This window comes from Helianthus annuus, chromosome 17, assembly GCF_002127325.2.
Source record: "Helianthus annuus cultivar XRQ/B chromosome 17, HanXRQr2.0-SUNRISE, whole genome shotgun sequence".
Classification (NCBI taxonomy): Eukaryota; Viridiplantae; Streptophyta; class Magnoliopsida; order Asterales; family Asteraceae; genus Helianthus; species Helianthus annuus.
The window spans coordinates 50,826,911-50,898,999 of NC_035449.2; the positions used below are offsets into that span (position 1 = coordinate 50,826,911).

The following is a 72,089-nucleotide window of genomic DNA, read 5'->3' on the forward strand; positions in this document are numbered from 1 at the left end:
AGCGAGCAATTTGACATTAGTTTTGTTGCGAACATTCGGTCTTTGTTTTAGATTGCGATGGTTGTGCGAGTTGTGTGTTTTGTAAAACAGGGAGCGAAAATTGATAAATCGTAAAATAAACACATAAAGCGCAACTAAGTTTATCGAAGCGTAAAACCGGCGAGTCGTAGGCTTAGTAAAATAATCAGAGTGCCTTGGGTGTTTAGGCGTCGACTATCCTAGGTAACCCAACTATACCCAACAAGTTCGTGCACGCACGTTGACCTAGAAAACTTATGCTTCCACTGGGATGCAGCTCATGGCATTCATCCTCTTAGTCACCGCGTAGCTCGAGTCATTGTGGTGGTCGGGCCCTTGGTGAGAGCTTTTAAAAACCCATTTTAGAGAGTGGAACGGTTCATTAAGGTAAGGGTTTCACCCCTGACTTAACAGCTTCATCCCCAATTGTGGTTGTGCTCATCGAACGAATCCGAGAGCTCCACTAGAATTTCGAAATAGAGGCTTTCGTCGAGGTGTGGATGTCACTCCTAACTCAACGATAGGTTCTCGTGCTAGAAAGATGCGCTGAGTGAGCAATCTTATCGAGAGTTCTTGGTTTTCACACATAGTCTCGACGAGATCACTCGGTTGTGATATGCGAGTATTTTCGAAAACATGTGTATTGTGTCAGCCTTAGGAAAGGCTAAGTAGTATTCAAGCCTTAGGAAAGGCTTCTTCATGTGAAGCTGTAGCATGCGGTGTTCTCACAAAGTTGTAGTTTTTGCAATTTCGATCGAAAGTATCAGGTAGGCCCAATACAAACCCTACTGGGTTCGTACGAGTCGGCCTGTGGGTACTTAGACTATAGACTAGGTCAATTTCTAAGACGTCGACCCGGACTAGGTCGAGTCTTGCCTAATTCCCTATAGTTATGGCTCTGATACCAATGTGTCACACCCCAACCGATGGCGGAATCATCGGGGCGTGGCACTATGCGAATCAAATTGTTCAAGAGAATCCATAACAACTATATTGCGACAGTATTTAAGGTGTTCATTATCCCATACTAATAAACCATACAATCACATAAGGTATCACAGATTTCTTGTCCTCTCGAACAATACAATCCGACAACATAGACTTTTAAGTGAGTTTCTAGACTTCCTAGCTTGATTTGATGTAGACTACAACTAAACCTGTAACATACGTTAAAATAATGTCAATACTAAAGTATTGGCGAGTATACAGGTTTGTTATGTAGTAGCATAATAGATTAAAAAGTGTTGCGAATTTCCACAAGCATAAACGTAATACACGACATATATACTCACAAAACTGATACTACCAGCTAAGTCCTCGACGCTCGATTCTTCGATGGCATAACTAGACCCCGTCGGGCGCAATAGTACTATACTAGTCGTGGTGGGACGTCACGAGTATAAGTCCTAGAACATATGCAACTAGCATCACGTATATCTATGCATGTATGTCATTCGCAAGCGATAAGTAGTTTTAGCATTTGATGTGATTTTCGATAGAACGTATGTTACACCCAAAAGTGCGATAAGCAAAAAGGGTTCAAGTATACTCACAATGCATATTTGTTATGCTAATCATGGCTTGGTTGGATTGATGGGAAAGTGTCTGGGAGTACCCTGATTACAGACCGATTGTATGAGCATTTGATAGCGCGTTAAAGGGATAGCGGGATAAGCAAGAACGAACGATAATCCATTAGAATGCTGGCCCGTTCGGACGGGCTGTCCGATCGGATGGGCTGTCCGATCGGATGGGATGTCCGATCGGCTAGCCTGTCCGATCGGTTAGCCTGTCCGGTCGGCTGGGCTGCCCGATCGGCTGGCCCGTCCAGCTGTATTCGACAATATTTTGAAGGTTTTTAGGTGGTTTTGGTCGAGACGTTGCTGTGACGTGCTAAACAACTGAAATTCCGTCAAGTCCAACTTGTTCTAACGGCCGGGAATCACCCCGTTCCATCAGAACTGGCCGTTCTTAGCAGTTTTTTTCCATGTTTAACCCGAATTTGGTCGTCTCATTGTTAGAAATCAGATCTTGGACCAACACGCCACTAGAAATGAGTAGAAGGTCGGTATAAGCTCCGATTCCACCGTTCTTGAGTGCTTTGAGAGTAAAAGAGTTGAAAGAAAGTTGGAAAGTCATCTTTCAATCCTTTTATTCATGATTATGTGTATGGCTGTTGTTAAATGCTGTTTATTCTTGTGGAAATCCTTCGGATCTGAGTTGTTCTTGGTGGAATGATGCCAACACTTGAAGTTCATAAGAACTTCTTGATGACATCACTCTAGAACACCCCAAATCCGTTGATTTCACGGTTAAAAGTTGAGATTTGAAAGGTAGAAAGGTGAAGGAGTGCATATAGATCAAAGAAGTACAAGATTCGAGTTGAAAACTTACAAGAAATGCGAGAAATCGAGAGGTGAAGGGTCAAGAGCGTCCTAGTCGGCTGAGAGCTTCTCATCAAAGGAAATGGTGAGTGAGTGAGGTATTTATAGGCAAGAGAGGAAGGAGAGGAGGGGAAACTGGTCCGGATCGGATGGCCCGTCCGATCGGCTGGCCCAGCCGTTCGGCTGGCCCATCCGTTCGGACGACCTGTCCGTTCGGAGGTGTTTCGATCCACGTGTTTGTGTGTTGCGATAGTTTTGGTTACACGCTTCCATATACTTATTTATTATTTATTTATTTAATATAATTAATCACGAAAAGGGTCGTGTATACGTATTCATATATTATATATTTAATTACCCAAAGTTTCACTACTAGAAAAGGGGACAATTTGCTACAGAAATTTCCTACACAATTTTTTTCGTCACAGATTACAACACCTTTATGACGAATTTCCTACAAAAAAAATTTCATGATTTTGTTACAAATTTTCGATGCATCCATGACGAAAAACAAGAAAACCCTAATTAATTGACAGTTGCGTCACAAATCTGTCAGAAATAACCTACAAAAGGTTAATTATTATTCTTTACCGAATAAATATTTATATTAGCCAAATAAATAAGGGAAAATAATATCGTTTCTTACAAATTTGTGATGAAAAATAAGAAAACCCTAATTAATTGACAGTTGCGTCACAAATCTGTAAGAAATAATATCGTTTCCTACACATTTATGACGAAAATTTCCTACGCAAAAAAATGCGTCGCAAATTCTGACACATTTACTACGCATTTCCTACGGAAAAAGCTTAACTAATAATATTCTTAATTATTGCGTAGGAAATGTGTAGCAACTTGCTACGCATTTATGACGAAATATTTATTATTATATTTAGATTATATTTTAAGGTTTAATCAGCAATATTATTATTTCTTCTAATTATCTTATCATAATTTAGTTTTAATATTTATAATTTTGGATAATGGAACCTGCCTTCACATGTGGTAAAACACGTGAGCCAATCAAAATGCTTGGTCAGCCATCACATGGATCACAATCCTAGGGTGATCCATTACTCACATCCTTTTAAATCAGCGAATGAAAATACACCCTATCCTTTCATTCATCTCATTTTCATTCATCCGTAGGAAATGTGTAGCAACTTGCTACGCATTTACGACGGATGCATTTTAATGTTTAATTAACATTATTATTAATTATTGCGTAGGAAATGTGAAGCAACTTGCTACGCATTTGTGATGGAAAATTTATTGCGTAGGAAATGTGTAGCAACTTGCTACGCATTTATTTGACGAAATATTTGTTATTATACTTTGATTATATTTTAATGTTTAATCAGCATTATTATTAATTATTGCGCAGGAAATGTGTAGCAACTTGCTACGCATTTGTGATGGAAAATTTATTGCGTAGGAAATGTGTAGCAACTTACCATATTTAAATATTTAACTAGTTTTACACATGGCTTAACAACCCATACTTTAACCTTCTAAATTTAATGTGATAATAAATAATGTTTAAGGCACGAATTAACTTAATTAGGCTATTGGAATGCCAAGAAACGTCTATATGACTTTACAGTGCGCGTATTGCCACCTATCACCACCCACCACCGTTACCCACTGCCACCACCTTCGACCATCGCTACCATTGCCACCTATCACCACCCACCACCACTGACTATCGTCACTCATCACCGATTTTATTTCTTCGTCTACTCTTTCCTACCAAACAATACAAAGTAATGATTCATTTCATTCTTACATGGTAACCAAACAAGACATGGAATGGTAATGATCCATTCCATTACCTCGTACATTCAATTCACCCGTCTATTCCATTACGTCATACCAAACAGACCCTTAGGGTAGTTGTTTTGGATGATGAATTAGAAGTGGGTAACATGACGCTGATGTGGAAGGTCATGATGATCATAAGGATCGTGATCACACCCTATAGCCTAAATGATCGGTTTGGTTACCAATTCGTACTAATTAACTATTAGTTAGCTTCATGTTCTCAATCCAAACCTTTTTTCAATACATGATAAGTTCATAAAAATAAAAAAGTAAGAAATCATATATTATTAAAGGAATAATGGATTTTAATAATCCAAACTTTTAGTCGTTGGCCGGCAATGGTCCTAACTTCAAAAATAACTGGCGGTAGTCCCAACTTTTCACATATTGTAAACAAATGGACTTTTACTAAAAAGAACCTTAATTTCTTTTTGTCTCTTTATCATTTTCGGTTTAGTAAAGGTCCATTGGTTTACATTATACGAAAAAGTTTCCGAAAAGGATAAGGAGACAAAAAGAAATTAAGGTTTTTTTTAGTAAAAGTCCATTAGTTTACAATATATGAAAAGTTGGGACCGCTACCGGTTATTTTTGAAGTTAGGACCGTTTCCGGCCAATAACTAAAAGTTTGGATTATTAAAATCCATTATTCCATTATTAAAAAAACATAATTTATATAAAAATAAATGAAAGACTTGATTTGTGATTACATTTCTAGCAAGTTAATAAGAAGAGGAAAACTCATTCTTTTACTTTCACGTGCACATCACACATTCCTAATTAGCCAATAAGAAGGTTCTATATTCATCACATGGATTAAGATCGTACGGTTGTCCACAATCCAATCCAACGGCTTAAAAATACTCACTAAAAGCACAAAACATAAAGCTACAATTATATAAACAAAAAAATAACCCACACAACAGTTGGTTCCTAGAGAGAGAAAATGTCTGGAAGAGGAAAAGGAGGCTAATGATTGGGAAAATGAGGAGCAAAACGACACCGTAAGGTTCTTCCAGACAACATTCAGGGAATTACGAAGCCGGCAATCCGCCGGCTTGCACGACGTGGTGGCGTGAAGCTTTAATACGGTCTGATTTATGAAGAGACACGTGTCGTGTTGAAGATATTCTTGGAGAATGTGATAAGAGACGCGGTTACGTACACGGAGCATGCAAGGAGGAAGACTGTTACTGCCATGGATGTTTATGCGTTGAAGAGGCAGGGGCATACGCTGTATGTTTTGGTGGTTAGGGTTTGGAATAGTTGGGGTTTTTTTTTTTTTTTTTGGTAAAAAGGGCCTGGCAAACACTAAATAGTTGGTTAGGTTGTGTAGAGGTTTGTTAGTGGTAGTTGTGTAATTGAAGTTTGTTTGGGAATCAAGTGATTTTGAATGGATTTTGCTTTAGTTTGGTTTTATAATTGATTGGAACTTCTGTTGATGTTCATATTTTTTATGAACTTCTATTGATGTTAATAAAAAGCTTTTATGGGACGGTCAAAAAAAGTAGACTTTTTTTCTTTATTTTGTCATAAATTTGTCACAAACCATACTCCAGTTTCGTCAAAAAAACCGTTACAAACAATACTCAGTTTCCTCATAAATTTGTAACAACACTTCTTATTTATTTGCTCAGTTTCCTCATAAATTTGTAACAACAATTCTTATTTATTTGTCAAAATTGGGTCACAAAAATACTTAGTTTTACCAAATTCTGTGATTTTTATTTTAAATTTTTGTTTTTTGTGTTGGAAATTTGTAAGAACGCTTTTAATTTATTTGTCGGAAATGGGTCACAAATAATGTTGTATTAAAATTTGTTTTTTTTTGGTAGGAAATGTGTAGCTAAAAAAATAAATCCTAAAAAATAATAATTAAATATATTGTAGGAGATTCGTAGCAATTTGTGACGTACTAGTTTTGTAGGAAATGTGTAGAAAGTTGCGTAGGAAATGCGTTAAAAACGGGTTTCCTACGAGGTGTTTTCCTACATCAGGTGTTTGTCATAAATGCGTAGGAAAGCCTGTTTTATGACGCATTTCCTACGAAAACTGGTGTAAGAAGTTTCAGATTTTCTAGTAGTGTTTGCGATACAATAACTGAGTTTCGTTTCGAGTATTCGATTTCCCTTCGTCGCTTCACGGTCATCGAGGAGGATAGATTAGGTCCTTTCCCAATGCCATCGTGAACGTTAGATATATATTTTAGGTAATAAGTTGCACTGCGACACATCACGGCTATCAAGGAGGGTAGAATTGGTCCTCACATGACATCTTCGTGGTTGTCAGCAAGTGTAACGTGGGTGATAGTGATAGAATATGCGAAAAGATTGCGATAAAGTGATGTAACTGATGTGGGTACATTATGATCCAAATCTCTGATGCTAGACGTAACGAGTATATTGATTAGTAACACCGCACGAAAATGCGAGTTGTTACATTCCTGATGGAAGGTCAGAGACAATACAATTATTAAAATGATTTTCCATTATGATAGCTCAGATATTATTAAAATCACACATATATATAAGATATGTGAAAAACTAAAATCATCAGTCTCAAACTCAAACGGCTACTAAAGATGTTGACAGACAGCTAAATTAGTGTCCCAACAAATCGTGTGGTTATGGTTAATCTTGGCACGTGTAAGCAGACAGAAGCTATAACACCATAACATTCCAACTAACGCCTGGTATAATAGTTTGTTAGCAAAACACATAAATAAATAAAAAAAACTTATGATTCACATTTAGATGAATCAGTATATATGCTGTCTAGATCAAGGATAATACTCAAGTAGTTGTAAGCAAGCGTACAATACAATTATGATGTATATATAAGGGTGCAAATGAGCTCGGCGCTAAAAAAACCTCGAAATGAGCTGAGTTTAAATGAGCTCGAGCCTGAGCATAAAAACAAGCTCGTTTAGGAAAACGAGCCCACTATTTATATAATTTGTAATAATATGTTAAATATATATTTAAATAATTACATATACTATTTATAATGTTATGAAAAACAACTACATTATATATACAAAATAATAATAATTATTAATTATTATATACAAAATCATAGTTATTATTAGAACAAGAGCAAAATTCAACCCTTTCAAAAAGAAATTGAACAACAGAGATTCCAACTTATTATTTTGGCAAGCATTTCAAATAAGTGATGGGTAGACGAGTTCGGGTCAGTTTCAGGTTGAACCCGCGAACCAGTTTAGCTAAATGGATCAGTTTCGGGTCAACCCGGTCGGGTTGGTGGGTTGACCTGTTTAAGCCATTTGTATTATATTATATTTTTTACAAATATGTTCTATATCATAAATTAAATTGGGTGTGTATTTATGATATAATTATAACTTAAAAAGGGAAATTGACATAAAGTTTAATGATTTTAATATAATTTTATTGTATAAATTTGTGTAATTTTAGTAGATGTTAATTTTAACACATTAATTTGTGGAAAAAATAAAAAATAAAAAGATTCGGGTTGAACAGGCCGGGTTCGGGTCAGCATGTGAATATTTGGGTCGGGTTCAGGTTCATATGTATGACATGATTTTCGGGTTCGGGTCGGGTTCGGATTTGTCTAAAATTTTCAAGTTCGGGTCACCGGGTCGGGTTGAACCTACCAACTCGCGAACACGACCCGTTTAGTACCCCTAGTTTTGATGAGCATATACTAAAACTTCATTCAGTGTATTTTCTTATTAAAAAAACATTAGAATGCAACTTAAGCCTTACAATTTCTCCCAATGGATTTTTGATGTTTTTAAATATAAAAAAAAAACTAAAAAAAATGATTGGGAAATGATTGGTGAGGCTTTAAACTTCACGGTCATTAAGAGTGGGGCTAGTATAAGCCCCACAGTCTACGTAACGATGACGTGACATTTTAACTAACAATGATGTTTTTATTCAACACCAACAAGACTTACAATTAAGCATAACTACAATGTACAATTACAAACTAATTAAAGAAAATTACAAGCACAAAAAACTCATGAATTGGATATAGTATTTATAAATATATAGTTTAGTTATTTACCTAATAAATAACATCAACCAAAGAAGTAAAAAAACATAAAAATGATTGAATAATCTCATCACATAAAATTATATAGGTGAGTTCTAATGTAGATGGTTGAAGAAAAAAAAGTGCTATAATCATTTTTAATTTGAAGTTTTTTCCTCTACATTTAAAGATGAAATATAGTTTGAAGACGAATGCCAATAATCTCTAAATCAAGTGGTGGAAGGCTTATATTTCTCTTGAAAGATGCAAGTTAACTCCTATTTGATGCAGAGTGAGACACTGGTGGGTAAACCTAAGTTGTATCCTTGAGTCAAACGGGTTTTACCGATAATTTCATCGTACCGTTCAAAAAAAAATTTGAAGACGAATTTAGAAGGCTGCAATGGAGAGAGCTTGCAAGCTTTGGTCATAGTTGGAGAAAGGCATTGATTGGCCAATAATATTAGGCCACCGTTGATGCACTAGTTGGATAATTCGGTCACATCTTCTCCTTGTGCCACCTTCATCCTCTTGAAAAACAATTATCTGACTCAACTGAAACACCAGAAGCCTTGAATCTTGTGCCATGTTCATGAGAACATTTTTAAATGGTGTCAAACTCATACACACTTTTACAAAGAATGGCCATGCTAAGGTGGCCAAAAATGGAGCACCAACACCATGAAGCTTACAAAACCCTATGAGTAAGTGTAACCCCATTGCTTTTGCTTTTGCTTTGGAGTGAGAGAAAATATATAGATGCTTGATTGGTAGTATTGATTAAAGTATATGTACATAGACACATATATGTATGTGTATGTATATACACACACAAAAAGACATATATCACACATCTCAGAACCCCTTAGGGGACTAGGGGTGGAATCACTAGTGATGGATTCCATCACTCCCACTATCCAATCAACTAATGTCATGTCATCAACCATATTTCCATCACTAGTGATAGAAATGGACTAGGGGTGGAATCACTAGTGATGGATTCTATCACTCCCTCCCAATTTTTTTAACTTTTATTTTTATATTAGAAATTAACAATAAAACAATAAAATTAAAAATTTCATTAATTTTAAAACATACTATTTCAATTTAACATACTAGGAACATACAATTTAAAAAAAAAAAAAGAAAAACCTACTCCTCGAATTTAACATACTAGGAACATACAATTTAAAAAAAAAAAAAAAAAAACCTACTCCTCGTCCGAATCCGGAAACTCCAAACCTAGAGAACCTACTAGTTCGATTAAATCGTATCTCAACCGAAAGTGAGTTTCTTCGTTACGCAATTGTAAATTGATATCTTGTGGAACTTGAACTTGTGTAGGAGGATCCGGTACCCAATCCGGGGATATTGCACGTCCGTCGTGTTTGATCAACATATTGTGCAATATGATACACGCATACACTATGCTATGTATTGCTTTCTTGGTCATCGAACGAACCGGTCGGTGTAGTATACCCCATCTACCCTTTAAAACACCAAACGCCCTCTCAACATCTTTTCTTGCCGATTCTTGCAATTTTTTGAACGCCTTTTCTTTAGCCTCGACGGGAAATGAGGGAGCTTTCACAAAAACAGACCAAGACGGGTAGATACCATCCACAAGATAAAAGCCTCGTCTGTAATGTCGACTGTTAACATAGAAAGGAGAGGAAGGTGCGGTACCATCCGTTACGCTTTGGAACAACGGCGACGTGTGCAACACATTGATGTCGTTGTTTGAACCTGGGACACCGAAATACGAATGCCAAATCCATAAATCATTCGACGCCACCGCTTCTAGTATGATGGTTGGTCTTTTGATGTCTCCCCTCACATACGCCCCTCGCAACTCTCTTGGACAATTTTTCCACTCGATATGTGTACAATCGATGCTACCGAGCATCCCGGGAAAATGCCATCTAGCCTCGTGTGCGGCATAAATACGTGAGATGTCGTGGCTCGTCGGCTTTCGTAAAAACTCGTTAGAATACAACTTAATGACCGCATTGCAAAAAAATTGCAAACACTCACGTGAAGTTCTTTCAGACATAGCTAGGTATTCATCATATTGATCGGGTGGGTTACCTGTCGCTAGTTGGCGAATGGCGGACGTGCATTTTTGAATCGGCGTGAAACTTGGTTTGCCCCTCGCATCGTAACCTTCTTGAAACCATCCCTCGCTTGCCTCGATGTCTCCAACAATCTTTAAAAATAATTCTTTGGGTAAACGAAAACGATCTCTAAACGTTTCGGAATTGTATAGCGGGTTTTCCACAAAATAATCGTTCATCAAAACTTCGTTGGCACGTATACGATCACGGCCGACCATCTTCTTCTTTGGGAGGGACGACTCGGCATCAAGCTCGTTATACACCGACACAAAATAGTTAAGCGTGTCGTTGTCGGAAGACGACTCGGAATCGCTAGACATCGGAAACGTCGAATCGGTAGGGAATTCCATTTGAGAAAGATATAAAAAATTGGGTGAAATGGGTGAAAATGGTTTAAAAGATATAGTTTGGTGTATGAAAAAATGGTTAAAATGTGGATATATATATAGATAAAATGGATTAATTTTTTTTTTTTTTTAAAAGTAACCGTTGAAACCAACGGTCATATCCAAACGTTCGATTTTTTCATTCTTCAACGCGTTATACACAGAACGCGTTATATTGTTGGTGGCGGCGGTGTAGCAAAAGCCCATCACTCGTGATGGGGGGCCGAACACGGACCACCCCGGGTCCTCTTATGGGCACCTTTTTGTGCATATATAATAATTGATTGATAATTCGAATAATAATTGGTATTCTTTGGCTATCAGCTACAAACAGTTAATATAGGGATTAGGGAGCATAAGGATAAGGTACATATCTTTGCACACTTAGTTCTTTAAGTGATTATACTTAAGAAGATTGTTGAATTATTAACTTCTATCGAACATGGTTTGGTCCACATTATCACATATAACAATAAGTAAATAGTGAATACAGGTTATTTCCACCGTTTTAGTTGACGTACTAATGTCTACCCTGCTTACTAATTACAACTAGTTTTTCATATCGCGCGTTGCAGCGAAACCGAGCACATAATAATGTAAAACAAACGTGATTTGAAAATAAAGCATATTGTTTAGAAAGTCAAATCATTAGAACGATTTAGTTTATCATCGTACCGTTTTATGATACAAAATAAATACTTTATTTTGAGTATAACCTCGTTTTAACAAAACTTATAACGGAATGTCAGGGAAAGAAATCAAGCATAACTACGTACTTATGTTTTTCGAAAAAAGTTATAAACGTAACTTATTAAAGAAGTATCAAATTAATCGATAAATTAATATATGTTAAAAAGAAAAAAAACAATTATTAAAAAAAGTAAAGGAAATAGCTGTTTAAAAAAAATATGTTATTAAAAGTAAATCTTCCTATACTAATAACTGAAAATCGTTTTGTACACGTGTCATTCTCTGGTGCCTCCTCACTTTAAATAATAATATAATATAGTATAATATTAATTAATATAGTTAGAGATAAACGTAAAAATTCAAATTTAATTAATAATTATCTACAACTAATATAAATGTATCAAATAATATAATATAATATAGTATAATATCTAACTATTAATAAAAGATTTCAAATAATAAATTTATTATTATTGTTATTATTATTAATTTATATGTTTTTTTAATTTTTTTATATTTAAAAGTTCCAAGATCACATTAATTTATTTATTTTTCCTTTATAGAACAACTTTTACAAAATTCTGACAGTGTTGCAACGTGTTTATTTTAATCTATGTTCGATATAAGTTTTATTAAAAATTTTACTGTTAATTACACGGGTTATAAACTTGTGTATTACACAGGTTTGAGGATTAAAATTATATAATTTAATAATGTATGCATAATTTTACATAACTAAATTATTTTCAACCATGCAACTTGAGGGACAATGAAGGTAGCAAATCATGGAACTTTATTTCTGGTCGTGACATCATCTAAATCTTAAACTTGATGTTATGGTTTTTATATCTGAGAAAAACTAAACTATACTTATAAAAAGTTACAATAATATGAAAAAAGTTATATATAACGAAAATATAACCAGAATCAAATTAAATCAAGTCATACAAAGCCAAGCTATGTAATAAAAAAAAGTAGTAGTAGGATAAAGCAAACGTGTATCTACATTGACTTAACAATTCCATAATAGACATAACCTTAAATTAAAAGGTCGGTGACCACATTTCTCATTTTGACAAAATTCATCCCTACTTTTCTAAATTGACAAAAGTCACCCCTTCAATTTCTAACTTGATAAAAACTAATTTTCTAGCTTGACAAAAACGACCCTCCTACTTTCTAACTTATCATAAAAGACTCTTATACTTTATAACTTCTTATTTACTCTTAAACTTTTGATATGTAAACCATTTTACCCCCAAACTTTGCTATAATGTTGAAGGTAACCCTCTAACTTTATAGATATCACTTTGACCACATCAAGTTTCTAAAGTTTCAAACTTACCCTAAAACTAATTTCCACGTTTTTATCAAAGGTAACCCTCTAACTTTATAAATATCACTTTGACCCCCCCCCCCCCCCCCATCAAGTTTCTAAAGTTTTGAACTTACTGATGTGCTTGAAGGGTGTTATATTTTAGATGTATATTTTAAGCCCTTTTTACACTTTTAGCCAAGTTTTAAATTTATAAAACACGATATTTACTAACACTAAACACACATATAGGCAAGTGCACCCATCGTGGACGTAGTATAGTGTTGGTAAGATACCGAGGTCGTCCAAGGACACAAGAGCTTTTAGTACCGGTATATCCTCAACGTCTAACCAAATCAAAATGTTAGAAAAGATTTTTAAACTAAGAAAATAAAACTAACTAAATGCTGAAAAATAAAATAAAAATAAAATAAAAATAAAAACAGATAGACAAGATGAATCCCTTGGATCCGACTCGTGTATTAGTATAACCTTTGATTATTTTCGCACTTTTACACTTGTTTAAGAGATTATCTTAGTTATTGTAGTAGGCCCCTCTTTTGAAGGCGACGTTACCCTCAACCCAGTAGTTTGAGTCAGCAAGGATACAATCTTAAAGGGTCGGATTATTGAAAGATAATGAATTAAGTTATTAATGCAAATTATGGTAGGCCCCTCTTTTGGAGGTGACGTTACCCTCGACTAAGTAGTCTGAGTCAGCAGGGATACAGTCCTAAATAGCCGGGTTATAGTATTAATAGTAGTTAACTTATGAGGGAGTCAAAGAGTTTGGATCCCCGCCATCCAATACCTTTGGGTATTGAAGGAGATCCTACTAAATTTGACCCAGGTCCCTTGCAGGACCTCTAAACGCTGAACAAGGGCAAGACCCTTACCAAACCGTTCCCTTAACCCCCGACCAGGTAGCTAACATACCTCCATATAGACCGTGGAGATATGAATGGTGAAAATCTTTTATTTCATATAGATAGTAAAATAATGCCAAGACACCACGGACAAACGATAAGGAAAAATCACTTTCAACATAAGCAACTAGCTATTAAAGTCATTAATACAAAACCAAATAAAAAGTGAAAAAGATTAAAAATAAAAAGTATTATACTAAACACTTGTCTTCACCAAGTGATGTAAGAGACTTAGGCAAACATGGCCATGATTGTCAAGAACTCTTACGATCAATCTTGGATCCCAAGACGACTCACACACTCTATGATGGACAATGGATGATGGTGGTGGATGATGGTGTTGTGATGGTGGTGGATGGTGGATGAAGTGTGAGAGAGGTGGTGTGCCAAGGGATGAGTTGCAATGAAACCAAGCACTCCTATTTATAGGCTGAACAGAAGCCTAGGCACGGCCCCGTTGATGCGTGTGTAGTGTAATATATTTTTGATGTATATTTAAACCCTTTTTACACTTTTAGCCAAGTTTTAAATTTATAAAAACACGATATTCACTAACACTAAACACACATATGGGCAAGTGCACCCATCGTGGACGTAGTATAGTGTTGGTAAGATACCGAGGTCGTCCAAGGACACAAGAGCTTTTAATACCGGTTTATCCTCAACGTCTAATCAAATCAAAAAGTGAGAAAAATGTTTTTTTTTAAACTAAGAAAATAAAAACTAACTAAATGCTGAAAAATAAAATAAAATAAAAACAGATAGACAAGATGAATCACTTGGATCCGACACGTGTATTAGTATAACCTTTGATTATTTTCGCACTTTTGCACTTGTTTAAGAGATTATCTTAGTTATTGTAGTAGGCCCCTCTTTTGAAGGCGACGTTACCCTCAACCCAGTAGTTTGAGTCAGCAAGGATACAATCCTAAAGGGTCGGATTATTGAAAGATAATGAATTAATTTATTAATGCAAATTGTGGTAGGCCCCGCTTTCGGCGGTGACGTTACCCTCGGCTAAGTAGTCTGAGTCAGCAGGGATACAGTCCTAAATAGCCGGGTTATAGTATTAATAGTAGTTAACTTATGAGGGGGTCAAAGAGTTTGGATCCCCGCCATCCAATACCTATGGTCATTGAAGGAGATCCTACTAAATTTGACCCAGGTCCCAAGCAGGACCTCTAAACGCTGAACAAGGGCAAGACCCTTACCAAACCGTTCCCTTAACCCCCGACCAGGTAGCCAACATACCTCCATATAGACCGTGGAGATATGAATGGTGAAAATCTTTTATTTTATATAGACAGTAAAATAATGCCAAGACACCACGGACAAACGATAAGGAAAGATCACCTTCAACATAAGTAACTAGTTATTAAAGTCATTAATACAAAACCAAATAAAAAGTGCAAAAGATTGAAAATAAAAAGTATTATACTAAACACTTGTCTTCACCAAGTGATGTAAGAGACTTAGGCAAACATGGCCTTGATTGTCAAGAACTCTTACGATCAATCTTGGATCCCGAGACGACTCACACACTCTACGATGGACAATGGATGATGGTGGTGGATGATGGTGTTATGGTGGTGGTGGGTGGTGGATGAAGTGTGAGAGAGGTGGTGTGCCAAGGGATGAGTTGAAATGAAACCAAGCACTCCTATTTATAGGCTGAACAGAAGGCTGGGCACGGCCCCGTGTCCGCTGGACACGCCCCCGTGCCCGTCTGACACTCTCTCTCCTCATTAATTGTAATTCGCAATTACAATTAATGCGCCTGCTGTACTTTCACCACGCCCCCGTGCCCGCTGGACACGGCCCCGTGGTGGGCAATGGAAGCTTCTATAAGTTTGTCTTTTATGCTGCTTCTTGGGCACGGCCCCGTGCTGGTTGAGCACGGGGCGTGTTCAGACTTCTGCTTTCTCTTCTTTGCTTTGGAGGATGCCGTTGAGGGTCCGGGCAGTCTACTTTTATTCCTTTTCTTGTATTTATGCTAGAATTAGTTGTCTTTTTGCTTCTTTTGTGAATTTGAGCTCATTTCATCATGAAAATACAAAAGGAAGACAAAAACACTCTTTTTCCAACATTAGTACTTAAAAAGGGTTAGTTTTATGCCTTAATTGATGTGATTTATATGTTGCATTTTACACACATCAAATACCCCCACACTTGAACTTTTGCTTGTCCTCAAGCAAAACTCTTTAAATGTGGCTTACACTCCCAAATGGAATAGGTAGAAGAGAAAGTTTTTGGCTTGTCATAGAGTGTCGGGAATCCAAGATCTTTGTAAGTTTTATTTTTATTTATTTACAATCCTATTCGTTATGATTTATTTAGAACGTTTCACAGGATAAATTACTTATTCGGGCATAGCATGCCTTATTAAAATTCCATTTATATACAAGTTCACATACCTCACGGGAGATCACTCAACACTCGGCCGAAGGTGTATTTTTTTTAGTGAATCACTCGAGAGCGGCATGGAACTTACGCCTTCCATAGGCTTGCCAAGCAATCAATCTTCCTCCTTTTTAACTTTTTACCTTTGTAAATATCAAGAGGACTTTTTGGGTGAAGGGTTAGGCTTGGGTTAAAGGTGGGTGGTTGGGTTAGTGGTTAGTAAAAGGGCGAAAATCGTAAAAAGCGTCGGTTTTCGTGACACACCTTGTTTTTAGTGACTTTTTATTTTGAAGTATTTCTCCAAACAAGCTTTTATATAGCTTTTGTTTGTTTTTGACTTCATCATATATATATATATATATATATATATATATATTTTGGAATGTCACATAAAATAGCGATCTTACGAAAAACCGAGCTTGTTACTAAAATAAAGGGTGAAAAATAAAAAAAAAGTTTTTTGGTGGGTAAAAAGGGTTTTAGGGTAATGAAATGAAAGGTTTAGGCTCAAAGGGGCTAACTAGGGGGATTTTGGGTAGGTGGTAAAAAAATGAAAAATAATGGTGTAGAAAGAAAAATATGGTTAGTCCTAATGCCTCCATCACTTACTTACTTGGGTTTAAGTTGGTAAGGACCGGGAATGTATCGTCGTGGCAAGTTCTAGAGTTGTAAGAACCAAGCGGCTATTCACACAAGAAACGAAAAATGAGCATTTAGTCTAAAGATGTATATTTGTATGCTCAATAAAGGCTCAAAACTCACTTTTGTGGGAATGGGTTTTTAATGCGATCAAGTATATATAATCGAATTTTTAACTAGACTTGTTATGCCGTTTCGTAATTTTCTTATGTTGGTTCTTTGTTATCACGACGCTATCGGTTGTAAATTTGTAAAAATATAACCTTTTTAGAACTTGTTATTCCCAAATTAAACCAAGACAAGTAAAAAAACGAAAAGTTTTTGAAAAAATTTGGGGTGTTTAGCGGTTCCAATAGAGTTTTGTGTAAGGCTTGTAATTAGGATTTGTAAAATTCAAGGTTTTAGCATCCCCCCCACACTTAAATTACACATTGTCCTCAATGTGTCCCAAAAATAAGATTTTCGGTTGATTGGAATGTGTAAAAGTGGGTTAAAAAGCAAAGATTTATGTTACTGGCATCCTGGACACGGCCCCGTGGTGACCGGGCACGGCCCCGTGGTCAGGTGCCAGTAACAGAAATTAAAGAAATAAGACAGAAGCCTGGACACGGGGGCGTGTCCGCTGAACACGGCCCGTGTCCAGTTACCTGAACTGGGCGTTTTTCTGCAGGTGGCTCAGCACGGGGCCGTGTTGGTTGGGCACGGCCCGTGTTGAGCCTTCTGTGATGGAGATTTGTGTCGGTTTGCTCTGTTCTTTGTGCATGGGGCCATTTTTCTCGTTCCCTTTTTCATCCATTACCACCATGAGTGTGTTTTATTTCTGCAAATTAAAACTAAAAGATTAAACTAAACTAAGGATAGTTCCGCGGAATGCCTCCGTGGTGCGCCACGTTTATAAGGGTCCTTGGCTAGACCCAATGCGAGGTTATATGTTTTCTGAGTGGGATGCCTGGCATCCCATGTTACACCGTCGGAGAGCAGCATCCAAGCTCGAATCAATAACCTTCATGTAATTGACCGGGTCGTCGTCCTCTATTCTCTTCCCAACTCCGAACTTCACTTCATCATCCCCATACCTCAAGGTGAGTGTCCCGTCATTCATATCTACCACTGCTTGGGCGGTGGCAAGGAAGGGTCTCCCTAGTATGAGGGGGACCTCGGTGTCTTCCTCCATATCGAGTATGACAAAGTCAGCTGGATAAACGAATCTGCTTACCTTTACCAAGACATTCTCGATGACACCTTGTGGGAATTTGACGGATCGATCAGCGAGTTGTATGCTCATTTTTGTAGGGCTCGTGGTTCCTAAGCCGAGTCTTTTGAACATTGATGAGGGCATGAGGTTAATGCTAGCCCCAAGGTCGGCTAAGGCATTACGAACGGGCGATTCCCCTATTGAGCAGGGAATCGTGAAGCTTCCGGGATCGATTTTCTTTTGGGGAAGTTTATTGAGTACGAGGGCAGAGCATTCTTCGCCTAAATTGACTAATTGCAAACTTTCAATTTTCTTTTTATGTGTAAGGAAGTCCCTCATGAATTTAGAGTACTTGGGCATTTGGGTTAGGACTTCGATAAAAAGAATATTGACATGCAATTGTTTTAACAGACTTTCGAACTTTGCGAATTGCTCATTGGTCTTTTGACGAATTAACCTACCGGGGTATGGAACTCGAGGAGCCTTGGTAGGCTCTGGTGACGGAGGGGAGTTCTTTTCCTGCAGAGGTGTGGGTACTGTTTCTTTCGTTGGCGGTGGCACTTCTGCAGGCCCTACGGTGCGGTTCCGTAGTGTGATGAGGTGAACTTGCGCTTTTGGGTTTGTTTCGGTATTGCTAGGTAATGCGCCTTGCGGTCTCTCGGCAAAATTTTGAGCTATTTGATTTAATTTTTTTTCTATGTTTTGAATACTAGCTTGTTGATTTCTAAAATTTGATTCTAATTGTAGAAATCTTTCCGAGTTTTTCTTATCAGTGTCGGAGACGAGGCGAGATACAGTATCTTCGAGCCTTTCTCGTCCACTTTGTTGCTGAGTGAAATTTTGTGACTAATTTCTTGGTTGTTGAAAGTTTGTTCGTTGGGTTTGTTGGTTACTACTATTGCCGGGTTCCCTCCAGCCAAGGTTTTGGTGGTTTCGCCATCCTTGGTTGTAAGTTCCCGTTGGGGGACCCGACGGCCTAGGTCTATTATCAATGTAGTTTACCATTTCTTGTTGATCGTCTGTTTCTTTCATACAACTCCAATTTTCATGTGACCCACCACACCCTTCACAAGCCATAACCGAGACTGTTTTTGTCATTTCCAATTTTTTTATCTTTGAAGAAAGGGCCTCGATTTGGGCTTGTAAAGAAGTGCTTTCATCGACCTTATGGGCGCCCGGGGCGATAGACTTATTTCCCCGGGGGGTGTGCCATTGAAAATTGGTTTGAGCAATTTCCTCAATTTGATTATATATTTCGTGTGGGCGTCGATTACCTAAAAGTCCCCCGGAGCTAGAATCAAGTGTCTGCCTAGTGTGTGGCAACAATCCATTATAGAAAGTGGATACTTGTTGCCATATTGCAAGGCCGTGATGGGGACACTTGCGTAATAGCTCCTTGAACCTTTCCCAAGTTTCATATAAGGATTCCCCGTCCTCTTGTGAATATGTATTAATTTCAGTCATTAATTTAGCAGTTTTAGCGGGAGGGAAATACTTATATAGAAATTTTTGGGCTAGTTCATCCCAGGTGTTTACCGATCCAGCTGGGAGGGCGTTGAGCCAAGCTTTCGCTCGGTCTTTTAGTGAGAAGGGAAACATAAGGAGGCAGATGGCGTCGTTTGATGCTCCATTGATCCAGAAGGTATCACATATTTCCAAGAAATTAGTTATATGTAGATGGGGATCCTCGTCCGCAAGCCCATGGAAGGTTGCGGAGTTTTGGAGCATTTGTATCAAATGCGGCCGGAGTTCGAAGTTATTAGCTTCGACATTCGGAGCATTGATAGCGGCGCCTAGATTACCTACGGTGGGTCGTAGATAATCCATAAGGGTACGTTGGTCCGCCATTGGAGGTGGATCACCCGAAACCTTCTCTTGGTTTTTGGCTTTTAACCTTTTTCTGAGAAAGCGTTCGGGTTCTTCTAGTGGTTCTTTTATGTCTTTATTGGAACTGGAGCTCATACACTACGTGAGGTTGGCGTCGGGTTCCAAGTCCTGCAATAAAAACAGAAAAGAATGTTGGTCAGAAGGTTCACCACGGCCCCGTGTTTAGCGAACACGGCCCGTGGTCGGAGTTTCAGTGATTGTTTTCCAAATCCCAGTTACTGGAAGTTGGACACGGCCCCGTGTTGCACCGGCACGGCCCCGTGGTCAGCCTTCTGTAACTTGGAAAACAAAAACTGCCAGTAACGATGCTGGGCACGGCCCGTGTCCGACCAGGCACGGCCCGTGCTGAGCCCTGCAGAAGCTGAAAAATTAAGAAAAATCCTAAAAATTAAAAAGAAAAATAAAAATATGATTAGGCCGTTGATTTTAAGCTTTCTTAAAATCCTTGTGTCCCCGGCAACGGCGCCAAAAACTTGATGCGTGTGTAGTGTAATATATTTTTGATGTATATTTAAACCCTTTTTACACTTTTAGCCAAGTTTTAAATTTATAAAAACACGATATTCACTAACACTAAACACACATATGGGCAAGTGCACCCATCGTGGACGTAGTATAGTGTTGGTAAGATACCGAGGTCGTCCAACTACACAAGAGCTTTTAATACCGGTTTATCCTCAACGTCTAATCAAATCAAAAAGTGAGAAAAATGCTTTTTTTTAAACTAAGAAAATAAAAACTAACTAAATGCTGAAAAATAAAATAAAATAAAAACAAATAGACAAGATGAATCACTTGGATCCGACACGTGTATTAGTATAACCTTTGATTATTTTCGCACTTTTGCACTTGTTTAAGAGATTATCTTAGTTATTGTAGTAGGCCCCTCTTTTGAAGGCGACGTTACCCTCAACCCAGTAGTTTGAGTCAGCAAGGATACAATCCTAAAGGGTCGGATTATTGAAAGATAATGAATTAAGTTATTAATGCAAATTGTGGTAGGCCCCGCTTTCGGCGGTGACGTTACCCTCGGCTAAGTAGTCTGAGTCAGCAGGGATACAGTCCTAAATAGCCGGGTTATAGTATTAATAGTAGTTAACTTATGAGGGGGTCAAAGAGTTTGGATCCCCGCCATCCAATACCTATGGGCATTGAAGGAGATCCTACTAAATTTGACCCAGGTCCCAAGCAGGACCTCTAAACGCTGAACAAGGGCAAGACCCTTACCAAACCGTTCCCTTAACCCCCGACCAGGTAGCCAACATACCTCCATATAGACCGTGGAGATATGAATGGTGAAAATCTTTTATTTTATATAGACAGTAAAATAATGCCAAGACACCACGGACAAACGATAAGGAAAGATCACCTTCAACATAAGTAACTAGTTATTAAAGTCATTAATACAAAACCAAATAAAAAGTGCAAAAGATTGAAAATAAAAAGTATTATACTAAACACTTGTCTTCACCAAGTGATGTAAGAGACTTAGGCAAACATGGCCTTGATTGTCAAGAACTCTTACGATCAATCTTGGATCCCGAGACGACTCACACACTCTACGATGGACAATGGATGATGGTGGTGGATGATGGTGTTATGGTGGTGGTGGGTGGTGGATGAAGTGTGAGAGAGGTGGTGTGCCAAGGTATGAGTTGAAATGAAACCAAGCACTCCTATTTATAGGCTGAACAGAAGGCTGGGCACGGCCCCGTGTCCGCTGGACACGCCCCCGTGCCCGTCTGACACTCTCTCTCCTCATTAATTGTAATTCGCAATTACAATTAATGCGCCTGCTGTACTTTCACCACGCCCCCGTGCCCGCTGGACACGGCCCCGTGGTGGGCAATGGAAGCTTCTATAAGTTTGTCTTTTATGCTGCTTCTTAGGCACGGCCCCGTGCTGGCTGAGCACGGGGCGTGTTCAGACTTCTGCTTTCTCTTCTTTGCTTTGGAGGATGCCGTTGAGGGTCCGGGCAGTCTACTTTTATTCCTTTTCTTGTATTTATGCTAGAATTAGTTGTCTTTTTGCTTCTTTTGTGAATTTGAGCTCATTTCATCCTGAAAATACAAAAGGAAGACAAAAAACACTCTTTTCCAACATTAGTACTTAAAAAGGGTTAGTTTTATGCCTTAATTGATGTGATTTATATGTTGCATTTTACACACATGCCTGTCTGACAATCTCTCTCCTCATTAATTGTAATTCGCAATTACAATTAATGTGCCTGCAGTACTTTCGCCACGCCCCCGTGTTCACTAGGCACGGCCCCGTGGTGGGCATTAGAAGCTTCTATAGGTTTGTCTTATCTGCTGCTTCTTGGGCACGACCCCGTGCTCGCTGAGCACGGGGCGTGTTCAGTCTTCTGCCTTCTCTGTTTTGCTTGGGAGGATGCTGTCGAGGGGTCGGGCAATCCACTTATGTTCCTTTTCTTGTATTTATGTTAGATTTAGCTGCATTTTTGCTTCTTTTGTTAATTTAAGCTCATTTAATCCTGAAAATACAAAAGGAAGACAAAAACACTCTTTTTCCAACATTAGCACTTAAAAAGGGTTAGTTTTATGCCTCATTTGATGTAATTTATATGTTGCATTTTACACACATCAAATATCCCCACACTTGAATTTTTGCTTGTCCTCAAGCAAAACTCTTTAATACGTGGCTTACACTCCCAAATGGAATGGGTAGAAGAGAAGGTTTTGGCTTGTCATAGAGTGTCGGGAATCCAAGATCTTTATTGGGTTTTATTTTTATTTATTTACATTCCTATTCGTTATGATTTATTTAGAACGTTTCATAAGAGAAATTACTTATTTGGGCATAACATGCCTTTTAAAATTCCATTTATATACAAGTTCACATACCTCACGGGAGAAATCACTCACACTCGGCCGAAGGTGTCTTTTTTAGTGAATCACTCGAGAGCGGCATGGAACTTATTCCTACCATAGGCTTGCCAAGCAATCAACCCTCCTCCTTTTTAACTTTTTACCTTTGTAAATATCAAGAGGACTTTTTGGGTAAAGGCTTGGGCTAAAGGTGGGTAGTTGGGTTAGTGGTTAGTAGAAAAGGGCGAAAAGCGTAAAAAGCGTCGGTTTTCGTAAAACATTTTGTTTTAGTGACTTTTTATTCTTAATGAAGTATTTCTTCAAATAAGCTTTTGTTTTAGGAACTTTGTTTGTTTATTTCTAACTTCATTGTAAAATTCTTTTTTTTGTCACACGAAAACCGAGCTAGTTACTAAAATAAAGGGTAAAAATAAAAGGTTTTTTGGTGGGTAAAAAGGGTTTTGGGGTAAGAAATGAAAAAGGTTTAGGCTTAAAGGGGTTAACTAGGGGGATTTTTGGGTAGGTAAAAAAAAAAGTAAAAATAATGGTGTTGAAAGAAAAAGGGTTAGTCCTAATGCCTCCATCATATACTTACTTGGGTTTAAGTTGGTAAGGACCGGGAATGAATTGTCGTGGCAAGTTCTAGAGTCGTAAGAACCAAGCGGCTATTTACACAAGAAACGAAAAATGAGTATTTAGCGTAAAGATGTATATTTGTATGCTCAATAAAGGCTCAAAACTCACTTTTTGTGGGAATGGGTTTTTTATGTGATCAAGTATATATAATCGAATTTTAACTAAGCTTGACATGCCGTTTCGTAATTTTCTTATGTTGGTTCTTTTTATCACGACGCTATCGGTTGTAAATTTGTAAAAATATAATCTTGTTAGTCTTATAATTCCCAACTTAAACTTTAGACAAGTAAAAAAATGAAAATTTTTTTGAAAAATTTGGGGGGATTAGCGGTTCCAATAGAGTTTTGTGTAAGGCTTGTTATTAGGACTTGCAAAATTCAAGGTTTTAGCATCCCCCCCCCCACACTTAAATTACACATTGTCCTCAATGTGTCCCAAAAATTAATTTTTAGGTTGACTGAATGTGTAACATAGTGTTAAAAGCAAAAATTTATGTTACTGGCGGTCTGGACACGGCCCCGTGTCCGTTGGACACGATCCCGTGGTCAACTGCCAGTAATGAAAACTTACAGAAGGTGGACACGGGGGCGTGTTGGCTAGGCACGGCCCCGTGTCTGGCAAAAATCTGCAGAAAAGTAAACAAACAGCAGGTCTGGGAGGTGGGCACGGGGGCGTGTCGGCTGGACACGTCCCCGTGTGGACTGTCTGTAAGCCTGAAAAATAGGTTCCTTCCTCCGGTTTCCCATCCTGGCTTCATGAGTGCTAATTCTTAGCACTCTAAGCCTTGGTTTGTACCTGTTTCATCACTAAATACCACACCAAGCAATACCAACATCCTAAATTACCATAGTTAATTGTTCAAACCATAGAGTAAAAGAAAAATAAAGCAGAAAATAAAAGAAGTTAAGGAAAGTAAATTGTTCAACACTTGGCACGCAGGCCACAAATTGTTCAACCTGTGGGCTTGCCATCAACCCGCTCCTGCTCCTTCAACCCCCTAGTCCATGTCCTCATCGCTGTCATCACCTCCATCCCCATGACCCGCCATATACTCCCGGATGCTGCCGATGTCGTCTTGTATATCGCTGATGTTTCGTTCGATAGCTCCGACCCGGTGGTATGTATTGTTGGCAAGGTTGTAGGTGTTCCTGGTGCACATGAGGTTTTCCTGCAAAAGATCATGTAAACTTTGAAGGTTAGGAAAACCGCCTCCTTGTGAGGAAGATTGACCCGGATCACCATGGGGTTGATACTGGTAGTGAGGAGGTGGAGCGTGAAGAACTAGGGCTTCCTGTGGGTTCCATGCGTGGCCTTGCATCCTTTGAAAGCTCACTGATCCATCTTCCGCCTCATAAAGTAGGTTCATGGCGCGGCAAATGTGATAATCAACTCGTCCCGACCATGGGCTCCTTTCAAAGGACCTAGGGATGCGCGTGAAATGCTTGAAGAGGCGGTACACCCATCCTCCAAAGAAGATAGGTGTTGGTGCATGAGCAAGACGGTTCAGATGCATGTTTCGAAGCAGGAGATATGGAACATCGAGGGCCCTTCGGTTGTGGATGCAGTGAAGGACTATCAAATCTTTCAACCCCACAACGCCACTACTGTCGTGTCGTTGGCTAAGAGAGTAAGTGAGGAGCCTATGAATGTAGCGATAAAGCGGATCCCTTAGCTTAGTACTCTTGGTGCTGCTGGGGTTGTAGATTCATTCACCGATTTGGGTCCATGCGGCTTGACGTTCATTTTCATCCAAATCTCGTAACCCCCCGGTATTTTCCTCATTCCCCGATTCTTCTTCCGCGTACAGTCCCACTATCGCCCCGAATTGTGCCATAGAGATCGAGTATCTCGTTCCACCACATCGAAATGCAACCCCTTCATTGTCGAACGGGTCACACCTTGAAGTGAAGGTAAAAGTACTATAGAACTCCATGGTGCATTGATGCACCGACCGAAGCCGAGTGGTTAATGCAACCCTTAGTGGTCCAGTAACGATGTTGTTGAATCGGTCGAGCTGGTTTACTAAGGTTAACAGGTCCGTGCACGCTTGTCTGGGGTACTCCTCGGGCCTTGTTTGAATTAACTCGTATCTTGCCCAAGCGTCGAGCTCATTCGCGTTAAATCTTGTGAACTTCGACATCTGATCTTTGGCAAGCATCACATGTCTTTACGAGATCTTGTGCATCTTTGTAAATGGTTGGCCAATAAAATCCCGAATCAAATACCTTTCGTACGGTACTAGCGGCACCATGATGTCCTCCGTATGGACCTTCATGACAGTGGCGGAGAATTCTTCGCGCTTCGCTACCATGGACACACCTTCGGATGAGTTGGTCGACACACATTTTGAAAAGATAAGGGTCTTCCCAAAAGTAATGCTTTACATCGGCAAAGAATTTCTTTCTTTGATGATGTGGCCATCCTTTGGTGACTATACCGCTAGCTAAGTAATTAGCATAGTCGGCATACCATGGTTCTTGTCTGCTTTCCACCATTTCCAAGGACTCTGTGGGAAATTTTTCATTGATCTGTTCGTCCCTGGTTGCCTCCAAAGCTGGGTCTTTTAGGCGTGAAAGATGATCTGCAGCAGTGCTTTCTGCTCCTCTTTTGTCTTTGATTTCAATGTCGAATTCTTGGAGGAGTAGAATCCATCTGATCAAACGGGGTTTTGCGTCTTGTTTCTTGAAGAGGTATCGGATAGCTGCATGATCTGTATAGACTACAGTTTTATAAAGAACAAGGTAAGAACGGAATTTATCAAAAGCAAATACCACAGCTAGTAACTCTTTTTCAGTAGTTGTGTAATTTTCTTGTGCATCGTTAAGTGTTTTACTAGCATAATAAATTGGGTGGAAATGCTTTTCTTTTCTTTGTCCCAAGACTGCTCCAACAGCAAAGTCACTTGCATCACACATGATTTCGAAAGGAAATTTCCAATCAGGGGCTATCATGATAGGTGCATTGACTAGCATTTCCTTGAGGGTTAGAAATGCTTGATTGCATTCCTTGTCAAAGATGAAGGGTGCATCTTTTTCAAGTAATTTTGTTAGAGGTCTTGAAATTTTTGAAAAGTCCTTGATAAACCTTCTATAAAATCCGGCATGCCCTAGGAAACTTCTGATTGCTCTAACGGAGGATGGTGGAGGTAATCGAGAAATAGTTTCTATTTTTGCTCGATCAACTTCCATTCCTTCGCTTGAGATTTTGTGACCGAGTACTATCCCCTCTGTTACCATGAAATGGCATTTTTCCCAGTTAAGGGCGAGGTTAGTTTCCTCACATCGGGATAGTATTCATTCAAGGTTATCGAGGCATTGGTCATATGAATCTCCAAAGATAGAAAAGTCGTCCATGAAGACTTCCATTGTCTTTTCTATCATGTCATGGAAAATGGCCACCATACAACGTTGGAATGTTGTGGGTGCATTACATAGACCGAATGGCATGCGTCGATAGGCGAAAGTTCCGTAGGGGCATGTGAAAGTTGTCTTTTCTTGGTCTTCAGGTGCTATTGGAATTTGAAAGTAACCTGAAAAACCATCCAAGAAACAGTAAAATTTATGACCGGATAGTCGTTCTAACATTTGATCAATGAAGGGCAAAGGAAAGTGGTCTTTCCTTGTTGCTTCATTTAATCGTCTATAGTCTATACAAACTCTCCATCCTGTAACGGTTCTTGTCGGTATTAATTCATTTTTTTCATTAGTTATTACCGTCATACCTCCTTTCTTTGGGACTACTTGGACGGGACTTACCCATGGACTATCAGAGATAGGATAGATTAGTCCGGCGTCAAGTAGCTTGATGACCTCATTTTTAACCACTTCTTGCACATTGGGATTTACTCTTCGTTGTGGTTGTATTACTGTTTTGTAGTCATCATTCATTAAAATTTTGTGCGTGCACATGGAAGGATTTATTCCTTTAATATCTACAAGCTTCCAAGCGATCGCATTTTTGTGTTTTTTAAGAAGATTAACTAATTTTTCTTTTTCTACGCTACTTAATTTAGATGAAATAATTACAGGTAAATTACCATCTTTGTCTAGAAAAGCATATTCCAAACCCTTAGGATGTTCTTTGAGCTCAATGGGTGGGTCTTTAGTAGACACCTTATTTTGTTGCTCATTTAGATCAAGAACCTTAAAGGTTTGTTCTATGGCGACCTCTTCTTCAACAAAGTGGTCATCTTCTTCAGTTGTATCGGGTGGCTCATCTTCATCTTCAATTAGGGGGTCATTATTGCCAAAAGGATATTTCATTGAACGCTCAAGATCTATGTTCCTTTTGAATGCCCCTAATTGAAGAGGTAGATTGTTAAATTTCCGTTTTCCAAAGCTTCATGAGTTTTTACAAAAGGTTTTCCCAAGATTAGAGGAGCGTCATCGAGGATGACAAAGTCGGTTGGAATAACCAGCTGATTTGTTTGAACCAAGACATCCTCAACCACACCGATTGATTTTATTACCTTCCGATTGGAAAGAAAAATGGGTATTTGAAGTGGAGCAAAATCACTAATGCTTAACTTTTCAAAAATGTAATTAGGCATTATGTTAACGTAAAGATCTTTATCAATGGTGACATTACTAATAAATGAATTTTGAAAGAAACATGGAACCGGTGTAATGTTAATTTCAAAAGGATCTTCTTTTATTAGCGAAGTTTGATCATTAGTTAACTTAACACTTACCATTTCTTCAATTTTAGTATTAGTGTTTAGCTCTTTTAAAAACTTAGCATGAGGGGTAACTAAACAATGATTTTCAAAAGAAGGTGACAAGAGATTAATTTCTTCTAAATTAGACTCTTCTTGAATTTTATCGTTATCGACCTCACCTTTTTCGTTGTTTAGCTCATGAGTCGGTTTTTCACTTATTTGTTCTTCCATTTTTAATTCCTCAATTATCGTTTCTTCCTTTTTTTAATTCTTCCCTCGCGCGGGACTCCTCTTCCCTTGCGCGAGATTCTTTTATGCATCTTTCGATAAATTTGAGTTTTTCTATTATCCTATCGGCTATGTCGGTGATAGAGTAAGGATCGGGATCCTCAAAGCTTGAATCCGGTTGTTCGATCCTTGGCTCCTCATAGTACTCATATGAAGTAGATGGTTCACACCATTGTTCTTCATGATAAGTATATGATGGATAAGGGTCGAAACTTTGTTCTTCATAGTACTCATATGAGGTGGGTTGTTCACGCCATGGTTCCTCATAATAAGAGTATGAAGGTGGTGGCTCATATCTTGAGTCCTCAAAGTATGAGTATGAAGGCTCATACCTTGGTTCATCAAAATATGAGTATGAGGAAGGAGGTTCATACCTTTGGTCTTCATAAGATGTGTATGAAGTTGATGGCTCGTACCTGGGCTCCTCATAATGGTTGTATGAAGTGGACGGTTGAAACAAGTTACAATATTGTACCGAGTGCGGGTTACCACAATTAGTGCAATAGTCCCTCATATAATCATCCTCCTCATAGGTGTAGTTGTAACCTCCTGAGTATTGATCCATAAGAATCACTCAGCAGACCACAACTGAGTCTCGGGACCAGAAAACAAAATAAAAAATGGAAACAGAAAGCTGGACACGGCCCCGTGTTCAGTGGACACGGCCCCGTGTACAGGATCTGTATCTGGGCGTTTTAATTAAAGTTACTGATCTCGTCGAGCACGGGGGCGTGTTCGGTGAACACGGCCCCGTGTTCAGACTCTGTATCTGGGTATCTAACTAAAAATATGCAGCACGGGGGCGTGCTCAGTGAGCACGGCCCCGTGTTCAGGCTACTGTAAATGCAAACTAAACTAAAAATGCAGAAAAATGTGCACGCGTTTTAAAAAGGTTTTGAAAAACTGATTAGGCCGTTGATTTTAAGCTTTCTTAAAATCCTTGTGTCCCCGGCAACGGCGCCAAAAACTTGATGTGCGTGAAGTGTGTTATATTTTAGATGTATATTTTAAGCCCTTTTTACACTTTTAGCCAAGTTTTAAATTTATAAAACACGATATTTACTAACACTAAACACACATATGGGCAAGTGCACCCATCGTGGACGTAGTATAGTGTTGGTAAGATACCGAGGTCGTCCAAGGACACAAGAGCTTTTAGTACCGGTTTATCCACAACGTCTAACCAAATCAAAATGTTAGAAAAGATTTTTAAACTAAGAAAATAAAACTAACTAAATGCTGAAAAATAAAATAAAAATAAAAACAGATAGACAAGATGAATCACTTGGATCCGACTCGTGTATTAGTATAACCTTTGATTATTTTCGCACTTTTGCACTTGTTTAAGAGATTATCTTAGTTATTGTAGTAGGCCCCTCTTTTGAAGGCGACGTTACCCTCAATCCAGTAGTTTGAGTCAGCAAGGATACAATCCTAAAGGGTCGGATTATTGAAAGATAATGAATTAAGTTATTAATGCAAATTATGGTAGGCCCCTCTTTTGGAGGTGACGTTACCCTCGACTAAGTAGTCTGAGTCAGCAGGGATACAGTCCTAAATAGCCGGGTTATAGTATTAATAGTAGTTAACTTATGAGGGGGTCAAAGAGTTTGGATCCCCGCCATCCAATACCTTTGGGTATTGAAGGAGATCCTACTAAATTTGACCCAGGTCCCTTGCAGGACCTCTAAACGCTGAACAAGGGCAAGACCCTTACCAAACCGTTCCCTTAACCCCCGACCAGGTAGCCAACACACCTCCATATAGACTGTGGAGATATGAATGGTGAAAATCTTTTATTTCATATAGATAGTAAAATAATGCCAAGACACCACGGACAAACGATAAGGAAGAATCACCTTCAACATAAGCAACTAGTTATTAAAGTCATTAATACAAAACCAAATAAAAAGTGCAAAAGATTAAAAATAAAAAGTATTATACTAAACACTTGTCTTCACCAAGTGATGTAAGAGACTTAGGCAAACATGGCCTTGATTGTCAAGAACTCTTACGATCAATCTTGGATCCCGAGACGACTCACACACTCTATGATGGACAATGGATGATGGTGGTGGATGATGGTGTTGTGATGGTGGTGGATGGTGGATGAAGTGTGAGAGAGGTGGTGTGCCAAGGGATGAGTTGCAATGAAACCAAGCACTCCTATTTATAGGCTGAACAGAAGCCTGGGCACGGCCCCGTGTCCGTTGGGCACGGCCCCGTGCGTGTCTGACAATCTCTCTCCTCATTAATTGTAATTCGCAATTACAATTAATGCGCTTGCAGTACTTTCGCCACGCCCCCGTGTTCATTGGGCACGGCCCCGTGGTGGGCAATAGAAACTTCTATAGGTTTGTCTTATCTGTTGCTTCTTGGGCACGGCCCCGTGCTCGCTTAGCACGGGGCGTGTTCAGTCTTCTGCCTTCTCTGTTTTGCTTGGGAGGATGCTGTCGAGGGGTCGGGCAATCCACTTATGTTCCTTTTCTTGTATTTATGTTAGATTTAGCTGTCTTTTTGCTTCTTTTGTTAATTTGAGCTCATTTAATCCTGAAAATACAAAAGGAAGACAAAAACACTCTTTTTCCAACATTAGTACTTAAAAAGGGTTAGTTTTATGCCTCATTTGATGTAATTTATATGTTGCATTTTACACACATCACTTACCCTAAAACTAATTTCTACGTTTTTATTGTTATGACATGTCGGTATAAATTCGAGTTCGTCTACGCTTTAACGCAATCTTTGTTAGAAAACGAGTCAGGTCAATTATAAAATGTTTTCTATGTTCGTTTTGAGTTGGACTACGTTTTCATGTAAATTTTATTTGAAACATATTGGGCCAAATTTAGAACATTTTGATTTGACGCTATAAACTTGAGTTATCATACGTTTTGACTAAAATTTGTTCGGAAACAAGTTTGATCGATTATAGTCTATATGTTATCATTTTGTGTACCGCGCCGCCGCAACGCGCGGCGGGTAAAAAGCTAGTATAATAATAAACTATTATAATATATTAAATAATAAAATAATAAAAAGCTATATATTATTATAAAAATAAAATTACTATTCATCGTCTCTCGAAATCAATATATATATATATATATAATTGTTAGTTTTTATAAGTAGCCACAAAATGAATATCTTTGGGTACAAGTCTAGAGTAGTAAATATCTCACATTAAACTATACATTCATAGCCATAAAGTGCATTAAAATTTCGGTATATAGTGTAATAGGTTATGGCCCGTGTTAAGAAAACGATATAATTTATTATTTATAAATACTTATTATTTTTAATCAATTCTTGATAGTTTTGATTGAACATACATGACAAATTCAAAAGTTGTCATTAATAACATTGAATTTCATGGGACAAACCTCTAATATCTAAGGTTACGAAAAGTTTTGGGACGAAGATTTTGAGTTTTCCGGCTAAAAACTTGAGTTTTTCGGACAAAAATAAGTTTTCCGACGATGAAAGAATTTACGGAGACCTTAATAATTGGGGCTTTTAATAAAAAAGGTTCCTAAAGTAAGTAATAAGCTTACAAAGAGGTTTGGGACAAAAAAAATTGAGTTTTCCGACCAAAAACCCTTTTCTGACCACAAGAGACCAACGCCGTTAGGGTTCTGTTAGTCAGGGTCCATTGGAAGCCAATATGTTAATAGTTGGGACTGCCAGCGGTTATTTTTTTTAGTTGGGACTGTTGGCGGCCAACGATGAATAGTTGTAATTATTGAAATCCAATATTCCCTAAAGAAACATGCAACTATTTTGATTCTTTTTTACTCACTTTTACTACTGTCACACCCCAACCGATGGCGGAAACATCGGGGCACGACACTAAGCAAATCAGATTGCTCAAGAGAACTCATAACTACTTGTTTCGATATAGATTAATCAAGTTTCATAATTAAATGCTAAATTGTCTTACAAGCCAAACACGATCGAAATTGTATCAAACACATCTTAAACAATTTAAACATCGATTAAAAATGTTGTTTATCTAAGGTGTGTATCTAGAGTCACCCTAGCTTGATTTCTTCAGCATCCAAACTTATCAACCTGCAACATGTATTAAAATACAATCAACAAGAATGTTGGCGAGTATACAAGTTTGAATACATAGCATAATAGTTTAACGTATAAAACTCATATCCAACATGAACAACATATCACAAGTTTCAACATGCTAGTTAACGTGGTTCATATGATAACCCAAGTCTCCAACGCGTTAACGTGCCTTTCCTACTTCGACGCATCGAAGAAGAGGTAAAAGAATCAAAAACTTATAAATACTCCCCAAGACTCAAAGAGCGGTGCGTTACCCCTATAGCGCTATAATTGTTAAGGCGAGCTACACATAAGAATCAAACATTCACATAACATAAAAGTCTCAAGTATCACAAGTATCATGTTTTCATGTTTAATGAGGATAGATTATGTTTCAAATAAGTTTCAAGTGTCAAGTTTCTTGATATAGAATACATGTTGCATCCCAAAAGTGTTTAAAACAAAAAGGGATCGAGTATGCTCACAGTGGGTGCTTAGAATCCTAAACACAGTAGGATTGGATCGAAGGGAGCGCCGGATCAGCCTGCGTGCGGGGAACAGAGCATAAGTCCTCTAAGTGCTGACCCGGTCGGGAACAGGGTGTCGAATAGTGCGAAAATTGAGTTAAAGTGTCTGACAGGCCACCTGAGAGGATGGTCATCTGTCCGGATGACCATTCGAATGGATGGCCATTCGAATAGTGTGTAGGTGTCTGTGAACTTGTTTAAGTGTTTGATCATAGTGTTCTGTAAAAACAAATAGCAAGTGTTATCATAATCAGATCATCTGGACGGATGGTCATCTGATTGGATGACCATTCGAACAGATGGTCAGTGGGTGCGTTTTCGTGCAATTTTCTAAGCCTCGAGTTAACGGAGACGGTGTGACGACGTGTCAAACAACGGAAACATACCAAACTCAGCTCGTTCGATCGGATGGGTATCACCCCGTCGGACAGACGAGCTGTTTTCAGTGAAATTTCATGTTTGACCCGTTAATCGGTCCGTTTTTCAGTGGAAATCAGTTTCCAAGCCGACTCTCGATTAAGGAACGAGTCGAGGGTCTGATTGAGTGTGATTTCACCAAAGTTTTGTATAAAAACTGAAAGAAAGTTCGGAAATCAGTTGCAAAACGTGAAGTTTATCAGATCCGAACCGGAAACATGTGAAATTCCGTTAGATCTGGTATAAAAGTGCGATAATCCTTTAGATCTTGTATAAAAGTTGTGAAAATCCGCTAGATCTGGAACCATTCTTGGTTAAATGGTGCTCCACATCAGTTTGCATAAGTAACCGAGTAGAAACCACCTCAAGAGGTCCAAATCAGTTGGTTTTCGGGAAAAAGTTGAAGTGTTCGTGTGATTCTGATGAAGAATATGATGTAGAAGTGATTAAAGATGAAGGTTGTACAAGATTTTGAGGAGAAATACTTACGGGATGGCCTTGGATCGCGATTAAAGTGGTTGAGAGTGACTTGAGTGCGTGTGGTCGGATGGCAGAGGGAAAAGGTGAGAATGAAGAGTTAGGTGTCCTATTTATAGATGATGGTGACAGGGCTAGTCGAATGACCTCGTTTGAATGGGATTAAGTCAGTGCAAGTGTGTGTGTGTGGCAGCTGATCGGATGGTGTCCGGTCGAATGGCCATCCGATCGGATGGTCATCCGATCGGATGTCCGTTCGGACAGCCGATTCTCGTTCGCTAGTTTTCCGACTTTTGGTTCGTTTCACGAGCGAGGTTAAGAGTTGCGTTGTGTATTATAGTGAGTAATCATTATAACATTATTATTCCTCTAGGTATCCAATCACAAGAGTAACTTTGTGTATCGGATTTGTGTTAAAACTAGTTTCTCGTTTATCGAGTATCAAAGCATAACAAGTGTCAAGTTTCTAGCATATACAAGAGTCAAGGTTCACATCGTTCATATATAAAGTATCGCAAGAGTCAAGATTCACATCTATATATATATATATATATATATATATATATATATATATATATATATATATATATATATATATAAATGAGATGGATTTGGGCTAGGTGGCATTTGTCTTTGGCCATGTAGGATGATGTGGCAATCTGATTTAGGAGGGAAATCCCATTTTGCTATCTACATTCACGATTCCAAGTAAAACGAGGCGGCATCCGAATTGAGTTGGGTCAGGTTTTTTGCTCCGAATACAACTTACCATTCAAATTCGGATCATTTATAACCTAATTCATTTTTTTATCTCATTCATACCTCAATTTACTATGTTATCTCTTCCTTTTGTTCTTAATTCGGTTATCTTCTCTCCCATTTTACAAAAATTAGGTCAACATCAAAGGTAAATACACTAATTTGAAGCTAAATTTTTGTTATTATATGTTCTGAATCAAGAACAGAGTTTGATATTAACATTTGTTTTGCTCTGATTTATGTAGATCCCACCATAAATCTTGAAGGTATGTTGTTTATTCCATTATCCCACCATACTTTGATTTCTTTTGGTCTGATTTTTGTAGATCCCACCATAAATCACATTTGTTTTGGTCTGATTTCTGTAGATCCCACCATAAATCTTTAAGGTATGTTGTTTATTCATTAGCTACTTATTGATTTACTATTCTGATTTTTGTACATCCAACTATATTTATCGCACTTACTGATTTTGCTTATTTTTTTATTCATGTCAATCCCGAACTCCGGCATAACAATCGGAATCCCATCTTTCTGCAAGCAAAAAGGTTACTTAAATCTTATACTTTTATTTTATGTTTTTAAAATTTATCATATATAATTTTATTATGTTTTATGTTAACTTTTTATTAATTACCAGTATAATATCAATGTATAAGATTAATATAAAAAAATTATAATGTTAATTAAAAAATAACTATAGATATAGATTTATATACTTTTTTTAATTTTTTTTTAAACAGAGTAATGTTTTTAACCTTAATTTATGAATATAAAATTCTAATTTTGGTTGTGTAATTAGACATTGTTTCTATAATTAGGTTGCCGTTTTATTTTTTAAAAAAGTTTAATTTCCTTTGCAGTTATGGTTCCAGTCAACTCTTCAACTTCCCTCCAATCTTCTTCCAAGAATACTATCGGTTTCCATATAACAACTTATTTCTTCAGTGGATCTACATATATAGATGGTTTTACATTCGTCACCTTCTGCATCTACATCTACTTTTTATTCAATCCATATCTGAATTTCACATATCGCTCTACAAACCTGTAAGTTGTTTTTTGTTTAATTCATTCATTAATCATTATTCATGTGTTCTTCCTTTTATTTAATTTGTGTAAACTATGTTTATGTTTATTTAATATGTTTATTTAGGGGTTTTAAGAATATGGTTTTGTTACGTAATATGATGCTTATGCAAAACATTAGAATCTAATTTGATGCGGAATATGATGTTTATAGTAAACCCCGAATCCGATTGTATTTTTTATGTGATTTTTTCAATCTGATTTATTGTTTTATGTGATGTTATTTTGTTATTTTTTCATTTGGTATCATTTTCTTTATATCATCGGTTGCCTCCATTTGTTATAGATTTTGGAATAAAAGATATTTTTTTGATGTTTGTTACATTTTTAATGTTATTATAACATGTTGTTTACATTTTTTTTGTTGTTATTTATATTTTTTATAATAATTCATCTGACGTTGTTTTTTTATTTAACATGTTTTTGTAGCTTATTGATATGACTGAAAGTTCATCAAGGTATTTTTTTGTTCATTTTTGTTACTTTATGTAACATTTCATTTGTACAATCTGTGGTGTTTTTAATTTTTTTTTTCTTACACTAACCTTAAAATGTTAAACTTTATTAACATCATAATTTTTAAATCAGTTTCAGACAACCCTGGTTCTTAAGGCTAATGAATGTAGCAGACATAGTTATTTTGGTAAATGATAATTTATTACATAATTTTTGTTTTCTTCTTATTAAATACAGTTTATTATTATTGTGTTGTTTCTATATTTAATAATATTGTAATTCATTTTTGCTTTTTTTTTGTTTTAGTAGTCCATTCCAGATGATGCTGCTTGCAAACTATGGGGTGTTGATAAAGGTCCTACGAATGTTATGATACACACTCAAGATGGCCGATTATTTAATGTTTCTTTAAGCGCTGCTAAAGGAAAGTTATTCCTCTTCCATGGTTGGTCCAATGTTGTAGAACATTTGAGTCTAACGAAAGGCTGTTTGGTAGTATTTAATCCTGTATCTTCTGCTACTTTTAAATTAACATCTTACGTTGATGGCGTTAGTCGTGGCTCTTTTTGGACGTATTTGCTCCCTCCATCATCGAATTTTTATGTAAGATATATTTTTTTTTTCGTATTGTATTGATGTATTACTTTACTTATATTCTGACTATATTTTTTTTCTTTGTTTATTATTCCCACAGGTCATTCCTGAATGCATCCTGCCAAAAGTTTATGAATATTCCTCAAATGATGTAATATCTACTGTAATGTTGGATAACAAAATTTTTAAAGTTGCCATTGAAACGTCTGACGGTAAAGTTGGATTTACCGTTGGTTTTGACGTAATTGTGAGTATGTTACAGTTGAAGGTTGATTGTATTTTGTTATTTACAAAAGGTTTTGGTAATTTTTTCCATTTAAAAATTTTTGGAAAAAACGGTGTTGAAATGGATTTTTCTCATGTAGATATCGATCAGGTAAGTTTAATTTTGTTACTTAATTATATGTTTTGTATATGTTAATGTCATACATTTTATATATCTAATTTGCAGGCTGAAGTTGCACCTATCGATGCTGAAAATGAAGTTGAAGAACAAATACATGGTTCTGTTCGTCGTTTTAGTCGTATGGCTGGTGAACGTTATTTTGTAAGTTTTAATATCAATTTACCAACCTTTAAAAAACAAGTTTTGCAATTTTTTGTTACTTAATATACATTGTTATTTTACTTTCATATTTATTATTATTTTTATTTTTACATCTATACAGAGGATTCCTGATCCTGTTTCACGGATGGCTAGACTTCATGAAGGTTTAAAAGATATCACTGTTAGGCTTATGCATCTCGATCCACCTAAGCAATTTACCAACGGTACAAGACGGGAAAAAAGAACAGGAGGAGGTTGGCGATACGCGTTAACCAGTTGGAGGAAGTTCATGAAAGCTGCTAGAATTAACGTCCTTGACACGGTTCACTATTCTTTTGATGAGAATGACCAGGTGTTGAGTGTTGAACGAGTTGAACCTTACGATAGGCATACTCATTAGTTATATTACATTTATGGAAATTTTTTTGCCTTTCATATGTTACATTTTAACTCTATATATGGTTTTTTTGGTTTTTCACATTCGTTATGGTTTTTAATTTCAAGTTATTTCATTTATTCCATATAATTTCTTTTCTTTTAACCACTCATTTGTCATGTGTTGAAAGTTTAATCTATGTGTTAAATAGTAATTTCTTAAATTTTATAAACTGTTGTCTGATGCTAATGATGTTACAAATTTATTAAAAATTATATGGAAAACAATTTTATGTTAATCAATTAACCATTTAACATGATTTAAAATAATTTTGGATCTCATTCTTTCTTTAATCTTTTAAATTAATCTACATATAGTATATAGTTGTTATTATTATAACATAGTATTATGAATCTTTAGTACTACATATACAATAGATAGATTACACTTTGATTATCATTTTTAAACCTTGAATTTTACTTTTCCGAAGTTTCATTATAAGTTTTTTATATAAAATTTTTCATAAATAACAAGTTTTATATTCATTTTAATTATAGAAAGTCAACTGTCACTTAGTATGTTGCAAATTCAAAATTTAGTCCTTATTTTGCAACTGAATAATCTTATTTTACAATTTGTAAATTATAATTATGTAAACTTATTATTCATAAAAATTTAAAAAAATATATTTTTTATATTTTAGTAAAGGTTGTCAATTATATAAAATATGTTTCAAATATAAAATTTTACGTTAATAATTTTAAATAACTTTTAAATTCTTAATGTAAACCCGGAGTAATATACTTAATATATACAGTTTCCGATTTTACAAATTAGAATTTATGTTAATTGTTATTATCTAATTATAAATTATATCGTTTCCTTACTTATATTGTTTTAGAAAGGAGTTTTATTTTGATTAGAAATAATGATAATATATTACTAAAAATTATAACTTTATTAATTTAATATAAATAGATCATTTGTTTTCTTTGTAAGCCAAAAAGTAATAATTTTCCAACAGTCCATTTCTTCTTAGCTATCATGGAAAACGATGATCGGATCACATTGCTAAACGATATCGATGCTCTTACCACAAACTACACTATCAAGGTTAAAATTGTTAGTTTGTGGAGGAAGAAGATGAGGGATAATGAAAGGGAGACATATCGAATAGATATGATACTGATGGATGAAAAGGTAAATTAATGAATTTTTGTTTATTGTTTATATTAAGTTGATGTTGTTAGCCTTTTAACATACCCTTTGCATGTTATTCTGTATTTATACATAGGGTAGCAAGATTCAAGCTTCTTGCTTGCATAAGCTATTTTCAAAGTTTGAGAGGCATCTTAATGTTGATGAATGCCTTATCATTAAACGGCCATCTCTTGCTGCGAACACTAGATCTTTCAAGATTGTTCCTAACAATCAGAAGCTATCTTTTTATTATCATACCTTTGTGGAAAAGTGCAATATATGGGAAGGTCCGCAATACGTTTTCAATTTTGTTGAGTTTAATGATGTTCTTTCTAAGAAAATAAAAGAGGGTACCACAGTAGGTATGTTTTTTTTTTTTAATTTTCAATCTTTATATAGCATAATATTTTTTTTCTTATTTTATATATTTTTTTATTTTCTTATATATGATGTTATCTATTTTTTTGGTAGATTTCATTGGGTATGTTGGTGTTTGTTATAACATTGAGGAGACTAACAAAAAGGACGGTAGTAAAGGGAAACGCCTTAATCTTAAGCTTCAAGATCTTGAGTAATACATTTTATAAATTGTGTTTTATTTTTTATTTTCCATTTTATGCATTTAAATATACAAAATGTTTTTAAACTTATTTTTTTTTTCTTATATTATATTGTAGAGATGTTCAGATCGATTTAACTCTTTGGGACGATTACGCTAAGGACATGTATTCTTACATGGTTAGCGAAAAGCGTGAAGCACATGTTGTCGTTGTTGTCCATTTTGGTGCAGTTAAAACATACAAAGGTATTTAATTCATACTGCATTTTTTATAAAAATGCATATAAATAGAATTGTTACTTTTTTATATATTTTTTTTATTTCTTAAATTATTTTTACCTAACAATAGGCAAATGGGGATTTTCCAATAACTTTGATGGTTCAAGACTTTTCATTAACGACAACTTTGATGACATGCTATTGTTCAAGCAAAAGTAAGTGTTATTATTTTAACAAATTTTTAAAATTTTATCAAGTTTTCGTAATTTTATGTATTATTTATTTTTTATTATACAATTTTATTTATTCAAAATGTCTTATAGGTTTCTTGCAAAACTTTCTGCTTCAAGTGAGTCAAGTAGCCATGCTGGGTCATATATGATGTGTTCTGTCGAAGATGAATTTTTAAAGAATGATGTTTTTCACCAATTGCTTATCTTCCATCAATCTTAGAGGTTTTCCTTAACATTTATTGTTTTATATTTTGTATTTTAACAAAATTTTAACCTGCATTTTTTGATTTTGTAATAATAAACAGCCAAAGAAAGTTGTTGTTGTTGGAACTATTGTAGCAATCGTTTCAGATAAGATGTGGTATTATGATGGGTGTAACTATTGCAAGTCAAAAGTTGAGAAAAAGTTTGAAACCTATGATAAGGATGATGGAACAAGTGATGTTAGAGATGCGAAGTTGTATCAATGTTCTAACAAGGATTGTAATGGAAAAGAAGTTTTCCCGCTGTCCAGGTAACCCGTTTGTTAGTAATACTTTAAGTTATTTTTCATACAACAACAACGACGTAGGTCGTCTATATGATCTATTCACATTTATTTGTTTATTATTTAAAAATCGTTTTTAAGGTTTAAAATACCGGTTCGCGTTCAAGATTCAACCGGAACTGTGACGCTTACATTATTTGACCATGAGGCGTTGAAGTTTGTTGGGAAAACTACAAAGGAACTTATTCAAATTCAGGACGAGGTTATATTTAGTTATACTTTATATTTATTAAAATTAAAGTTTTTTATATTTATTGTAATGACACATTATATTTTTTTAATATAGTTATTGAAGACAAATGATTTCCCAAGAGAATATCCCGTTGAATTTGAAGAGTTGGTTAATCTAAAGTGTGCTTTCGTGATTAAAGTAACTGACTTTAATATTGCTAATGGTGTTGAGAATTATGGAATATTAGTTGTTACAACTGATGATGACATCTTGGATAAGCTCAACAAAAAATTTAAAATAGACCAAGTAAGTGATTGTTTTATTAATATATAGTTCCACTTTCAAAACCGTTTAATCTAAGTTGAACTATTTGTTGTTTGCTTTTCATGTTTTCACATATTGATGTTTCTGAAACTTTTGGTATGAGTCAGTCTGAGTTGCAAACTTCTGGTGCTGAAGGTTTGAAGGTATAACTTAAAAAATTAAGTTATCTGTAACTTTAATAGTTGTCTTACTTATAATTTGTTTATTTTTGTGAGGATGCTGATTCTTACACTGGGGATAACACCACACCTGTTTCAAAGGATTATGCGGTTGACTTGAAACAATCATCTTCTGATATGAAGCGTAACCTTGATGATGTTTATTTGAATGAAGTTGGATTGGCGTCCTCAGCAAGTAAGTCTCGCATGTGTGTTGAGAAGAAATCTTAAAGGAGATATGGGAAATGTTGATTTTAATAATAAGAACTATTTATTTGGTATTTCAATATCGGAATGTTGGTTTGTTCGTAAGACTTTTTGATGTTTCAAGACATTTTAAGTTTTGCCTATATATTGTCACTTTTTTAGCTATCCTATAATATTTTTGGTTGAGAGTTATGTTTGGTTATATTGTTTATTGTATGATTATTGTATGATACTACGTTGATTACTGATTTTATATTTGTAGTGTAATAATGCCATAATATAAATACTGGAAAAATGTAAAAATTTTACGGTATTAGTTTTCATCTATATATAGATATAGATTTACAATTTACTATTAATATTAGTATTGACAATTCAGTTACAATTCAAAATTTATTTTAAGAAATATGCTAATCATGTCAATTTATATTATTCAGTTACATTTATAAACTTATTTTTAAAAAATTTCGTAAGTTTAGCAATTCTATTTTTACAAAATGACACAGTTTCTTCAAATTTCGAAAGTAATAATTATAGATTTCTTTTATATTTATGATCATTAATTTGGTTAAAATTTATTTTGGTAATGTATATTATGAATTCCATAAATAACTTTTACCTTAGGTCTATAAATTCAGATACTTCACATACTTTTGAAACATCATCATGGTTTTCTGAATTTGCATTCTTAGCTTCCTTCTCCGGTAGAATAACTTTTTTCATTATTCTTTACATTTCCAGTAAGTTTTTTATGTAGTTTGTTATAATTCTTTTAATTATTGCCTTTGGTTTTCATTCTAAAGGTATTAGTGTTTTTTTATAGTTCTTTCTGTTGTTTAAAAAATGCATAATAGGTTTGAACAATTTAAGTCGTATTCTTCTGAACGTCCACATATTGACCTTGAAAATAAATGTAAGTGTTTTTTATTTCTTTTATGTTAAACATTTTTAATAGTCTTCAATTTCTTTTTTTCAAAAGTTTCTATGTTCTAAATTATTCATTTGTTTCTTTTTATTTAATTTTGTTGTATTTTTTTTTTCATTTTAGCTGAGCAAGCTAAATGTAAGCGTTCGTTAAGAAAGCTATATATTGATAATAAGAAATCAAATGCAGTTGCTTTTCCGGATTATGTTGTCAGAGGTAAACTTTCTATCATTTATATATTGTATTATTTTTAATGTTTAATGTTACATATGTCATATTTTATTCCTTATTTTTTTTATATTATAGCTGTAGAGGCTAAACACAGGCGCAAGTTAAGAAAACTATCCCTTGATAGTAAGAGATCAAAGATTACTAAAAAATTCATTTCTAGAGGTGGTGCTTCAACATCGTCATCATCAACACGAATCCTTTTAAATAACAAAGAGAATTTAACTCCCAATATTTCAATCACAGCCTTTCCTACCGAATCTTCAACTGTTATTGGGACAAGTAAGTTTAGATTTATGTTACATAATGTTACATATTTCACATTACTAATTTAGTTCGTCAACTTCAGTTCGATTATATTACATATTATATAATTATTGTTTATATCTTATTAGGTAATCATTTAAATTCGTCCTTTAATGTAAGATCTTCCATTATTACACAATCTACTTTGAAGAAGAAAGGAAATGTACTACAGGATCAGTTTACAACACCCAACCGTACACCATTTGCAAACATAGAAAACACAATACCAGGTTTGTAAAACAAAATCAAATAATTACTACTTGCTGAAGTTTCACATTTTGTTTGTTTTAGTACATATAATATTTGAACAAATTATTTGTAAAATACTTATTTGAATTATCTTATTTATTTATTTTTTTTAATTCAGCAAATAATTCTAATTATTTGAGTAATGTAGCATATTCATCTGGAGCGTTTTCAAATCAGAATAGAAACATAAATGTTTTGCATGATTCTTCTACCTCAACACGACGAATGACGAGGTCAAACAAAGAAAACATAACACCAACTTCGTGTATTACAAACATACGTTCTCAAGTTCAAATTGAACCGCAGTTTTCTAATGCTATGTCTTATTTGAATCGTATATCATCGGGTAAATTTTATATTTATATTTTTACATACATTTTTAATTGTTTAATTCAAATAGTTTACGAAAAAAAAAAATTTTGGTTTTTCAGATAATATTGCAAGCTCATCAACTTTACCATTGAATGATTGCTATTCTCTTAATCCCAGAATAACCAATAAACGTAACACAACATCTTTGACCTCTGAATTTAGCTCGATAAAAAAGATGTCTTCTGGAAAGCGTAGACTTATTCATAAACCAATTGAAATAGAACCCATACCAATGGTTGTTCTTGATTCTGATGATGAAAATCATCTTAACGAGGTTGTGTTAGACGCCACCAAAGGCGTATCTAAAGGTAACTGATTAATGTTATTCATTGTTGTTTCATATTTTATTTTTCCTACTGTATTATTCAATTTATGTTAAATCTTCAGATTACGTTGACCATGGTCAATCTCTTACGTGTGGTTTATGCTTTGCAAAGTTATGGCCAACCGAAGGTGGAAAGGGTCGCATTACACTTCAAAAGCAAACATATAGCTTACGTTGTGGATATGGTAAAGTTGATTTGCCTGAATATAAAGATTCTGATCCATCTTATCAGATGCTTTTTCGCTGTTTAGATCAGGAAAGCAAGTTTTTCTTAAAGAACGTAAGACGTTACAATTCTATGTTTTCCTTTACTTCAATGGTGGGAGGAAAAGTAGATACTGAAATAAACAAAGGTAATGCTCCATTTGTTTATAGAATCAGTGGTCAGAATGCACATAGTATGGGTAGTCTTCTTCCTAAGCATGGAGCCCAGCCAAAATTTTCACAGCTTTATATCTATGATACTGAGAATGAGCTTGCTAATAGGGAGTTGTTATTCAGGTATTTTTTTTACTTATCAGTATCTTAATGTTAACTTACAAATTAGATTTATATTTTTTCCATTTCAACGTTTGAAACTATAATTTAAAACTGTTTATTTTCTTACAGTGATTCTTCAAGCAAAGCATCGATAAGGGCAAAGGAACTTGATGTTAAGTTTATAAAGTTTATTACGAACATGTTAGATTCTACAAATATGTTGGTTAAAACTTACAGGATGGTATGAGACCATCTCCATGAGAATCCTAATGTTACTCTTAAACTTCGTATAATCTCACAGAGAGATCGAGACGGTAGGACTTACAATTTATCTACGTGTTCTGAAGTTGCTGCTTTGATAGTTGATGAACCTGATCTCAAGATTGAAAGCCGTGATATTATTGTCGAAATGCGTTCCGGAGATCTTAAGCGTATTAGCGAGTTACATCCTTCTTATCTTGCTCTACAGTATCCAATTCTTTTTCTGTATGGAGACGATGGATATAGGATTAACATTTCTCATAGGGATTTTGGTCCTAATACAAAGAAGACAAGACCAACTTGTACTATGAGGGAGTTGTTTGCTTATAGAATTCAGGATAGGCATAACAAGTTTTCCCTAATTCTTAATGCAAGAAGGTTGTTTCAGCAGTTTTTAGTCGATGCCTACACAATGATTGAAAGTGAGAGGCTAAACTACATACGTTTTCAGCAAATCAAACTGAGATCTGATTCGCTTAACAGTCTTAAAAATGTTCAAGACGTTGGTCAGAGTGATTTGAGTCATACAGGACAACCTGTTATATTACCTTCATCTTTTACGGGTGGTTCTCGATACATGATGCAAAATTACTTAGATGCTATGGCGTTATGTCGGAAGTATGGGTATCCTGATTTCTTTATCACAATCACATGTAATCCGAAATGGCCTGAGATTGTAAGATTTATTGGTGACTCTTCAATTAAGCCAGAAGACAGACCTGACATACTTTGTCGATTGTTTATGATGAAACTTGATGAATTGATAAAAGATATGAAGCAAAAAAAAAATTTTGGCGATATTAATGCAGGTATGTCAATACATCAGCTACTTTCAATTTATACAATTTTTTGGTCTTTCCATACATTATATTTAATTTTTTTTACTTATCGTTAATATATTTTTTGTTTTGTAGTTGTTTATACAGTTGAGTTTCAGAAGCGTGGTTTGCCACATGCGCATATTTGCTTATTTATGAAAGCTGATCATAAGCTTCCTACGGTTGAACACATCGATCCCTTTATATCAGCTGAAATTCCTGATAAGAACGAGGATCCTGAATTGTATTCTCTTGTGAGTGACTTTATGATTGTCACACCCCGAATTTCCACGTGTCACCGGTGGGCCCGGTGGGGAGTATAGTGACGTAGTTGGCATCATCATAGACAAACAACACAAAATAATAATGCACAGCGGAAGCAGAAATAGATTCATTTCAACTTTAAATAAAATGTAATATTAAATATCACGAGTAGTTGAAACGGATCCACAGGCGGATCAAAATAAAATAAGATAATTGTTCAACAGTTTTATTGTCGTCCGAGCTTGCGAGACTATTGTGGACGCTCTAGGAAACAGCCAGCCTAGTACGTGTAGTACCTGCACTTAACCTTTTGGGAAAATACGTCAGTTTACACTGGTAAATACAAATTAACTGATCATTTTGAAAATGATTGAAAATTGATTTAAATGCACATAGCATAAAAATATTTTTATAACTTGGGATAATTATGCAATATAATCTTGTGAACAAATTACATGTTACTCGTGCGTTCAGTAGCCCGATTCACAGACCGGGTTAAAGATTAATAGACACACCACAATATAGAGTTATACACTGACGGGTGTACGCCTACACCCCGAGCTCTGGTCGTGGCCATCTCGTAAGATAATGCCAAGGATATCCGGGACATGGTCATTAACCCCCCAAAGGCTTAAAGTAAAACAAGACTGTTTAAACGAGCCGATCAAATTATTCGCTTGAACACCCAAGGGTGCAAGATTTGTACGCTCGATCAAGCGGTATTCTATATACCGTACCCCAAGCCCGTATAGGGAAAATAAGTTAAAAGTATTTACCTGAGTAAGTATGAATCACAATTGGCAAGTGAGGGTAGCTTTTACTGGGCCTCCTATTCTGGAACAAAGGTTTATAATAACCTATTAGATTCCTAACGGGTCTTTTATTTAAGCCTAAGCTTGACCGGTTAGTTTTAAGGACGATACGGTTCAAGCGCACGATTAAGCGAAGACCGGATAGAATGTGATTTAGACCCGACAAGTTTGAATACTTGTATAATATGGGTATACTAAATACATTCTGGATTTTGAGACAAAAATGATAACGTTTGACCCGTTTCGGTCAATTTATGCAAACTAGTTACATAAACCGAACCGAGCGCTAAAAGAGCGTTACGGGTAGCCAAAAGAGTCATATGCAAGTTCCCTGAGATAATATGCTTTAAATATGATATAATATCAGCAAGTTATGTTCCATTATGCCCCGAATGAATTTAAACTCAATTTATGCCTTATAAGGGCATTTTGGTCATTTAAAAGGTTATAAAAGAGTTAAATTGGAAATCTGAGTTACAGGTCTGATTTATACAGTAAATATACTTAATTTGACATATTATAACAGTAGGGTATGACCCATATACAAAACTTATCATTTAAAATCAAACTATGCACCTTAGGGGTATTTTGGTAATTTCACAAGGGCTAAAAATGTCAAAACTGGAAACCTGAGTTCAAAAATTTATACTTACTGTTATTTTATAAAAATATGCTAAATACATCAGTAGGTATAATCCTTATATGTTTAATATGGGTATAACGCATACTATGCGTTAAAAACGCTTAGAAAGGCGATTTAGAGCCGTTTCCGGGTTTCCAAAAGAAAGCTGAGATTTTTATATTTCCAGAATGTTCAAAATAATTTATTTAACAAATAAAATCAGTAGAAAAAGGTTTGGGGTCAAAAGAATGCATAAAACTCATTTTATGGCTTAAAAGGTCAAAACCGGTATTAACCGAATCAAGCTTAGAGACCTATGATACGATCAGCCAAAAATTAGATAAAAATCTTCAAAAATCCAAAAATATTATATAACATCAGTGGGTAAAAAGTTTTATATCAAAAAGTGGCCTTAAATAGGTTATACGCTAAATGCGCCGTTTATGTAACATAAAGCTATAGTTTTACGATATCGGACATAACTCGAAATCTGGACCTCCAACTGATATCAAATTTTCGGTGCAAGTTTATAAATCAGTAATAAAGGTTTCTACTCTTTCATTTTTCCAAAAATCACGTTTTATAACAAAAAGGGCAAAATAGTCACTACGTCAAAAACGGCTTACGGCCACACAAAAAAAGTGTGACCATACGCCTTTCGCCACACTTTATTTTTTCAACTCAAATGTGACCAAAGGCCCAGTCATCGTAGGTATCATACAGCCACATTCACTTATGTGTGGCCGTAGCAATTTAAACTGTGGCTAAAAGGTCTTGTTGGAATCCATCATTTTATTCGATAAGTGTGGCTAAAAGGGTAGCACCGGCCACATGAATTTACTACGAGTGTGACCATTTCTATTATAAAGTCACTAATAAGTTTGTTTTAGCCACATCAGTTTTAAAAAATTGTGGCTAAAAGGTTATTGTAATCAAACAAATGGTCGATAAGTGTGGCTAAAAGGGTAGCAACGACCACATGAATTTACAATAAGTGTGGCCATTTCTATTATACGGTCACTAATAAGTTTGTTTTAGCCACACCAATTTTAAAAAACTGTGGCTAAAAAGGTTACTGTAATCAAACAAATGGTCAATTAATGTGGCTAAATGATATCAATGGTCACATCAATTTATTGCAAGTGTGGGTGTTTGTATTATGTAGCCACATGAAGTCACTGTAAGTGTGGTCGTTTCTATTATGTAGTCACTAAAATGTTTGCTTTAGTCACATCAATTTTAAAAAACTATGGCAAAAAGGTTGTTGTAATTAGTCAAATTGTCCATTAAGTGTGGCTAAATGGTATTAATGGCCACATGAATTAGTTGTATGGTTTTTATTATATAGCCACATGAATTTATTGTAAGTGTGACCGTTTCTATTATATAGTCACTATATACTTTGTTTTAGCCACATAAATTTAAAAAACTATGGCAAAAAGGTTGTTGTAATCAAGCAAATGATCTATCATGTGTGGCTAAATGGTATCAAAGGTCACATAAATTTATGTAAGTGTGACCATTTCTATTATATAGTCACTAAAAAATTGTTTTGGCCAAAACAATTTAAAAAAAAAAAAACTATGGCAAAAAGGTTATTGCAATCAAGGAAATGGTTTATCAAGTGTGGCAAAATGGTATAAAACGTCACATAAACTTACTGTAAGTGTGACTATTGTCTAACCTTCGTCACACATATTTTTTGTGGTTCTATGTGGCCATTTTAGTGTAATTAGCAATTTTATTTAAAGTTTTTTTGTATAATTTAACAATAATAAACATGAACAAACCTAAAAACCAAATTAATAATATTAACAATTGCTATCTACAAATGATGCACCAACTGCAATTTTTTCACTTTAAATACTAAATACATAAACTTCTAATCAATTGCTATCTACAAATGATGCACCAACTGCAACAGCAACACCAATACTGCAATAGACTTTTGTCTCAACCTACATCAACCACCAATACCAAGTGATTGAAGATGCTTGAAAATATGCTGCTAGCAACCTCACATTGATTAGCAATCTGCACACAAAGAAAAAAGTTATTGAACCAATAATATATTAACTTAAGAACAGCAACAAAGCCCATCTGACTTCCCAGGTAATTGATTGGTAGAAGAGCACACAGACCAATTAACCCAGCTTAAGCAGATACTTTCAAACCGCCAAAAGAGAAAAGCGAAGAACAGTAGATAACTTATATAATATGGTAAAAAAATGTATCCTACAAGCTAATTAATCATAAAACCTAGCATACCCAGTTGGCCAGTTAGATTGTTTTCTTCTGCATGGTCCAGCTGAAAAAGATCACAAGTACTTTTTACAGTTCAGCTATTGGTTATTGCAATAGCCATTGATGAAGACTTCTCTTCCACCAACAAAGCATCCCTAAAGAGTGCCCCACCAGTGATAGCTCCAAATTCTTATTCATTGACTCCCTGACCGAAGCATTGGCTATGCAGTTCAGCTGTTTGGGTACATGCACAATGTTTTGAGATCAAGGATGTTTCAGTACATTATGAGAGTTACCTTGTTTCAATAAAAAGATATAAAGAATAACGTATATTTATTATTATTGTGAAATGTCTTACCCCATAGGGCTTTTAGAACCAGCTTCGTCAGATCTGGTTTGCCGAAGATGAACTCTTCTGCTCCCACTCCCTCAACCATGTTAGGCGTCGGGCTTTTAAAGCCAGCTTCGTCGGATCTAGTTCGTAAAAATCACCAGAACTTTATACAGCAGAAAGCATTAAAAAGACTATGTGTATGAACAAGTGTTATTTACCATTGGCAAGAACAGACAAAATGAAAATAATACTAGCAAAGCCCGCATAATCCTTCAACAGACACAATGTGTACACCATTAAAGTAACTAATGGTTAAAAAAGTTACAGTTACTAGTTACTGTCCGTATCCTATTAGTAAAAAAAAAAAAAAAAACTGAAAAACTTCTTTTATTTGTGCAGTTAATGCATCAAGAACGACACTTATCATCCATTTATATTTTAGGAGAAATGTCATATAAGACCATGGGGTATGGTGGGGCGGGGGTTTGGGGCATGAGTTGACACGTGGAGTTCAAACCCCCCGCTGGTGAGTGACGTGTTCGTGGGGTATGGCGGGGCGTGGCTAGCCCGGCGTGGCTTGGCCAGCTTTATTAAAATAAAAAAAATTAAACATGGCCAGCTATGCCCTAGCTAACAAGCCAATAAGAGCCGGCCACATAGGATCGCTAGCATGCCCCACGCCCGGCCTTAAACTCACGCCCAAGGGGCCACGCCCAAACCCAAACCCACCCGGGGTAGTGACTTGGGCGTTTCTCTCCAACCCACGCCCCAACCCCCGCCCCATACCCCATAGTCTAATAGCAATATAATTTTGCCTTTGGTCGCTAGAAAAAATATACTTTTTTATCTGAATTCATAACTATAAGTTTTGGAACAACCCCATTCAGTAATTAAAATATTTTACCCCATCTGTTATTGTTAGCCTGTTCCAAAACTTACAACCAAAACATCCTTAAACTAAAATTACCATATTAGCATGTTCCAAAACTTAAAATCGAGTTATCTGCCATTTTCATCCCTGTGTTTGTCCAATTATGCCAGTTCGGGTCATATTTCAAATTTGTACCATTTTCGTCACGGGCATTCTTGAAACATGCCAGTTTCGTCAAAAAACACATAAGTTAGCTGCCATTTTCGTATATGTGGTTTGTCCAATTATTCGGTTCAACCTTAGTTTTTTTGGACGGAATTGGCATGTTTCAAGAATGTTACAGAAATGGTACAAATTTGAAATTTGGTCTTGGACTAAAACCGCATGGACAAAAATAACATTAAACTCCTTAAAATCAAAACAAATCGACTAAAAACACAAATTATGAAAATGGAACTCAGTAACTCACCATTTTCCTTTTAACCTCTTCAAACTCGATCCTTCAACTTCTCCGGCTCGTCAAAATCACCGGAACCAGCTTCAACTTCTCCAGATCTTGTTCGTCGAACCAGCTTCGTCGGATCTCGATGAAACTCTGTTGTTTCTTCTCCATATCTGGTTCGTCGCCTGGATGAAACTCTCTGGATCTGGTTCGTCGAACTCAAACCTGGACTTGTAAACCATCTCGTGGAGATGTTTACCAAAACTTTTCTGTTTCAATTTGGAGAATGCTTTGAGAACAAATGGATAAGTGAACTGGTCGCGTGAAGAGGAAAACGGGTCTTGAGAGTTATGCCAATGGAGGAAGACGGAGATGGAGTGAAATGGGTCGGGTGAGTCGAAGTAAGCACGGATCATGGTGTTGTGGAAATAGGAGTTCATTGGGGTTTTGAGTGAGTTGAGAATGTGGCGTGCATATGTGAGGTTGCCTCAGGGTGAATTTAGGGTTTTGGATTGGGGAAAAGAGATAGATGGAGTTTGAAGAGGCAAAATTTTGGAGTAGAGGGAATTTTTGAAATATTTGGCAAAATGATATTTAAACACATTTGAAAAGTCTAATTTACTAAACCATACATGATATAACACACTATACATGTATGATATATCCATTTTTTTTCTTTTTCTTTTATTAAGGTAATTGAATCGTCACCGAATGGCATACCTTTTCTTTTTGTAATATTTTGGTTTAACTATTATGAAACATCTAGATTATCAATTTGTTATATTGTAATCGTCAAAATTGTCATATACTATTTTTGTCATCTATACATTTAAGTATATTTTATATACATTTAGGTATGCTATTTTATATACATTGTAGTTATTTGTGATCCATTAAGGCCAAATATTGTCCATTAAGATATGTATGATTTACTATTGTTTGTCGTGATCCAATAAGGCCTAATATGGTCGATTAAGACATGTATGATCTACTATTGGCCATTGTGATCCATTAAGGCCCAACATAGTCCATGAAGACATGTATGATATACTATTATCTATTGTGATCCATTAAGCCCCAATATGGTCCATTAAGACTTTTATCATGTACTATTGTCCACTGTGATCCATTAAGGCCCAATATGGTTCACTAAGACATGTATGATATACCATTGTCCATTGTGATCCATTAAGGCCCAATATGGTTCATTAATAAATGTATGATCTACTATTGTCCATGGTGATCCATTAAAGCTCAGTATGGTCCTTTAAGACATGCATCATCTACTATTGTCTATTATGATCCATTAAGGCCCAATATGGTCCATTAAAATATGTATCACCTACTATTGTCCATTGTGATCCAATACGGCCCAATATGGTCAATTAAGACATGTATGGTCTACTATTGTCCATTGTGACCCACTATTAGCCATTGTAATCCACTAAGGTCTAATATGGTCCATTGTGATCCACTAAGGCCCAATATGGTTCACTAACACATATATGATCCACTATTAGCCATTGTAATCCACTAAGGTCTAATATGGTCCATTAAGACATATATAATTCAATATCATCCAGCGTGGCCCATTAAGGCCCAATATGGTCCATTATGAAATGTATGATCTTGATGTGCGTGAAGTGTGTTATATTTTTGATGTATATTTAATCCCCTTTTACACTTTTAGCCAAGTTTTAAATTTATAAAACACGATATTTACTAACACTAAACACACATATGGGCAAGTGCACCCATCGTAGACGTAGTATAGTGTTGGTAAGATACCGAGGTCGTCCAAGGACACAAGAGCTTTTAATACCGGTTTATCCTCAACGTCTAATCAAATCAAAAAGTGAGAAAAATGTTTTTAACTATGAAAATAAAAACTAACTAAATGCTGAAAAATAAAATAAAAACAGATAGACAAGATGAATCACTTGGATCCGACACGTGTATTAGTATAACCTTTGATTATTTTCGCACTTTTGCACTTGTTTAAGAGATTATCTTAGTTATTGTAGTAGGCCCCTCTTTTGAAGGCGACGTTACCCTCAACCTAGTAGTTTGAGTCAGCAAGGATACAATCCTAAAGGGTCGGATTATTGAAAAATAATGAATTAAGTTATTAATGCAAATTGTGGTAGGCCCCGCTTTTGGCGGTGACGTTACCCTCGGCTAAGTAGTCTGAGTCAGCAGGGATACAGTCCTAAATAGCCGGGTTATAGTATTAATAGTAGTTAACTTATGAGGGGGTCAAAGAGTTTGGATCCCCGCCATCCAATACCTATGGGCATTGAAGGAGATCCTACAAAATTTGACCCAGGTCCCAAGCAGGACCTCTAAACGCTGAACAAGGGCAAGACCCTTACCAAACCGTTCCCTTAACCCCCGACCAGGTAGCCAACATACCTCCATATAGACCGTGGAGATATGAATGGTGAAAATCTTATTTTATATAGACAGTAAAATAATGCCAAGACACCACGGACAAACGATAAGGAAAGATCACCTTCAACATAAGTAACTAGTTATTAAAGTCATTAATACAAAACCAAATAAAAAGTGCAAAAGATTAAAAATAAAAAGTATTATACTAAACACTTGTCTTCACCAAGTGATGTAAGAGACTTAGGCAAACATGGCCTTGATTGTCAAGAACTCTTACGATCAATCTTGGATCCCGAGACGACTCACACACTCTACAATGGACAATGGATGATGGTGGTGGATGATGGTGTTATGGTGGTGGTGGGTGGTGGATGAGGTGTGAGAGAGGTGGTGTGCCAAGGGATGAGAGAGAATGAAGCCAAGCTCCTCTATTTATAGGCTGAACAGAAGGCTGGACACGGCCCCGTGTCCGCTGGACACGGCCCCGTGCCCGTCTGACATTCTCTCACTTCATTAATTGTAATTGCGAATTACAATTAATGCGCCTGCTGTACTTTCACCACGCCCCCGTGCTCGCTGGACACGGCCCCGTGGTGGGCAATGGAAGCTTCTACTGGTTTGTCTTTTCTACTGCTTCCTGGGCACGCCCCCGTGTTCGCTGGACACGGGGCGTGTTCAGACTCTGTTTCTTCTCCTTTGCCTTGGGAGGTGCCGTTGAGGGTCCGGGCAGTCCACTTTTGTTCCTTTTCTTGTATTTTATGGTAGAATTAGTTGTCTTTTTGCTTCTTTTGTGTTTTTGAGCTCATTTCATCCTGAAAATACAAAAGGAAGACAAAAACACTCTTTTTCCAACATTAGTACTTAAAAAGGGTTAGTTTTATGCCTTAATTGATGTGATTTATATGTTGCATTTTACACACATCAATCTACTATTGTCTAATGTGATCCATTTAGCCCTAATATGGTTGATTAAGAAATAAAATATATGATCTACTATTAGCCTTTGTGATCCATTGAGACCCAATATGATCCATTATGACATGTATGATCCACTGGCCATTGTGATCCATTTAGGCCAAATATGGTCCACTAAGACATGTATCATCTACTAGTGCCCATCGGGATCCATTAAGGCCCAATATGACCAATTAATAAATCTATGTTCTACTATTGTCCATTGTCATTTATTAAGGCCCAATATGGTTCATTAACACACATATGATTCACTATTGGTCATTATGATCCATTCGACCAATATGGTTTATTAACACACATATGATAAGGGGTGAGCTCAGTCAGTGGCGGATCTAAGATTTTTTTCCGATAGGTTTAGTAGTTTACGGTGCTCCAATTTCATAGGGCCGGCCAAAAAAAAATTCGAGTCGGTTCAACGGGTCGGGTTGGGAAACTAAGGTTCATCACACATAATATGATGATTGTTAATAAGCATTGTTTACTTATCTATTTCTCACTTCTATATCATATTCTATTTTCTCCTACTATTCTTTACCTTACATTACACAAACAAAATTTTAAGAAAATTTAGTGGAACATATCACACCGGAAGATCTATTTCTCACTTCTATATCATATTCTATTTTCTCCTACTGTTCTTAACCTTACGTTACACAAACAAAATTTTAAGAAAATTTAGTGGAACAAATCACACCGGAAGAAATTGGAAATTTGCCTCACATGATCTTGAATTTTTGTTGGGAATTAGCCACTCACATATCATCTAAGCTATTAATTTTGCATATATGGTAAGAGTTCTAAACACATGAATGAATTGACATGTATGAAACAAGACATTTAGATGTACTGTTTTTAAAAATTATCCACCTAATTTGTGTTTGAGAGTTAGAGGAAAAAAAGAAAAAACTTTAGAAAATAACCTCTAAAGGGATTCGAACCCGGCATTTAATATTAAGTAGCGGAACCCTAAACCATATTCCTGAGTCTTGTTACTGGGTTCATTTAAAATGTTATTTATGGGTTCATGCCACAACTTTTAATAGCATTTCTACTAAAAAAATTGAAACCGAGTGGGTTCATGTGAACCCGTAGGCGTCAACGTAGATCCGCCCCTGAGCTCAATACCGTATCGAACGTAACAGTACTAGTACCGTACCGAACGTACCGGTACCCAAAAATGTTCGGTACAGTACAGTACGGTACCGGTATCTGAAGTTAAAACTGGTTAAATTTCGGGACCCTACCGAACCAAAAGTACTAATACCAAAAACGCCAAAAAAGTGGGTATCGAATTAGTACCCAAAACAATTTGGTATTGGAAATTCCATACCGATACTAATATGCATACATTAAAAATGTATATAAACTTAACTAATATACATACATTAACATCTAATGTAAGTGAAAATGGGTAATAACAAATGTGGTTTAAAATATATAGTAGTTAATAATAGTTCGATGTAGTTCGATGTTTAAATAAGTGTAACATTTTCTTCTTGTTTAATATTAAATAATGTAATTTTTAAATGATAATATTATTTGAGAGGGAAGTTTAGGATGAAATATTTTCAAGAAAGTTTAAGTTTTAGGATGAAATATTTTGGGGGAAAATTTTAGGATGGAATATTTTGCGGGAAGTTTAAATTTTGGGATAAAATATTTTGGAGGGAATTTTTAAAGATGTAAATTTTAACATTCCATTACACATTTTTCCATTACATTTGGTATCATTTTGGCACACAAAATAAGCAAAGTGACGATGATGTGACGTATGTTTGTGTAAAACCACATGAAATTTTGTAATTTTAATTGTAATTATTGTGTAACCTTTGGTCACACAAAATAGTATATGTGGCCATATGTATTAAATTTTAGCCACATTATTTAACTTATATTATGGTCATAGATCACATTTGGCCACTCTTTTATGGTGTGGTAGTTTTTTTTTAAAAAAATTTTGCTATAGGTTTCGAATACATATGTTTTTAGTCACATGAAATAAATATTGTGGCCGTAAATCAAATTTGGTCACACTTTTCTAGTGTGGCTAATAAGCGTCACAATTTTGTTTAAAAGTGTGGCTAAACATTTTGAATACATATGCTATTGGTCACATGAAAACAAATACTGTGATCGTAGATCACATTTAGCCACACTTTGTTCGTGTGGCTAATAAATGTCACAATTTTTTCTTAAAGTGTGGCTAAAGGTGTCAATTATATGTGTTTTTAGTCACTTGAAACAAAAATATGTGGCCATAGATCACATTTGGCCACACATTTCGAGTTGTGGCAAATAAATGTCACATTATTTTTCTAAAAGTGTGGCTAAGGTTTTGAATTGGTATACAATGGTCACATTAATAATAAAAATGTGTGGCTAAAGGTGTTTTAAAATGTTATGAATGACCTTTAGCCACACATTTTTTTAAATGTGTGGCATGGCGGTTTTGGGAAAAATGTGGCTAAAGCCCAGTTTTGACGTAGTGAGTCAACTTTAAGCATAATCGGAAACATGCATATGAATCGGTTAAGCATAGACTCAAGTTGTAAATTTCCAGAGAGTTAAACATAAATATAAATGGTTCAAAATAAGCTCTAATGCAGATCTCAAACATGCATGCACGGATCCGAATCAAGAGTCAAAGAAAAAGTCGTTTTATAAGACTTTCGGTTCCGATCCGAGTTTATACTAAAGATCGTCGAGTTGATCATGATAAAACATATTCTTATATTCTTTATAAAGTTATTTTTGATGATCAAACTGATTGCATGTCATCTACATTGCCATTTATGCCATAATTTGCAAAAACACTTCCTGTTGACTTTTAAGAACAACTTTGACTCGACAAATAGCATGCTTAGAGTGGGAATCAGAGAATACCCTTTTGAGGGTTTGTTTCCCACATAAATACCACCTTGTAAGTAGTTTCAATTTGAGAAATGACAGAGCCATCTTCGTTTAATCGAAAAGTCAAACTATATTCACTACGGATTGACTTTTGGCTAATAATCTATGCTAGAACGAATTAGAGGAAGTTATGGATGCTTACAAGAGTCCTAATGAAGCTTAGATAGCACTTTGAAGTTGCCTTGTCGATCAGAAAGCCCCTGGAGTTGTCTTGTGAGTTTTTGAAAGTTGTAGTGTTCTTGTTTTTCTAGCTCAAGACCCAAAATGTGAAGAATTGATCAGATTATAAGGGAAATCAGGTGTTATGAGAGGCTCACAGGTGTCCCAACATGCATGTCCATCCATTGGTGAGTTTTGGAGGTGGTGCTAGCTGTATACAACTCAAAATTCGGACCCAAACACTTCAGTTCGTGATTTCTGCATCTGGCAGTGGGTCGCGGCCCGCATAAGGCAGCCCAGGCGGGCCGCCTGGGGTCTGCAGCTCCCAAACTTCGTTTAAAAGTTGCAGTTTTGGTCCCTGTTCTTCGTATACGATGTTTTGGCCGCTTATCTTGACTCGTAAACCCTCAAACTTGGTTTTTAGGAACCTTGGGACATTTACCAACATGGTAAAGTCCTCGGTTAACTTTGCGCTCACCCGAAAAGTCATGAAATTCGACGTTGACGCTTTTAACCCCTCAAGTACGGTTTTGGCCATAACTTTCTCATACGATAACGAAACTTCATGAAATTTTTACCACATATTCTAGTGAGTATATTCTAGAATTACAAAGCTTCGAGGCTGCCAAAAGGTCACTCAGAGGTATAAATTTAACATGTTGACACTTTTAGCCCCTGTAGTTTGTGATTCCTCACTTTCGTGCATTTTCCGCTTCGTATGATCCATGATCTATCCGTTTAGGGTTATACACACTATGTAGGTTTATTATAGAGTCTATTTATCCATTGTTGACACTTTGGACCCTTACGTTCCATAGTTTTCACTGTTTGTCAACTTTAGTCCCTCTAAAGTATGTTTTCGCATATGCAAAGCCTATGACACGTGTCAATGCATTATTGGACGTAAATTTTCGAGGTGTTACATCCTCACCCCCTTAAAAAAAATCTCGACCTCGAGATTTACTGAAACAAATGAGGGTATTTTTCCTTCATCGTGGATTCCACTTCCCACGTGTATTCGGGACCTCTACGGGCATCCCATTTGACCTTAACAATAGGTATATACTTCCTTCGAAGCTTCTTCACCTGTCGATCCTCGATCGACAATGGTTTTTCCACGAACTTCAAACTCTCATCTATGTGTATATCTGTATGCGGTATAACCAGTGATTCGTCAGTGAAACACTTCTTCAGATTACAGATGTGGAACACATTATGTATAGCGCTAAGCTCTTCAGGCAAGTTTAACTTATAAGCAACTGACCCAACACGTTCGACAATCTCGAAAGGTCCTATATATCTCGGGCTTAGCTTGCCTTTCTTACCAAATCGCATCACCCCCTTCCAGGGCGATACTTTAAGCAACACTTTATCACCTACATCGAAGTGAAAATCTTTGCGCTTAGGATCCGCATAACTCTTCTGCCTATCCCTGGCAGCTTTCAAACGATCGCGAATCTGAACGATCTTGTCCGTCGTCTCAAAAACGATTTCTGGTCCTGATAGTTGGACATCTCCAACTTCTGCCCAACAGATGGGCGATCTACACTTTCTACCGTACAAGGCCTCAAAAGGCGCAGCTTTTATGCTGGAATGGTAGTTATTGTTGTAGGAGAATTCGATTAGTGGTAGGTTCTTATCCCAACTACCACCCAAATCGATCGCACATGCACGAAGCATGTCTTCCAAAGTTTGAATAGTACGCTCGCTTTGACCATCAGTCTGTGGATGATAAGCCGTACTAAAATTCAAACGAGTGCCCAAAGATTGTTGGAAACTCTTCCAAAAATGTGACGTATACCTAGTATCTCTATCAGAGATAATAGATACAGGTATACCATGCAATGCTACAATCTTATCAACGTATAATTGAGCTAACATATCGGAGCTATACGTCTCCTTGATGGATAGAAAATGGGCTGACTTTGTCAGTCTATCTACTATGACCCATATGGTATCATTTCCCTTTCTCGTCTTTGGCAACTTGGTGATGAAATCCATTGTCACCATTTCCCATTTCCACTTGGGAATTTCAGGTTGTTGAAGCAAACCTGACGGCTTCTGGTGCTCAGCTTTGTCTTGCGCACAAGTCAGACATTTAGCTACATGCTCTGCTACGGACTTCTTCAAACCAATCCACCAGTAGTTTGCCTTTAGATCCTGGTACATCTTATCAGCTCCAGGATGAACGGAATATTTAGAGCTGTGGGCTTCCTGGAGGATAACATCCCGAAGTCCTCCATAAACTGGAACCCATATTCGTCCGTTTAGTCTTAGCATTCCATCTTTGTCGTAGGATAACTGCTCCTCAGTTACTCCTAACTTCTCTTCAGGATAGTTAGCTTACAACACAGCTTCCTTCTGTGCAGCCAACACCCTTTCCTTCAAATTATTCCTTATTTCAATGTGCTTGGCATTGATTCTGATCGGTTTCACTCTTTCTTTTCTGCTTAAGGCGTCGGCAACTACATTTGCCTTGCCTGGATGGTATCTTATCTCACAGTCGTAATCATTTAAGGTTTCCATCCATCGCCTTTGTCGCATGTTCAATTCCTTCTGATTGAACAAATGTTGAAGGCTCTTGTGGTCCGAATAAATCACGCACTTGGTTCCGTACAAGTAGTGTCTCCATAGTTTCAATGCAAATACAACGGCACCCAATTCCAAGTCGTGGGTGGTGTAGTTCTTCTCGTGCACCTTTAGCTGTCGTGAAGCGTAGGCAATGACCTTGCCTCTCTGCATGAGTACACAACCCATACCAGTGTGTGACGCATCGCAATACACCACGAATTCTTCTATACCATCGGGCAGTGTTAACACTTGTGCATTGCTCAACTTCTTCTTCAGAACGTCAAAGGATTCCTGCTGCTTAGGGCCCCAATCAAACTTAATCTTCTTACGAGTCAATGAAGTTAGGGGTGCAGCAATCCTCGAAAAGTTCTCGATGAATCGCCTATAGTATCCTGCTAATCCTAGGAAACTGCAAATCTCGGTAGGAGTCTTTGGCTCCTGCCAATTCATGACTGCTTCTACCTTTGCGGGATCTACTTGGATACCACGCTCACTTACCACATGTCCAAGGAATTGGACTTCTCGAAGCCAAAATTCACACTTCGAAAATTTGGCATAGAGTTTCTCATGATGTAGAAGTTTGAGAATACAACGAAGGTGTTTCTCATGGTCAGCTTGGTTCTTCGAGTAGATAAGGATATCGTCAATAAAGACGATGACGAATTTATTCAAATAAGGCTTGCAGACGCGATTCATGAGATCCATGAATGCGGCTGGTGCGTTAGTGAGCCCAAAAGGCATCACTAGGAACTCATAATGTCCATATCGAGTCCTAAACGCTGTCTTGTGCACATCTTCATCCTTGACCTTCAACTGGTGATAGCCTGACCTCAAATCGATCTTTGAAAAGTAGCTTGCTCCTTGCAACCGATCGAACAAATCGTCGATCCTAGGTAAAGGATACCTATTCTTGATAGTGACCTTGTTAAGCTCACGGTAATCGATGCACAGACGCATCGATCCATCCTTCTTTTTAACGAACAAGATTGGCGCTCCCCAAGGAGACGAGCTAGGTCTAATAAAACCCTTAGCTAACAGATCATCCAATTGCGTCCTCAACTCCTTCATCTCCGTTGGTGCCAACCTATATGGTGCTCTTGCTACTAGCGCTGCACCTGGAATGATGTCTATTCGAAACTCCACTTGCCTATCCGGTGGCAAACCGGGGAGTTCTTCAGGAAATACTTCAGGGTATTCTGAGATGACAGGGATGTCTTCGATCTTTGGCTTTGGCTCATCAATAGTAACTTGTGCCATATAAATGACACAACCCTTCTGCAGGCATCTGGATGCTTTGAGCATGGACACTTGCTCCGGCAATCCATGCTGGGTATCTCCCTGGATAGTGAGTGACTCACCAGACGGAGTCTTAACTACCACTTGCTTTCTGTTGCACACAATCTGGACTTGGTTACCCGATAACCAATCCATGCCTATCACTATATCGAATCCAGCTAGCTTAAAGGGAAGCAAGGATAACGGGAAAGAATGATTCCTAATGGATATAACACACCCATCTAGGACAGTCGAGGCGGTTTCTATGGTTCCATCGGCTAATTCCACCTCATACTTCACACTTAAGGTTTTAACAGGTAGGTTTAACAACTTACAGAACTTATCATCTACAAATGACTTATCTGCTCCTGAATCAAATAGAACTCTAGCAAAAACATCATTTACAAGAAAAGTACCTGTAATGACGTTGTCATCCTGAACTGCTTCCTTAGCGTCCATTTTGAAGACTCTTGCATTGGTCTTCTTTCCATCATCGGCCTTCTTAGCATTCTTTGGGCAATTAGGTCGGATGTGCCCTTTCTCATTGCAACCATAACAAGTTGCATCCTTTAGCTTCTTGCATTCCAAGGCTTTATGGTCCGTGGATTTGCATATTCCACATTGTTTTGCGTGAGACTGGGATTTTGATTCTAAACGACACTTCCCAAAATGGTGTTTCTTGCAGGTCTTGCATCGGGGCTTATCCCCTGATGGTTGCCAATCTCTCTTAGATCCCGACCCTTTCCTGTGGTCGTTGTTCCCTCGGTGTCTTTTCTCCGATCTTCGTGAGGTGTCATCCTCACGTTTCCTCTTATTCTCCTCCGAGTTCTTAAGAGCTCTCAACCTGACTACATCTTGGGTGAGAGAGAGAGATAGATAAGCTACTGATCTGAACGTTGTAGGCCTCGATGCCTTAACGCTCGCCTTGATCTCTGGTGCCAAACCCCCAATAAAACGGGCGATCCTTCTCGGCTCTGGGGTTACCAGGTATGGCACTAGTCGAGATAGAGTGTTGAAAGTGGTAAGGTATGCCTGGCAGTCGAGGTTCTTCATCACTAGGGATACGAAATCTGATTCGATCCTTTCCACCTCATGTTGTGGGCAGAAATTTTCTTTGATCAGGGCTACAAACTGATCCCATGACATACTATAAAGGGTGGCCTTACCGGCAGCTTGCAAAAGAGATTTCCACCACGCTAGAGCGTCCCCTTTGAATGATTGGGACACGTACTTCACTACGTCCCGATCAGCACACCCGCTGATATCTACAACCGTATCCATCTCATCTAACCAGGTTATACAGTCGACCGCTCCTTTCTCCCCAGTAAAATCTCTGGGTTTGCATGAGACGAAATATTTATACGTACTGGACTTGCTGTGCGTTTCATGCTTCTGCTTGATCTCCTGTTTCGGGATACTGTTGTGGTTGGAGGAGTGATTATCCTCATCATCCTTCTTTAGCTCCTTTTTCTTAGATACATCATTCTTAGAGGGCGGCTTGCTATGAGCCTCCGAATGATTCTTGGATTTGGAACGTGGTACGGTTCGGGTCCTACTTCGAGTCCCGCTCGATTCCCTGAATTGCCTATCAATAGCTTTGGCAACAGCATTTTCTACCAGTGCTTGTAGCTCCACACCAGTTACATGAATCTTAGTATTATCCGGGTTTTCCTCAGAATGACTGTTTGTTTCTTCCGACTTGGCCATGTAGCTTTAGGAGCTACATAAAAGTAAGGACAAGGTCTATTTAGAAACCTAACAGTATTATCGTTCTTGACGATTTATTAACCATGGTAATAAAGCCATATTAGTTAATTTATTTAATTTCATTCAGCACTTTTACTAGCAACCTTATCATAGAATGAAATATATATATATTGGCACAATAGGCCTAGTCACTTGGACAAACTTCTAAATTTTAACTTTAGAATTTTTATAGGATTAGAATTGTATAATTAAAACAAATAATCCTTTGCTTGGCAGGGAGTCTATAAACCACGGCTGCCTTTTTGTTTTATATGACATTAGTCATAACCCGTAGGCATCAAGTCATAATCAGACATGTATACAATATAATTTTGGACAATTTATTTAAAAGGGTGACATGTGTGATTTTACAGATCACGCTAGCCAAGAATGTTAACATGTTTACAGATGTTAACAGAGATTTGAATCTTTTTAACCAGGTTTTACCATATTGGCCAGGCCTTTTAATAAGACATTCAAGCTAGGTTTTACCTTCTTAAGATTCTTATTAAAACGGTAAATTAAAATAATGATTGATATTTTTCATTTATTTGTATATTATGTTCATGCATATAGATAAAATGAAAAACTTAGATTAACCATTTTTAAATAAAAGTAGACTAGTACAACTTTGCCCTAAACGGGACTTTTACTCAAATAACATGCCCACGCAGGGGCTAAACCAAATAAACAACAAACAAACAAACAAACAAACCCACGCAGGGGTTAAACAGAAACAACATACCCACGCAGGGGTAGAACAAGAGAAAAGGAAATATGCCTACGCAGAGGCAGAGTACATAATAAATGTCCTCACAGGGACATGAGTACATAAGTTAACAAACAAAGGATTTAATAATCCTTCTTGCCTTTACCCTTGATCAAGTCAACCATCTTCTTAAACATTCCGCGGTTATGTCGGCGATCTTCCCGCATTTCATGTCGCAATTCACGTCGCACATCGTTTATTCCCTGGAGGATTTCTTGCATTTGCGGTGGCGACATCATCGGCGCCTGCGACGGTGGCGGATACTGCGGTGGTTGAGGAGGCTGCGGCTGCTGGTATCCATGCGATAAGTATCCAAAAGTCGATTGTCCCGTAGCCCAGGGACCTCCAAAAGCACTCTCCTGATTGAGAGGGTTGTAGCCCGAAGCTATCCAGTAGGGATCCCCTGTATAGTCATATCCTGGGGGAAAAGTCGGCTCGAAGGGATTATATGCGGCCGCGCTAGCATAAGCGGGGATTGGGTTCCCAAAATCCTGTGGTGGTGGTGGTGCGATAGGCGCAGAAGTAACTTCTGAGACGGGATGCGAAGATTCTCCCATCTCTGGCTCCTCATGAAGGGGCGAGTATCGGCTGCTACCCGAATGTGGAGGGGTGCCGATGCGTATCCCTCCTCGTGTGGACATCCGGGCGTTCCTTCCCCTTCGCCTCTGAGGCGGAGGAGGCAAAACCGGAGGTGGTGGCGGCGGCGGAGTGACCACGTCGCGCCAGAAACCCTCTGAAGGATCCTGCTGCTGAGGCTGCTGAAGCTGCTGCTGGGAGTGATGCTGGGAGTGCAAGGGAGAGTTGTGGTAGGACTGGTGCATGGGAGAGTTATGGTAACTAGGGGTAAAAACCCAGTCGTGCTGCTTGAATCTCTCCTCGAAACTGTCGGGACCATTGTAAGGTGATCCCAAAAACGGTGACCCATCAGAGATCTCGATGGGGTGGTTCGGTGTACCGGACGGTGGCATGGAAGGATCGGTATCCTCATCGACCTCCATCTCGTTGCCACCCGGGAAGTGGTCTTCAGGTCCAAGTGGGTTATGACCCACTGGTTCTCCCAAGTAATCATCAGGGTTGTACAGACCCTGATAGACAGGTGCTGGGTAATCATAAGGTGACTGGTGAAGAGGAATGTAGGATTGTTGGGAGTTGTGGGGCTCATTTTCAGAATGAGGCCCAAAAGAGTGTGGTAGGGAAGGTGTGGTACTCACTGATGCTGAGTGCCTGGCGGGTTCAGCGAACGATCTCCAAAGATCTCGGGCATCAGTGTTTTGGGGTCCTGAAGGGGTTCGCCTATGCGACGGTCCAGCTTCATGATCATGTGAGGTTGCGAATGCTCCTCGTCCCCTTCCTCTTACACGTGGCGGCATCTTGAACCTGTAAAAATCAAACAAGTGGCACAACAAAATATATATAAGACAAAGTCAGAAAATAAAAGAAATTTGAACATTTCCTAAGTTCTTTGTCTAGACTCGAAAATCGAGGAATGTGCAATTGTGTAACTGAGATTAAACACAGAAGGCTGGTGTTTAATTCACTCAGAGTTGGCTCTGATACCAACCTGTCACACCCCGAATTTCCACGTGTCACCGGTGGGCCCGGTGGGGAGTATAGTGACGTAGTTGGCATCATCATAGACAAACAACACAATATAATAATGCACAGCGGAAGCAGAAATAGATTCATTTCAACTTTAAATAAAATGTAATATTAAATATCACGAGTAGTTGAAACGGATCCACAGGCGGATCAAAATAAAATAAGATAATTGTTCAACAGTTTTATTGTCGTCCGAGCTTGCGAGACTATTGTGGACGCTCTAGGAAACAGCCAGCCTAGTACGTGTAGTACCTGCACTTAACCTTTTGGGAAAATACGTCAGTTTACACTTGTAAATACAAATTAACTGACTCATTTTGAAAATGATTGAAAATTGATTTAAATGCACATGGCATAAAAATATTTTTATAACTTGGGATAATTATGCAATATAATCTTGTGAACGAATTACATGTTACTCGTGCGTTCAGTAGCCCGATTCACAGACCGGGTTAAAGATTAATAGACACACCACAATATAGAGTTATACACTGACGGGTGTACGCCTACACCCCGTGCTCTGGTCGTGGCCATCTCGTAAGATAATGCCAAGGATATCCGGGACATGGTCATTAACCCCCCAAAGGCTTAAAGTAAAACAAGACTGTTTAAACGAGCCGATCAAATTATTCGCTTAAACACCCAAGGGTGCAAGATTTGTACGCTCGATCAAGCGGTATTCTATATACCGTACCCCAAGCCCGTATAGGGAAAATAAGTTAAAAGTATTTACCTGAGTAAGTATGAATCACAATTGGCAAGTGAGGGTAGCTTTTACTGGGCCTCCTATTCTGGAACAAAGGTTTATAATAACCTATTAGATTCCTAACGGGTCTTTTATTTAAGCCTAAGCTTGACCGGTTAGTTTTAAGGACGATACGGTTCAAGCGCACGATTAAGCGAAGACCGGATAGAATGTGATTTAGACCTGACAAGTTTGAATACTTGTATAATATGGGTATACTAAATATATTCTGGATTTTGAGACAAAAATGATAACGTTTGACCCGTTTCGGTCAATTTATGCAAACTAGTTACATAAACCGAACCGAGCGCTAAAACAGCGTTACGGGTAGCCAAAAGAGTCATATGCAAGTTCCCTGAGATAATATGCTTTAAATATGATATAATATCAGCAAGTTATGTTCCATTATGCCCCGAATGAATTTAAACTCAATTTATGCCTTATAAGGGCATTTTGGTCATTTAAAAGGTTATAAAAGGGTTAAATTGGAAATCTGAGTTACAGGTCTGATTTATACAGTAAATATACTTAATTTGACATATTATAACAGTAGGGTATGACCCATATACAAAACTTATCATTTAAAATCAAACTATGCACCTTAGGGGTATTTTGGTAATTTCACAAGGGCTAAAAATGTCAAAACTGGAAACCTGAGTTCAAAAATTTATACTTACTGTTATTTTATAAAAATATGCTAAATACATCAGTAGGTATAATCCTTATATGTTTAATATGGGTATAACGCATACTATGCGTTAAAAACGCTTAGAAAGGCGATTTAGAGCCGTTTCCGGGTTTCCAAAAGAAAGCTGAGATTTTATATTTCCAGAATGTTCAAAATAATTTATTTAACAAATAAAATCAGTAGAAAAAGGTTTGGGGTCAAAAGGATCCATAAAACTCATTTTATGGCTAAAAGGTCAAAACCGGTATTAACCGAATCAAGCTTAGAGACCTATGATACGATCAGCCAAAAATTAGATAAAAATCTTCAAAAATCCCAAAATATTATATAACATCAGTGGGTAAAAAGTTTTATATCAAAAAGTGGCCTTAAATAGGTTATACGCTAAATGCGCCGTTTATGTAACATAAAGCTATAGTTTTACGATATCGGACATAACTCGAAATCTGGACCTCCAACTGATATCAAATTTTTGGTGCAAGTTTATAAATCAGTAATAAAGGTTTCTACTCTTTCATTTTTCCAAAAATCACGTTTTATAACAAAAAGGGCAAAATAGTCAACTTTAAGCATAATCGGAAACATGCATATGAATCGGTTAAGCATAGACTCAAGTTGTAAATTTCCAGAGAGTTAAACATAAATATAAATGGTTCAAAATAAGCTCTAATGCAGATCTCAAACATGCATGCACGGATCCGAATCAAGAGTCAAAGAAAAAGTCGTTTTATAAGACTTTCGGTTCCGATCCGAGTTTATACTAAAGATCGTCGAGTTGATCATGATAAAACATATTCTTATATTCTTTATAAAGTTATTTTTGATGATCAAACTGATTGCATGTCATCTACATTGCCATTTATGCCATAATTTGCAAAAACACTTCCTGTTGACTTTTTAAGAACAACTTTGACTCGACAAATAGCATGCTTAGAGTGGGAATTAGAGAATACCCTTTTGAGGGTTTGTTTCCCACATAAATACCAACTTGTAAGTAGTTTCAATTTGAGAAATGACAGAGCCATCTTCGTTTAATCGAAAAGTCAAACTATATTCACTACGGATTGACTTTTGGCTAATAATCTATACTAGAACGAATTAGAGGAAGTTATGGATGCTTACAAGAGTCCTAATGAAGCTTAGATAGCACTTTGAAGTTGCCTTGTCGATCAGAAAGCCCCTGGAGTTGTCTTGTGAGTTTTTGAAAGTTGTAGTGTTTTTGTTTTTCTAGCTCAAGACCCAAAATGTGAAGAATTGATCAGATTATAAGGGAAATCAGGTGTTATGAGAGGCTCACAAATGTCCCAACATGCATGTCCATCCATTGGTGAGTTTTGGAGGTGGTGCTAGCTGTATACAACTCAAAATTCGGACCCAAACACTTCAGTTCGCGAGTTTCTGCATCTGGCAGTGGGTCGCGGCCCGCATAAGGCCGCCCAGGCGGGCCGCCTGGGGTCTGCAGCTCCCAAACTTCGTTTAAAAGTTGCAGTTTTGGTCCCTGTTCTTCGTATACGATGTTTTGGCCGCTTATCTTGACTCGTAAACCCTCAAACTTGGTTTTTAGGAACCTTGGGACATTTACCAACATGGTAAAGTCCTCGGTTAACTTTGCGCTCACCCGAAAAGTCATGAAATTCGACGTTGACGCTTTTAACCCCTCAAGTACGGTTTTGGCCATAACTTTCTCATACGATAACGAAACTTCATGAAATTTTTACCACATATTCTAGTGAGTATATTCTAGCATTACAAAGCTTCGGGGCTGCCAAAAGGTCACTCAGAGGTATAAATTTAACATGTTGACACTTTTAGCCCCTGTAGTTTGTAATTCCTCACTTTCGTGCATTTTCCGCTTCGTATGATCCATGATCTATCCGTTTAGGGTTATACACACTATGTAGGGTTATTATAGAGTCTATTTATCCATTGTTGACACTTTGGACCCTTACGTTCCATAGTTTTCACTGTTTGTCAACTTTAGTCCCTCTAAAGTATGTTTTCGCATATGCAAAGCCTATGACACGTGTCAATGCATTATTGGACGTAAATTTTCGAGGTGTTACAATGATTCATGGTCCTTGTGGACATGCCAACATGAAATGTCCATGCATGGTTGGGAACCGTTGTTCTAAGAATTTTCCAAAGAGGTTTTTGGATTCCACTTCCATTGATTCTGATGGATTTCCCGTTTATAGGAGAAGAGATTCTGGTCACACAGTTGTGAAGAAGGGCGTTACTTTAGACAATAGGAGTGTAGTTCCATACAACAAAAAGCTACTTAAAAGATATCAGGCGCACATCAACGTGGAATGGTGCAATCAGGCTGGCTCGATAAAGTATTTGCTTAAATACATTAATAAAGGACCTGATCGAGCCACTGTTGCTGTTTTTGATTCAGACAGAGGCCCCGATGAGGAGATTCCAAAAGATGAAATTAAAGAGTATTACGAATCTAGATATGTTTCCGCATGTGAAGCCAGCTGGAGAATATTTGCCAAAGATGTTCATTATCGGTATCCTTCTGTTATGAGATTACCCTTTTATCTTCCAGGACAACAAAATGTTGTATTTAGTTGTGACGATGATATTGAGGATGTCCTAAACAAACCTCAAGTAAATTCCTCTATTTTCTTAGAATGGATGAAGATGAACAATTCTAAGCCTGAAGCAAGAGAACTTACTTATGTTGAGTTTCCTACAAAATATGTGTGGAAGTTAAAAGATCGTTGCTAGCTGGAACGCCAAAATTATGTTGTTATTGGGAGAATTTATTCTGTGTCTCCTTCTCTTGATGAGGCTTATTACCTAAGAATTCTTCTTACTAAGGTTAAAGGACCACGATCATTTGAAGAAATAAGAACATATGATGGTGTTGTTTATCCTACGTTTAGGGATGCATGTTATGCACGTGGCCTGTTAGATGATGACAATGAATATATCGAGTGTATTAAAGAATCCAGTTTCACTGGAAACGGTCATTATCTTTGTTCTTTGTTTGCAACACTTCTATTGTCTAATACGCTTTCTAGACCTGAAGTTGTTTGGGAGAAAACGTGGGAGCTATTGTCCGAGGACATTTTATACAATATGCGGAAAGATTCTGGCATGAGCGGTATGTTTTTTATCCTTTTGTTATATTTTGTGATGTTATATTTTCAAGTTGTTTCGTTATATTAAATAATTTTTCTTATCATTGTAGATTTCGTTGTTTCTGACGAACGTTTAAAGAATATAACGTTGTCGAAAATCGAAAAATTCCTTCTTCGTAATGGATCTAGCTTGCACAGGTTCTCACCAATGCCTTATCCTGATGATGACTATCTAATGTCCGAGAGCAACCGTTTGATAAACGAGGAGCTTTCTTTTGACACGGATGAAGTTACGGCTGAGTTCAATAATCTTCACAGGTGTCTAAACGGCGATCAAAGAGCAGTGTATAATGAAATTATGGATGTTGTTCGGATTGGTAAGGGTGGTGTGTTTTTTGTGTACGGTTATGGTGGTACGGGCAAGACTTTTCTGTGGAAAACTTTAGGTGCTTCCATTAGATGCAATGGACAGATTGTTATTAATGTCGCTTCAAGTGGTATTGCATCTTTGTTGTTATCACGAGGTCGTACTGCTCACTCTCGATTTCATATTCCAATTAATGTCAATGAAGATTCGGTATGCCATATAAAGCCTAATACTGAAATCGCGAATCTTCTATATGAAGCCAAGTTGATTATTTGGGACGAGGCACTGATGATACACAAACATGCTTTCGAGGCTCTTGATCGTACAATGAAGGATGTTTTGAGTGTTTTTGATTCACGAAATTCAGAACTTCCATTTGGTGGGAAAGCTATCGTCTTTGGTGGTGACTTTAGACAAATCCTACCTGTTGTAAAAAATGGAAGCAGGCAAGATATCATAAACGCCTCTTTATGTTCATCCCACATCTGGTCCAGTTGCAAGGTGTTGAAATTGACAACCAACATGCGTTTGTTGGTTGGATCCAAATTACTATTTTGCTGATGGTTGGTTTAAATTTATTGAAGATCTAAGGTTAAATCCTGGAGATATTTTGTGTTTTAAAATAAACGACGTGAAACATTTTAATATTACCATATTCAATAAACACGGTCGTCAAATTTTGTTAAACAACTCTCCTTTGATTGAGCAAGAATATGAACATATTAGCAACTTGGAACGTTATCGACAAGTTAGTGACGATCCTAACTATCCTTTTTTTGCAATGCCAGTAACTAATGAATTGGTATTATACTATGCTCTTTTATGTTTATTTTTTGTTAGTTTTTAATGTTTTTCATTTAATAACATTTACATATTTTGAATGTTCCTACAAAATGTAGATTCTTCTGAAATTGATTACTGACTTAAGTGGTTTAAATGAGTTTTCTGAAGTAAAGATCAAAGTTATTAAAGGAAATACTTGGGTTAAGAATCTTCGTACACACAATATTGATGGTCAAAGAAGGTTTGTCCATCAATTTATTATCTTATTTATTATGTATCTTTTACCCTATTTGTATATGTATTGCTAACAATTTTTTTCATATTTTATCAATCATAGGTATGGTGTTGTTGGATGGCATGATATACTTGAAGCTGAACATATTTCCTTAGGTGAAGATTGTTTTTTCAACTGGTCAAAAACAAATTCCAAGTTATTGGTTACGAAACTCTAGCAAGCAGAAGCGCTACAGTAATAGACTTTCAGTTTTTTTTAAAACCCGAAAAAACATATATCTTACATTTACTTTTCGATCCCCCTTTATTTACGTTTGTGGTACAATGCGTTTGTTTTTTTACTATTTTCATTTCAAATTGCCATTATAATTTTATCCCTACAGTCCGTTATTCTTACCTAACATAAATCATTTATATCAGAAGTATTTACATTTCATTTATTTATACACCTTATTCATCATACAATTATTTGTTTATATATATATATATGTATATATTCTTTTTGGTAAGAAAGATAGATTAACAACCCGTGAGTATTCACGGGTTATAACCTAGTTGTTTATATATAAAATATCACAGGAGTCAAGATTCACATTGTTCATATCTGAGAAGCATCAATAAAAGCATCACATGAGTCTAGAATCTGTTTAGACATATCGTTCACACGTGTAATAAGCATCACGAGAATCATCACATAGAGTAAAAGTTTCACATAGTTTAACACGATTAAGATCAAATAGTCTCATTTTCATTATGATCGTTTGTCTCGAGAGTAAAAGAATCACAAGATAGGAAGTTTGACAAGACTTGCCGAGATAATAAAAGTATCATAACGCTGGGCGTTACAACTACTTTGTGTAAAGAAAAGTCTTGGTATCAATACATGCATCTCAACCTAATGGAAAGTGTCCCCATTTTATTTCTTTTATTATATAACCACGTGTATTATACGAGTTGAATAAATGTAATTTTATATACCTAATAATAAAAAGGTTATATCTTTAAAAAACCCTATGTATTATATAGGTTGAATAAATGTAATTTTGTATATTAAATAATAAAAAAGTTAGATCATTAAAAAATCCCCCGTGTATGGTACATGTTTAATAAA

At 36.8% G+C, this 72,089-nt stretch overlaps 1 protein-coding gene, 1 long non-coding RNA gene and 1 other non-coding gene across 3 annotated transcripts; 2 read left to right on the top strand and 1 right to left on the bottom strand.

Annotated features, from left to right (window-relative positions):
* Nucleotides 1-19,271: 19,271 nt before the first annotated feature.
* On the top strand, nucleotides 19,272-19,378 carry LOC118489461. Its single transcript, XR_004887482.1, has one exon. It is a non-coding gene; the product is annotated as a small nucleolar RNA R71 (small nucleolar RNA).
* A 19,171-nt stretch (nucleotides 19,379-38,549) lies between these two features.
* LOC110924208 lies at nucleotides 38,550-47,993 on the top strand. The gene is made up of 21 exons (XM_022168243.2): nucleotides 38,550-38,705; nucleotides 38,800-39,067; nucleotides 39,177-39,276; nucleotides 39,383-39,510; nucleotides 39,614-39,698; nucleotides 39,807-39,900; nucleotides 40,022-40,230; nucleotides 40,345-40,465; nucleotides 40,550-40,741; nucleotides 40,867-40,902; nucleotides 40,975-41,113; nucleotides 42,173-42,265; nucleotides 42,356-42,559; nucleotides 42,673-42,813; nucleotides 42,951-43,178; nucleotides 43,264-43,512; nucleotides 43,592-44,030; nucleotides 44,139-44,250; nucleotides 44,311-45,079; nucleotides 45,185-45,342; nucleotides 47,952-47,993. The coding sequence occupies exons 1-21, from the start codon at nucleotides 38,550-38,552 to the stop codon at nucleotides 47,991-47,993; spliced, it is 3,963 nt and encodes a 1,320-aa protein (XP_022023935.2).
* Nucleotides 47,994-48,567: 574 nt separating this feature from the next.
* LOC110924285 lies at nucleotides 48,568-51,251 on the bottom strand. The gene is made up of 4 exons (XR_002584285.2): nucleotides 50,705-51,251; nucleotides 49,389-49,504; nucleotides 49,055-49,264; nucleotides 48,568-48,820 (listed from the first exon to the last, which is right to left on the bottom strand). It is a non-coding gene; the product is annotated as an uncharacterized LOC110924285 (long non-coding RNA).
* Nucleotides 51,252-72,089: the final 20,838 nt, after the last annotated feature.

Coding starts and splice junctions, on each gene's coding strand:
- LOC110924208 (XM_022168243.2), top strand. CDS start 38,550: ATGGAAAACGATGATCGGATCACATTGCTAAACGATATCGATGCTCTT. Junction 40,742..40,866: donor AAAAATTTAAAATAGACCAA/GTAAGTGATTGT, acceptor GGTATGAGTCAG/TCTGAGTTGCAAACTTCTGG. Junction 44,251..44,310: donor TGGTTAAAACTTACAGGATG/GTATGAGACCAT, acceptor ATAATCTCACAG/AGAGATCGAGACGGTAGGAC.